This window comes from Rhincodon typus, chromosome 9, assembly GCF_021869965.1.
Source record: "Rhincodon typus isolate 14 chromosome 9, sRhiTyp1.1, whole genome shotgun sequence".
Taxonomy (NCBI): Eukaryota; Metazoa; Chordata; class Chondrichthyes; order Orectolobiformes; family Rhincodontidae; genus Rhincodon; species Rhincodon typus.
In genome coordinates, this window is record NC_063340.1 from 21330553 (window position 1) to 21397482 (window position 66930).

At 40.5% G+C, this 66930-nt stretch overlaps 1 protein-coding gene across 1 annotated transcript; it reads left to right on the forward strand.

Annotated features, from left to right (window-relative positions):
* The first annotated feature begins 4053 nt into the window (after positions 1-4053).
* Positions 4054-38377, forward strand: LOC109916608 (uncharacterized protein C6orf118). Its single transcript, XM_048601080.1, has 8 exons — positions 4054-4213; positions 16292-16351; positions 18341-18465; positions 21623-21681; positions 26562-26752; positions 31739-31792; positions 36689-36750; positions 37465-38377. The coding sequence occupies exons 1-8, from the start codon at positions 4097-4099 to the stop codon at positions 37556-37558; spliced, it is 762 nt and encodes a 253-aa protein (XP_048457037.1). The 5' UTR covers positions 4054-4096; the 3' UTR covers positions 37559-38377.
* The last annotated feature ends 28553 nt before the right edge of the window (positions 38378-66930 follow it).

Here is a 66930-nt window from a genome sequence, read left to right on the forward strand (position 1 = left end):
CCAGCATCTGCAGTTCCTACTATCTCTTATCAGGTCTGAAGAAGGGTTACTGGACCTGAACTTAACTCTGCTTTCTCTCCCCAGGCGCTGCCAGACCTGCTGAGTTTTTCCATCAATCTCTGACTTTGTTGTTCAAAATTATGAAAGGTTTTGGTAGAGTATATACAGAGAGAATGCTTTCCCATGTGAGGAAGATGATAATTAGAAGCTATCAATGTAAGATAGTCATTGAGAAATCCAACACGGATCTCAAAGAAACCACTTCACCAAAGGTTTAGTAAAAACTTGGAACTTGCCACCATAGGTTGATGAAATTCTGTAAATGTATTTAAGGAGAAATTAGATAGCCATACAAGGGAAAAAGAAGGGAATAGGTGGTTAAAATCACAAATTTAGATGAGAAAAGATGCTAGTAGGCTCAAGTTAGGGGAGGTGATGGCCTAGTGGTATTATTGCTGGATTGTTAATCCAGAGACCCCAGTAATTTTCTGGAGACCCACATTCAAATCCTGCCAAGGCAGATGATAGAATTCAAATTCAATAAAAACCTGGAATTAAGAGTCTAATGATGATCATGAATCCATTGTCAATTGCCAGGAAAAACCCTTCTGGTTCACTAATATCCTTTTGGGAAGAAAATCCATCATCCTTATCTTGTCTGACCTACGTGTGACTCCAGACCCACAACAATGTGGTTAACTGTTAACTGCCCTTGGGGGTGGGCAAGAAATGCTAGCCTAGCCTGTAACACCTTTATCCTGTGAATGAATAAGTGGAACATAAATGCCAGTGTGGGCTGTTCGAGCCAAAAAGTCTGTTTGTGCATCCTATATCCTTTATACTCTGAGAGGGATTTAGAGTATGTAAGGGTTACCGAGATAGGGAGGGTCAAACCTGGATTTTGCCACAAGGAGCTAAGGTAGATCAGAGAGCGTAAGCATGATAGCAATTCAGCTATTGGGATGAGTTAGGACATGAGCAGCAGAGATACTTAATTTAGTGTTCCTCCTTATTACTTCAATATCCATGTGTACAAATAGGAACATAAGAATGTACTCAAAGATCTGTGCTACGAATAAACAAGACTGAAACTTTTAATAACCGGTAAACTCAATATTCGTCTGCTCCAAAACATATTCTGAGTCCTTTAATGAGGGACAAACTGAAGTATGTAAAAATAAAGGTTGCATGTAAATTCCCAATGGCATGAATAAAATAGGAATCTTGGGTTGATCTGTCACCGTCAACCCACTAGGCACAGGAGGGTTAATAACAGTTTTGAACTCTAGGCAAAGTTATCCATGATTCTTGGCGGGTCAGCTTGTGAAGATAACAGCGCATCTCACTGGCAAATCCATACTAACACAATTCTAATGAGATATCAGTTGACAAAATAATTCCATTTAATGATATTAGCAATCAGCCTTGGAAAGAGTTGCTTGGTGCTGTAGGAAATTAATTTTACTAGACTAGAAAGCATTCCTGGCAATAAGTCAGACATTCTGAAGCTTTTGTGTTTTGGCACGATGGGACAGAAATAGGATGTGGACAGTCACAGGTTAAGGCACGGTGGATAGTGCTGCTGCCTCACTGTACCAGGGACTAGGGTTCAATTCCAGCCTTGGGTGACTATCTATGTGGAGTTTTCACATTTTCCCAATATCTGTGTAGGTTTTGTATGGGTGCTGCAGTTTCCTTCCACAGTGCAAAGATGTACAGGTTGAGTGGATTGGTTCATCTAAATTGCCCCACAGTGCCCAGGGATGTGTGGGTTAGCCATGGTAAACATCCCATATGGGAGGATATGGTGCGTTTGGGTGGGATGCTCCTTGAAGGGTTGGTGTAGACTTGGTGGGCTGAATGGGCTCTTTCTGCATTGTAAAATGAATGGTATTGCAGTGGTCCTCTTTAGATTCTACAGAAATACACTACCTTTGACTTCAGTCAAAAGAAGGGTCTAGGCCCGAAACGTCAGCCTTTCTGCTCCTATGATGCTGCTTGGCTTGCTGTGTTCATCCAGCTCTGCACCTTGTTGTCTCAAAAGAAATATGGTATGGGCTTTATAAAAGTAGTTCATGCATTGTACAAATTTTCCAAAAGTTAATTTCTACCTAGTGCAGGAAACAGTTGTATGAGTTTTTTTTTTTACATTTGGAACTATCACCTGGAACTGGGCACACATTTGGACGACTTTAAGACAGTTTGAACAAGAATGATTGCAGCTGGTGTAACTGGTTTGAGGTACAAGGGACTATAATTTAAAACAGATTGTGGATTATGTTAATGATTTGGGTGAGAGAGCTAAATGTAATAACTACAAATTTGCAGTTGACACAAAGTTGGATGGGAGAGTGAGCTGTGAGGAGGATGCAAAGATACTTCGGTATGATTTGACAAGCTCTGTGAGTGGGCAGATGCAATATAATATGGATAAAATAAAGTTATCCACTTTCGTAGCCAAAACAGGAAGGCAAATTATTATCTGAATGGCTATAAATTGAGAGGGAGGAATGTGCAATGAGAAGTGAATGGCCTCATATACTAGTTGCTGAAGGTGCAGCAGGTGGTAAAGGTGGCAAATAATACATTGATCTTTATAACGAGAGGATTCAAGTACAGGGGCAGGATGGCATGGTGGCTCAGAGGTTAAAACTGTTGCTTCACAGCACAAGGAACCCAGGTTCAATTTCAGCCTTGGGTGATTATCTGTGTGAAGTTTGCACATTCTCCCTGTGTCAATGTGGGTTTCCTCTGGGTGCTGTAGTTTCTCCCCACAGTCCAAAAGTGCAGATTAGGTGGATTGACCATGGTAAATTGCCCTATAGTGCGGCTGTAGTAGGGTTGTTCAGGCTAGGGGGGTTAGCTATGGTAAATACAGGATTACAGGGATAGGGTGGAGGTATGAGATTCTCTTCAGAGGGTGCAGACTCAATGGGCCAAATGGCCTCCTATGACCAGTATAGGAATTCTTTGATTCTTGGGATGTCTTGCTGCAAATGTTCAGGCCCTTGGTGAGACCACACCTGGAATATCGGGTGCAGTTTTGGTCTCCTTATCCGAGGAGGGATGTTCTTGCAATAGGGGGAGTGAAACTAAGGTTTATCAATCTGATTCGTGGAATGGTGGAACTAATGTGTGAGGAGAGTTTTGGATCAGTTAGGATTATATACAATGGAGTTCAGAAGAATAAGTTGGGGGGTGGAATCTCACAGAAATCTATAATATTCTAACAGGACTAGAAAGGGTAGATGCAAGAAGGATATTCCCAGTGATGGGAAAGTCCAAAAACTAGGGGTCACAGTCTGAGGATACAGGGTATATCATTTAGGACTGAGATGAGGAGAAATTTCTTTACCCAGCCGTGGCCAAAACATTGTAAGATTTCAAGAAGGAGTTGGATGTAGCACTTGCTAAAGGGATCAAAGAATATGGGGGTAAAGCAGGAACAGGCTATTGAGTTTGTGGTTGACTGTCAACTACCCTCCAGGCAGTTAGGGATGGGCAATGCTGGTCGAGCCAACGATGCCCACATCCTGTGAATGAATAAAGAAAAATTGGAATATCAGTCATGATCATAAGAATGGAAGAACAGGCTCGAGGGACCGAATGACCTACTCCTATTTTCTATGTTTCAAAGAAGAACAAAGAATGTGACTAAAACAATGGAAAGGATCTGACCACATAAGGCAGGACTTCCCACATTTTAGCTTATTTATGCAGTCATTTCTAATTGTTCAAATGTTTTTGCCTTATTTGTCAAAGTTTATTTCAATGACTTAATTGTTCAAATTCTTGTGCCAGCAAAGTATCCTTGTTTCCCTTATAAAAACAGACCTTGCTGGAAAAGCTCAGCAGATCTGGCAGCATCTGTGAAGAGAAATCAGAGTTAACCGGTGACCCTTCCTCAGAACTGGACCCAAAACGTTACCTCTGATTTCTCTTCACAGATGCTGCCAGATCTTCTGAGCTTTTCCAGTAACTTCTGTTTTTGTTTCTGATTAACAACATACACAGTTCTTTCGGTTCTTGTTTCCCTTATGACTAACTTCCATTTTAATTGATGATTTCATTTATTACGTTACAAATGTAGGAGCTGATGAAGATAGAACATCTCCCTAGACCAAATTTGACACGTCTTCAGGTTTTTAGTGATGTGTTTGAGGACATCTGTCGGGACTCACCAACACTTTGTGAAATCTTGAGAGAAATCAAGGTAATTTACAACCACAAAATGTGTAGTATTTGTTGTTTGTACAATGTGTAAGTTAAAAATGGGTGCATTGAAACAAATAATTTTACAGCAAAAGGGGGACAATTCAGTCAAAAGGAGCTATCTCCTTGGCCGCTCTGCCTGTATTGTTTCAAATGCTCATTTCAAAATTTTATCTGCATCCTTTTTTAAATGTTAAGACCCTGGAACAGATCAAAATGTAAAGTATGATCCAGCTAGGGAATGGTAACTTTTACATTCAAGTAGACAAAGTGTGAGAACCCCAGGTTCTTGGAGAATGAAGCCACAAGAAATCACAACAATAGACTTCACTACATAAAGTTAGAATAGCAATGCAATCGACACACACAGACAATACTGGAGAAACTCAGCAGGCGTGGCAGCATCTGTGGAGAGAGAAACAAAGACAGATTTCCTTTTTTCTTCTTAAATCTATATATAAATAAAATAAATATGAAATGTTATATTCCTAATTTTTTTCTCTTTGTTCATTTAAGTTCCATGTGTCCTTCTTCTAGTAGGTCCAAAAGTTTCTTACAGCTTGCTCATTCCTTTGTAAAGCAATCAGATGACTGCTGCTAAGCACCCACTTCAATTGGAGATTTCTCCATTTTCCAGATTCTGTTTTAAAACTGCAATATTGATCTTCGTCTATTTACATTCACATATCTGTTGCGTGTACGTTACAGTGACTTATACTCATTGGATGTTGCTGCTGAATTTCTTTTAAGAATTTCTTTCAAAGTTAAGAAAAATGTCCTATCTACTGCCTCACTAAAAGCGAGACTTTCCGCTGCTAATGTACTTTGTAGTAGTCATCTGATCTCTTTTGATTCCTAATCAAAGAGACAACATTCACCTCCTTTTCCCACAAGAAAATTAATGCTCCTCCTGCACTTGAGGACCCATGACAGAAATTTGCATAGGGAGCATCGATAAAAGCAAGTTTCATGTTCCCGGCATCTCCTAGCTATGGAAATTTCAACACACAATGCTCCATTTTTAATTCTTTCAATTTTTCTCCCCTAAATACTATGTTCCACCTTGGGTTTTTTCATAGTTGTACTCAATTCAACTATGGCACCCAGCCTTGTTTAGGTGCCCAGCCAGTTCAGCTGTCCAAATAGACCTTGTTATTTATCTAAATCAGTTTTGGAAGCCATTGCATATTTTTGAGAGGTTCTACTTTGATTAAATGCAATGGTCCTATAATTTCCAAGTGAGATTGCTGATGAAAAGTGATACTTGATCCGCTCTACTTGATTCCAAATCCAGTGTACTTAAAAAGTCTCAGAAACCTTCCTTCCAATTTTGAATTCTGCTTCAAGGCCATTTATGGTAATGATTTCTAACTTATTGCTCCCACGTCACAAAAACAAATTATCTAAATGCATCATAAAAATGTCTGAAAACTACCCCTTGTCTTGTCTGTAAAACGTGGCAGGGTCTGTATTTTACTGATGACAGCCCAATTTTAATAAGACAGATCTTACTGAGAAGTATCAAACGCTAGAGGCATTGTTTAGGCTATATATCTATATCCATCTATCTGTATATATATTTATTTAACTTGCAGAATGTCTGTACTGCGTTTGATACTATTTTGGAGGACAAAGAAGAGCTTTCTCCTTGAATTGATCGTCCCTTAAAAATGCAGATTTTATAAAAATGATTGACACTCACTAACACTTATTTGCTCTATCTGCCTTTGGTGAACCTACTGTTATCCCTTAGACCTTCAGTTTTTCTTCAAACCCTTGTGTCCCTAGCCTTGCTTTAGCTTTGCAAGTCTTATAATTTCTGTATATAATCATCACTGTGTTAGAGTTCCGAGGAAGGGTCACTCAACCTGATACATTAACTCTGTCTCTCCACAGATGCTGCCAGACCTGCTGAGCTTTTCCAGCAATTTCTATTTTTGTTTTTGGTTTACAGCATCCGCAGTTCTTTCAGTTTTTATTTTCTGTGATTGTTCTCTATTTGCCACCTCCTTGTACACTTCAAATTCTATCTAGCTTTGTAATTCTTGTTGTTTGGCATCTTCTGTCATCTTCTATTTCTTTTCTGTGTGGTCGATAAGACTCTCCAATCACATGGGCTTCTGCACCTGATGGTGTTCCTGGTTTGTACTATACTTTTTGACCTATTTACACCCTCTATTTTGCCTTCTATCTCTTTCTAGATTGCTACTGTTTGATTGCCCCCCCTTGAATTAATGGGATTCTTTTCAATGGACTATGATCTCTTTTTAGGGCCATGTTCACTTCCAGTGTTTGAGCTTATAAAATGTTTTATTGCCTTCCATTTTGTACTTCTTGTTCCTAATACATGGACCTAACTGCCTCCATCTCATCCAGCACATTTATCCAGTTTTTATATTTTCCATCGGCCTTCCCTGCTATACATATAATAGTCACATTCTTCACTGGCTTGCTTCCTTCTGCTAAATGTTTGATTTAGTACCCATTCTGGCCATTGTTCTTTTTGACCAGTGGCCTCAAATGGCCTCATCGGTACTGATCTGTCCATTATCAGACAAACTGTCATTGTACAATTTAATTCTCACAGCTGCACAGCATTTGGTTATGAGAGGGACCTGGTTCCCAGTTATTTTCTGTAGCTCCTTCAATATTTGCAAAGTTGCAATTCATACCAAACAATCCAAAGAATATATCCGAACAATCAGGCTCCCATGCTGTACAATTATTATTTGCTTGTCTTTATCAATAACCTTCTTCAGGTCTCCATTTTTTAAGCCCCTCTGTCATGCAATATCTCACATCTTCCTGAGTGAACCTGGCTTCTGATAACCTTAACTTGTATCTTAAGCTTTGCCAAATTCTTCCTGAAACTTTGTCTTCAGTGAAAGCCTTTCTGCCTCCATTCTCTGAAAAAAATAGAACTAATTGTAGCCCCTTACCTATTACTGATGGAACTTGAGAATTCCTGCCTAAAAGCAAACTGATATAGACTATATCCTCCAAACATCTGCAATGAATTCTTAGCATGGACAGCCCATATTAGTGTAGATGATAATTTATGGCTTGACTGATGTGCCAAAATTTTATAAGCTGTTTTGTTTTGTATTGCATGGTTCCTTTCAATTACTGCACTGTTAAAAAGATTTCTGCTGCAGTATTCATACTTATTATGTTCACATTCACACACACAAAATTCATTGTTAGCAACTTCCTTCAATTATCAGTGAGAAATTTTGCTGGTGGTCCATGTCTGGTTCCTATTCACTTTTCCATTACCTTAACTACAATTATTTTCTCATCTTTATGATGTGTTCTGGTTGACTGACAAGATCTGGTTGCAAAATGTAAAATGAATATTTTTTAACCTTTATTCCTCAACCACTACCTCAATAAAACCTCTTGACCTGGTTAGACTCAGTATAGGCTGTGACTATGTCTTTCAGTATTTCTTACTAATTTCATATCTCTTCTGTGACCTCATCATGCTTCCTAGCCCTTATTCCTGCATCCTTTGTGAAAATTTTTAACCTTTTTGGAGGACTGATGGGCAGATTGCCAATATAATTTTAACACAATTGACTTTTTGTCTTCTAAATTTCTACCACTGATATTAATGACATTTCTTTAATTTCTATAGTGGAGAGGTTCTGTTCCAGTAAAGGAGTACAATCGTGTCCCAATTATGTAAATTGCAAATTCAGATTTTTCAAATACAAAAGCTTTGTCATTTTCTTATCCAGTTTTATCTGTTCTTTCTTCATCGATGACCTACTTAACGACAGCAGTGTTTCATTGGATACTGCATTTATACTAATAAAATTGTTGATTTTGGCTATTTTACAAAGAATGACCACTCTTTTCAAAGATTTTAGTGTATTATCATCCCCAGATCTGAAACTGATGAAACTCTCAAATTCTTTAACTTTGTCCTGATTCTTATTATACCGAGAGTCTAGGCAGCACTTTAGCCAGTCTGTTCTACACGCTGTAGGCATGTATCCAGTCTTTAATACTGCACAGATAGAAGACGTTTCCACCACCACATTTATCAATGCGCTGAAGCTTTCTGTGACGATTACAATGTCCTTTCTTTGATCTGCATAACCAACTTCTCCCTCCAGATCTAGCATTTCTTATTTAGTTTAAGTTCCTCTATTATACAGTTTGGGGCAGTTCATGGTGTAATGGTAGTTTGAATCACATCTAAAACACCCTCAGCATTTCTGGGGTTTGTTCTCTCCCTTTTCACTCCTGAAAATTATCAATAGCATTTTTGTTCTCATTTCTCTTAGTAACAGTTTTCCTTTCATACTATTGACTGTGACCTGTGCAGAAGCGCTCTCACCAATTTGTTAGCATTCTGTCCTCCATTTTCAGTAGTAAAAAAAAAAGAAACATGGTACAGGGAGGATGAGGCAACCATGGCTGACAAAGGAAGTCAGGGATAGCATAAAAGCAAAAGAGAAAGCATATAAAGTGGCAAAGGGCAGTGGGAAACCAGAGGACTGGGAAAGACCAACAGAGGGCAACAAAAAAAGAAATAAGGAGGGAGAAGATTAAATATGAGGGTAAGCTACCAGTCATATAAATAAGAGTTTCTTTAGATGTATAAAGGGCAAAAGAGAGGCAAAAGTGGACATTGGACCACTGGAAAATGATGGTAGAGAGATAGTAATGGGGAACAAGGAAATGGCTCAGGAACGGAATAATTACTTTGCATCAGTCTTCACGGTGGAAGACCCAAGTAATCTCCTAAAAATTCAAGAGAGTCGGGGCAGGGCTGAGTATGGTGGCCATCACCAAGGAAAAGGTGCTAGTAAAACTGATTGGCCTGAAGGTGGACAAATCACCTGGACCAGATGGACTACACCCCAGAGTTCTAAAGGATATAGCTGAAGAGATATTGGAAGCATTAGTGGTGATCTTTCAGGAATCACTAGAGTCAGGGAGGGTCCCAGAGGACTGGAAAATTGCTAACGTGACACCCCTGTTTAAAAAGGGAGTAAGGCAAAAGACGGAAAATTACAGGCTGATTAGCCTAACCTCGGTTGTGGGTAAGATTTTGGAGTCCATTGTAAGGGATGAGATTTTTGAATATTTGGAAGTGTATGGTAAAGTAGGGCAAAGTCAGCATGGTTTCATCAAGGGGAGGTCATGTCTGACAAATCTGCTAGAATTCTTTGAGGAAGTAATGAGCAGGGTAAACCACGGACAGCCAATGGATGTTATCTACCTGGACTTCAAGAAGGCCTTTGACAAGGTGCCGCACAGGAGGCTGCTGAGTAAAATAAAGGCCCATGGTGTTATAGGCAAGGTGCTAGCATGGATAGAAGATTGGCTGTCTGGCAGAAAGCAGAGAGTGGGGATAAAAGGGTCTTTCTCAGGATGGCAGCCAGTGACAAGTGGTGTTCTGCAAGGGTCAGTGCTGGGACCACAACTTTTCACTTTATGCATTAATGATCTAGATGAAGGAACTGTGGTCATTCTGGCTAAGTTTGCAGACGATACAAAGATAGGTGGAGGGACAGGTAGTATTGAGGAGGTGGGGAGGCTGCAGAAGGATTTGGACAGGTTAGGAGAGTGGGCAATGAAGTGGCAGATGGAGTACAACGTGGGAAAGTGTGAGGTCATGCACTTTAGTAAGAAGAATAAAAGAATGGACTATTTTCTAAATGGGGAGAAAATTCAGAAGTCTGAAGTGCAAAGAGACTTGGGAGTTCTAGTCCAGAATTCTCTCAAGATAGACTTGCAGGCTGAGTCAGTGGTCAGGAAGGCAAATGCAATGTTGGCATTTGTTTTGAGAGGACTTGAGTATAAAAGCAGGGATGTACTACTGAGGCCTTATAAGTCTCTGGTCAGGCCACATTTGGAGTATTATGTGCAGTTTTGGTCCCCATATCTCAGTAAGGATATAGTGGCCCTGGAGTGGGTTCAGAGGAGGTTCACGAGAATGGTACCAGGAATGGAAGACTTAACATATGAGGAGCGTTTGAGGACTCTGGGACTATACTCATTGGAGTTTAGAAGGATGAGGGGGGATCTAATTGAAACTTACAGAATACTGAATGGCCTGGACAGAGTGGATGTTGGGAAGATGCTTCCATTGGTAGGAGAGACTAGGGCCCGAGGGCACAGCCTTAGAGTAAAGGGAAGACCTTTTAGAATGGAGATAAGGAGAAATGTCTTCAGCCAGAGAGTGGTGAATCTACGGAATTCACTGCCACAGAAGGCTGTGGAGACCCGGTCATTGAGTACATTTAAGACTGAGATAGATAGGTTCTTGATTATCAAGGGGATCAAGGATTACAGGGAGAAAGCAGGAGAATGGGGTTGAGGAACTTATCAGACATGATTGAATGGCAGAGCAGACTCGTTGGGCCGAATGGCCTAATTTCTGCTCCTATGTCTTATGATCTTATGGTCTTATGGTATTGCCAATTGTTCCTTTCGCACAATGAATGCTGAAAGAAAGGAATGCTTTCCTAGGAACTTGTTAGTGCTCCTGACATTTGATCTAGCAGTTTATCTACAAATCTGTTTGGACAAGAAGTCTGTCCACATTTGATATTTTGGCAGAATCTAGTAACTTAAATGCCAGATCAGATTACTGAAATATCACATGAAAATTCCACATTTTGCATACAATCAACTGATTTGCATTATGTACTCTCCCATTGTACTATCCTCACCTTTTTCTAAATTTATCAAAATCTGACTGGCCTCATAAGCAATCAATCTTATTGTTAAATTTCATCCATGAAAGTTGACAATCTGTCTAAACCTTCATCTGTGTTTGAATCATTCGGCTCCAATTAAAAAAAAAACTTTTTTTATCCTGCTTCCGTAGGGTAAAACCTTCTTTCCTCTTTGTTAAAGAAGTAACTTAGATCTACATGGTTGCTTCCTTCTTCCGCTGATCATAAGGCTGACTTTCAGAAAAGAGGGATGTGTAATCACTTACCAAAACTTTGCATTTTGACTCAACTATTCCCTGTTAGCAATTTATACACGAAAAAGTAACTGTTGTTGAACAGAGTCCAAGTCCAGTCTTTTAATGAGAGCTTTATTTCAGTTCACCGCATTCTATAAAACTCATACCCCACTGACTACTAGTTCTTCAAATCCAAACAACCAATTCACATCCAATTAATCCTTAGTTATTATATCCATCTAAAGTTTCTGAGAAGATTTGTAGCTTGGGTTGTGGATGAGGTTGCAGACTTGCTCGCTGAGCCGGTGAGTTCGATTGCAGACATTTTGTCACCCTGCGAGGTACCATCGTCAGTCCACCTCCAGTGAAGCACTGGTGTTCTGTCCCACTTGTTATTTATATGCCTTGGTTTGCTGTTGTGGTTAGCATCACTTCTGGTTCTGTTTTTCAGTGGTTTGTATATTGGGCCCAGTTCTGTGTGTTTGTTGATGGAGTTCCGGTTGCAATGCCAGGCCTCCAGGAATTCCCTCGCATGTCTCTGTTTGGCTTGTGCTATTATGGATGTGTTGTCCCAGTCGAATTTGTGTCCAGTATTTAAGTCTATTATATCCATCATTCCATGAGATCTTGGTCATCCTTTCAGACCACATTAGATAATAACAGTTACTGCAGTAGTGTAGTTTTTTGTCTTGTAACCCGCTTTTCTAAATTAACAAATGTTCAGTTCTATGTATCATCTTCATGATCACGCAACAATAACTTGATTTCATAAAATGCCTGTAACAGAGTAAAACATCCTAAGGTTGTTCATAGGAGTGATATACAACAGAATTTGACTTTCCTTCATGTAAGGAAAAATTAGTGATGATGACCAATGTTTTCATCACAAGGTACCCTGTAAACATGTTTTAAAGGAGGGAGAAGTAAGAAACTTACGGAGGGAAATTCAGATCTTAAGCTCGTGGCAGCTAAAGCCACAGCCGCTGATACGGTGTGATAAAGTTGTAAGGCTGGAGGGGATTATAGAGAGAGAGAGAGAGGTGGGGGGGGGTGCAAGACCATGCCTCCTAAACAAAGATGAGATTTTTAAAATTGAAGAATATCTTAAATGGAAACCAGTGTAGCTCAGGTATAGTGTGTGAGTAGGACTTGCTTCAAGGACAGCAAAGTATTTGACAAACTCTCGTTTAACAGGGTAAAACATGGGAGACAAGCCAGGTATAAATTGGAATAGGCACATTTTGAAATAACGAAGGTGTGATTGAGTGCTTCATCAGCAGATAAGCTGAGACAATAGAAGTGTCTGAAGGTGTTAAGGCACTGGAGCAAGCAGTCAATGTTGGCGTGGATACATAGTCAGAGTCTTATTTCTGAGTCAAGTATGACACCAAAATTGCAAACTGCCTGTAGCTGAACCAGACAGTTATCTGGGGAAAGGAGGTGGTTAGATTTGGTTGCTGGGAAATACAGTTTATGGAGGGGTTGAAGACTATGACTAACTAAGCTGGTGCTAATTTCTATTCATCCAGTACCAGATGTCAGACTAGCAACTTTAAGACGTTACAGGCATCGAGGGAAGTGGCAGTGATCAACATTTCTTCTAAATTGTGCCAGGTTCCGCACACAGCAATCAGTGTTGGCAGACCGATTGCAGCAGTGACTTCCAGAAATCACTGTTGTGCACTGAACTTGGAGGCCCAGGCATCTGGAAAGAAAATTCGTGAGAAAACTGGTGATGAGGTAGAACTAAATGTCAGCATGACACATGGGAGACATATTTTTGAATGATATCACTGAGGGACAGCATGTAGATGAGAAATGGGAACATGCCAAATATAGATCCTTGGGTGACACCAGAGATAATGCTGCAGTGGGGGGGGAAGAGAAGCCACTGTACATGATTCTCTGGCTGTAACTCGATAAATTGAATGGGCCAAATAAGTGTAGTTCCACCCAACTGGAGGTCAGTAGAACAGCATCAGAGGAGAATTGTGTGTCAAAGTGTGCAGACAGGTCTAGCAGATATGGATGAATATTTTAGACTTTTCATGGCCATATGAGATGTCACTCATGACTTTGATAAGCATTTGGCTCAGTGATAGGGTCAGAAATTTGATTGGGTTTCAGAAATGGAGTTCTAGGAAATATGACTGTGAACATGAGAGGCAAAACCTTCTACTTTAAAAAATTTCCTCATCTGAACCCCTAGCTCTCTCTTCTTTTTACAGTGTTAGCTCACCTAGATCACCCTTCCAGCTATTCTTTCTGCTAAAATGTCTTGCATTTGTTCACATTAAATTCTTCATGCCAGCAGATCCACCCAGTCTTATAAAGCTATTTCTGGGTACAAGGTTCCTTTCAATAATAATCTTTTCTCTCTTTGAAATTAGCACAATATTGAAAACAATAACTTTCATCACACCAGTCATAAATGTACCATGTTTGTGGTTATATTACAGCAGTAAAATGTGTGTGTGAGTACATATCACAAAAATATTTTCTCCTGAGATCATTTACTTCTAAATCACACTGTTGGTCCAAATGTTTCCTGTTCATACTATTGTCTCTGCTTTAAGTGCCCACACCATCACATCATCTTGAGCTATAATTATTCACTTCTGTCCTGTGATAAAATGAAGCGCACAGGCCCACTATGGCAAAATGTGGATTGTCTATTGGAAGAAGTGAGTTTAGATGAGTTGAATGAATTTTGTTATTCCATGTGTTCTTTACCATAAGCACAAAGACTTAAAAATCTTTGATATTTTGTCAAAATTCTTTATAATGTCTCTATCAATAACTATTGAGATGCTGCACTGTCCTTCAAGGGTTTGTGAATGAAGATAGTGGATACAATGTGATGCTGCCATTTGAGGGATGGTGATCCTTTTTCATTTTCATGGATTCATTTCTTCCTTTTCGAATAACACTTATAATTATGTTTGTAAATGGATTTTTGCGATGTTACTGAAAAAGGCCCATAATAGCTTCATTCATCATGATTAAACCTGCATACAGTCCCTGTGGATGGAATCTAGTCTGTTTTGGAAGTGTCTAATTTATCCTAGTCAAGAGGCTGCTTTCTAAAGGACAGTCTTTAATTATAATAAAAACCGCATGAACTGCAGATGCTATAGAGTCATAGAGTCATGCAGCACTGAAACAGACCCTTTGGTCTATCCAGTCCATACCGAACATAATCCCCAATTAAACTAGTCCGACCTGCCTGCTCCTGGCCCATACCCCTTGAAACTTCTCCAATTCATGTATCCATCCAAATGTTTTTTAAATGTTGTAATTTTATCCACGTCCACCAGATCAGAAACAAAAACCAAAATTGCTGGAAAAGTTCAGCAGGTCTGGCAGCATCTGTGGAGAGAAATCAGAGTTAATGTTTCTGTTCGAGTGACTCCTCCTCAGAACTCTTTTTTTTCCAGCAATTCCTGTTTTTGTTTCTGTAACTAGAATAGTTGTATGTAAAGCTACCTTTAAAGACTTATGGAATATGTTCTTTAAAATTTTAAAAATGATAGATATTAAGTAACTAAATGTTGCTTTTAATGCCATGTCTACTATGGAAATGTTTTTTGGAAAGCGTCGACATGATCCCATAAGTAATTGAAATCCATTAAGAATCAAACTGTTCAAGGCATTGCATCCATATTATTGTTTCACGCTCTTTTCTCTGTCAATGTTGGGAACTGCTTTGAATGGATGACTGTTCCACATGGAGACAAATTGTTTCAAACCTATGGGATTTTAGACTTGTGCCCAAACAATTCTCCCTCATGATCTCTAGATATGGGACAGAAATGCTGTCACCTGACCATGTGAGGTGGACCTGCAACTCCAGGAAGGGAGGACTCTGTCCTATTTAATTAATTGTCTATCTCCATAAATTATTTAAAAAGAACAAAGAAAGTATGATTTTCAAAAAAAAAACTTCTGTCTATGTTAATCACTTTCTGCACTTATATTTGTCACACTTTTTCTGTCAATATTTTCCCAAATCTAATTTTCTGTGCCATCATTTATCTATTGCCATCATTTAAAATGTTCGTATTTTGTGTTAAACCCTTGCATTATGGAATTTCTAATCTCATTCACTAAATATCTAAAAACACATTTTCTGTTTTTTTTTCTTTTAAATTGTCATTTCATTCCTTAGAATTGAAATTGCTAATATCTTAAAATTGACAATATAACAAATTCTGCTTGAAGTTCTGAATATGAGCTGAATTTGGGTTATGCATTCTGAGTAACTTTCCAGGATTTATCAGCACCAGTGAATCAGCTACACCAATGGAATATTTTTCTTCTAGCTTTTAGCTCAGTAGATAACACAGTGTGGAGCTGGAGGAACACTGCCGGCCAAGCAGCATCAGATGAGCAGGAAAGTTGACATTTCAGGTCGGGACCCTTCTTCAGAAATGAGGATGTATTATCTCTGACTCCAGCATCTGCAGTCTTGCTACCTCTTTTAGCTCAGTGGCTTTTCTTCAGATAATTTTATACAGGAAGAAAATTTCAAAAGCTTTTTTGAAAAAGTAAAATCTATAATAGCAAATTCTGTTAAAATTCAGGAAAGGTGTGCTTAACAGAAGAATGATATAGTTCTCATTACACTTGCAGTGTAGAAATTTCAGACAATGTATTAAACTGAAAAATACATGGGTCTAGGCCCAAAACGTCAGCCTTCCTGCTCCTATGATGCTGCTTGGCCTGCTGTGTTCATCCAGCTCTACACCTTGTTATCTCAGATTTTCCAGCATCTGCAGTTCCTACAGTCTCTGGCTTCATTTAATATTGTTTCAGTTTCCAAATTAAGACCACCACTGGTGAGGTGTAGAAATTGAAAGTGTGTTTGTGATTATTTATTCAAGGTTTCTTCAATTAAAAATGTCTAGTTCAAGTTTGAAGCTGATGGATGTCATTTTGTCAGAAGAGAGCAATCGTACATTATTACCTATGTGAGCCAGGAGAAAGTGACATAGAGATAGATGGAGATAGCAAGAAATGGAAATCTCATTCTGCATTGTAGTTTGCTTTCTCTTTTTAACAAAAAATTATTTTTGTAACATAAAATGCTGTCTATTGTTTATTGTCACCTTTTCCGTTTCACCTCTCTTCTGAATCTGCATCTTTCAGGCCGAATATGATTTGTACCTGATGTCACTCTTGGAATCTCAGCCAACGGATCAACACAAGGTAATGTATGTTGAAATTACACCTCTTCATACAAGCCTACGTGTTGTTATGGACCAGACAACTCCCTTCAAATATATCAAAGAGATAGCCTATACCCTAATTTTTATCTTATTAAAGGCAAGTGTAAGGTGCTGTGTACCAGATATAATTTGATTGGTTATACTTAACGGCTTAAGCAAAACACACTTTATTCTTAGTTAAATACAAACAAAAGAAAGAAGAATTGATATAATTTTAATTCTATTGGAAAACTTAATAGAATAATAGATTATTTAACTATTACACAGCAACAGCAACTGTTCCAATATAGTAACATCCCATAAACAGACCCTTGGAAAATGCAAAGTCAGTAAAACATATTGTCTCACATGCAACAGAAAAATGAAGGAAAAAGTTACATTGCATTTATTTATTAAACTTGCTTCAATCCTTGTTTCCCCCATCGGAGTATTCTGTCTCCCCTTACTAATCGAATTTCCTTTTCAAGTTTGTTTCATTTTTTGCTTTTCTTAATATTTGATCTATGACCCATTTCTACTTCACAAAGCAAAAATTATTATATCTGGGCTTGATCCAGTGTTTAAACAATTCAGAAACACTCACTGTGTAAATGACATAATATACAGTTAAGAAATGTTAACCTTCTATGTAGTTTTCAATATGGTTAAAAGAAATTGAATTTGTCTGAATGCCACATACTGCAAAATGATAGGGATCTGTTAATATAGGAACAGTTCAAAATACTATTGCTTATATTATTTTCCGTTACAAGATTCTTTGGTTGTGTTTCAGCAAGTTAACATCAAGATCTTTATTACAGATTCTCACATTTATGAACTTAACCCAATCATCCTCTTCAACCTTATTTGCCAACTTGCAATTTTTGCTCCCTTAACTTTGATCAACTCTGAATAGTTATACTACCAAGCAGGTCAGAAGCTGAGTTCAAATTTTAGTCAAAATCCAGGAATTCTATAACAACACTAGAGGACCACCTTCACACATACAGCACTAAGGAGGCCAAGATGAACAGATTAGGGTAACTATTGTTAGGTGATAAGTGCTAACCTTTGACAATGATGCCTACATCCCAAGAATTATTTTTTAAAATGCTACAAATAAACTTGATAATCTGTAGACTGTCAACAAAAATTGCTTACGAAAGCTGTTCAGTGGAGCTCCTTTGCTGCTGAATTTGGGCAAGACTGAAAGAAACCTCGTCATTCATATCTTGAGCGAGTATCAACAGAATGCTTTAATTCAGGAAACATGTTAATCAAATTGTGCTCATAATTCCCATAATGCTTATGAAGAAGTGAGTCTCTTGAGTATCAACCTTGACTCAATTAATAGTATTATCACCTCAGAGTCTAGAGAATTGTGGGTTCATAGACCACTACAAAGACATATGTGCACACTCTCAAGGGTGCAGTTATGAGAGAGTGTCACACTTTCAGAGATTCTCTTTTTCAAATACCCTGCCATTCTCTCATGTGGAATTAAAAGGCCCTGTGGCACCATTTGAAGATAAGCAGTGGAACTCTGGCATCCTAGCCAATATTTAGCTCTTAACCAACACATAGTATTGATGATCTGATTTCTATTCCTTTGCTGTGTCTGCCTGCTTGCTGTATGCACATTGGCTGTCATATTTTTGCACCACAACAAGACACGGTGTAATATGTACTTAATTGTGTGTAAAGTGCTTTGATGTGCCTGAGTCATGAAAAGTGCTACTTAAATGCATTTCTTTCTTTGATTAATTCATTACTATTATATATTGCACCTTCTGCACCAAGAAGCTGGAAATGCTAAAAGACAATGAAGAACTATGGTGCTGTATCACTATAATGGGGCAAAGATACAATGACCACTGAATTGCAGGACGGTGGCCGTATTTTGTTGATCACTGTTGATGATAAAAATTTAAAGATTGGGTTTTCAGGTAGCTTAATGATTTTAAAATTAATTTTCTTCTAAATACAACAGATCTTGCTGGCTGAACTCCGAGGTATGACTACCAGAACAGTGAAAACTCACCACGTAGAGGAGGTGCAACAAAAACTTTTAAGTCTGGAGCAGGAAGCAAGACTCGCATTGCAGAGGAATGATAAGTATGTGTATGCCTTACCAATGAGAATATTGCTTTAACTTTGATATTATCATAAAGATGTTGGCCAAAATTAACTCCACTTAATGAAAATAAAAACATTGATATTATTTCTGAGTCCTATCCCTGCTCTTGTCACATTCCAGTGTGATCTTGGTGGAGATGATCAATTTACAGCTTCCCCATTCACTATCAAACTGGGGAATTGGACTAGTTAATGAAGTGGGGAACCTAAACAGGAGACGCGTGTGAGGCAAGCCAACAGCTTTATTGTAGTTGCCATGAAAGACCAGCTACTATGACTGGGTCACAAGAGGGAGCAACCTCTTGAGCATCATCACACTCACTGGCTGATGGCTGCACCCCTATCATCCCATGTGGCCTCCACGTCAACTCATGACTTCTATTCATTCTCCATGGCCCCTTATATCTTACAAACCAACATGTTGCACGTTCATGCCCAGTTGTCCAGTATACACTATGTACATAAACAATGAAGCATATAGTAATGGCTACTCAGAAAAAGATCACAAGTTTGATGTGAGAAAACACTGCAGTTCCTATAACCCTATAAAAGTGTCAATCAGACAGACATTGCAGTATCAAAAACAAAAGCTTCATACCTCTTGATTGTGCAAATAAACACCGAGATCAGTGAAAAAACAATTTATTCTTACCAACTCAAGATGCCAATTAAGGAAAGTCAACAACATTTCTCTCCAGGTGTCAAAACATGATCCCTCTGATAAAATTATTTTGTGAGTCTGTGTTCTCAACCACGCATGCATAATGAGGACCGGTATAAGAAAATTTTCAGTAGAACTGGATGGGCAGGGAGGGATTAGCATGGATTTGATTTGAGTTTGTTTTATTTATGAATGGAGGGCCTGAAGATGGGATGGGAAGGGCTAGAGTGCTTGAAAACTTTTAATACAGTTGGGACTTAGCTAGAATCCTGTGTTGGAGAACCAAGGAGGGCTTTCTACCTAACTCTATCTCTGTACCCACACTCCTCACACACTGCAAACTCAGCCCAAATACGAAAAGACAAAAATAACAGTTCAAGTCCCACATATGTCACACGTGCAGTTTGTCAGCTGCTAAAGTGCACAAATCAGGTTTGCCCAAACTCAGAGGAAGATCTGGCTCTCTATTTCTTGAAATCAGTATTATTATTTCTGCATCTACCATTAAAGAAAATAAATTTTGACTACCAATCTTGTTCTATGACCAAGTACTAATCTAGCCTTTAAGTTTTGTAAAAGTATTAAGACTACTCCTACCTTGAGTTTAATTTAGTATGATGGTGCATGCCTATTGAAGTCTGACTGCGTAGAAACTCTGGACAGTATAAACTGTTATCATCATCATTTATCTATAGAATCATTGCCAATATATTCTTTTAATTCACTTGGCAACTTTTCAGATATGTTATCATTCAAATCCAGTGAACCTTCATTTTTAGGACAAATATTGAATAATAAGTTGTATCAATTAATTTCCCCCCCATTTTTCCATAGTTAAGCCATTCCATCATCTCATCCTCCCCTCTCATCCCATCCTCCGCAGCAAGCCCTTCCCATTCCTTACAGAAACATTCCCTCCCGTCAGAGTAACTTTATTGGGCACTGGTGTGGTGTTTTTATTCTACACCAACCCCTGCCACCAGGCTGCCTTCACCAATCATGGGCAGCTGCATGTATATCATACGGTAACATTCTCTATGTATCCAGCATTTCTGTTTGTGTCACGTACTGCCACCAACAGGTACACCCTTTAAACTGACCGTTCAAAACAGTCCAGAGAAACAAAAGTAGTGTATTTTATTAATTGTACTTCAGAGTTTCCTCAGAATTGATATTTTCTAATCAGCTTGTTCAGAAATGGTATTACATACCTCTGGAACAGGTGGGACTTGAACCCAGGCATCCACACTGCACCACAAGAGGCGATGGTTTCCCAGTGTAATGCCCTTGGCCCAAACATCTCTAGCTGCTACGTTAATAACCTTTTCTCCATCAAAAGGTCAGAAGTGGGGATTTTTGCTAATGATTGCACGGTGTTCAGCATGATTCATGACTCCACAGATACTGAGAGAACCCATGTCCAAATGCAGCAAGACCTGGACAATATTCAAGCTTGGACTGATAGATGGCAAAAAGCATTTATGTCGTACAAGTGGCAGACAAGTAATCATGACCAACAAGGGAGAATCTAAGAATCTCCCTATTGATGTTCTGTGATGTTACCATAATTGAATGCCCTACTTTAAACATCATGATCTTTACTATTAATCAGAAATTGAACTAGGCCAGTCAGATAAATACTGTGGTTACAACAGCAGGTCAGAGACTAGAAATTCTGCAGGGAGATACTCATCTCCTGTTTTCCAAATGTCTATCCATCACCTACAAGACACAAGTAAGGGGTATGATGGAATATTCTCCTCTTGCCTGGATGGATGCAGCTCTAACAACACTCAAGAAATTCCACCATTCAGGACAAAGCATCCCCACTTGACTGGCACCACATCCACCACCTTCACATTCACTCCTTTCACCACCAATGTATAGTAGCAACGGAATGTACCGTAATGCAGAAACCTGCCCAGATTCCTTCAACAGCACCTTCCAAACCCACACCCTGTACCAGCTAGAAGTTCAAGGACAGCAGATGTATGAGAACACCAGATGTATGACATGTCATCCTGACTTGGAACTATATAACTACAACCTCAAAGACGAGGGGTTTCCTTTCTAACAGTGGGTGTCCTAGACCGCGTGGCATGCAGCTGTTCAAGAAGACAGCAATGATGCCCACATCCAATGAAAGGCAAAGTGAGATTCATGGGATTTCACGGGCTGCTAACTGTTAGGTTGAAAGTTTGGTGTCAAATGGTGTCACTGATTCACAGCAGCTAATGGTGCAGCAACAATGAGTTAACAGATATTTGACACTTAGCCACCAAAAATCAGCTGAGGTCTTTTCGGTTGATGGAAAGTCTAGGGTCCCTTTCTGTGGAAACGGTTGGGAGGGCACATGATGGACAACAACTTGGGTTTGTGAAAGGGCAGAATCACCACATGGAGCTACCCATATAGTGTTCAATATAGTCCTGATGCTTGCTTTTAACATATTCAGTCAACATATTTCTTGTTTAGGCTCAGAAATGAACTTGAGGCTGAACTTTCCAAACTGGAGCCCTTGTCTGAACAGCAAGGTGAGTTAAATTTTGCTTCAGGGTTATCAGTTTAAGAAGGATTGGCAAGCCCCCTCAGGAGGGGTATCAGAATGAAATACTAATGAAATGGGGATGAGAACTTTGTGCTGTAACTCTTTGCTTAGTGCAGTTTCTCCCTTGTAATTTTAGCCTGCTATTTATTTAGAATAAGCATAAGTTGCTACATGGCCTGAAGACATTGATTTTCTTCCGTTAAATTTCATAAAGATCTGCATTTATTTTTGTGTAAGTGTTCGCTTTGCTGTGCATTTTGCTACAGTCAAGAGACATGCGATATAATGTGGAAAATGTGAGGTTTTTCCCTTTTAACAAGAAGATGGGAAGAGCTGACTATTATTTAAATGAAGAAAGACTGCAAAAAGTTGCAACATAGAGGAATTTGAACATCCTCAAGCACGAATCACAGGCATCCAACTTCAGAAAAGACGGAAGACAAATAGGATGTTGGTCTTTATTTCAAAGGGAGTGGAATATCAAAAGGGGAAGTGTTGCAGAAACTATACATGACTGTACTTAGACCACACCAGAACAGTTGTGAACAGTTTTTGTCCCCTTATCTAAGGAAAGATATATCGGCATTGGAGGCAGTCCAGAGCAGGTGCACTAAGCTGATCCCGTGTATGGAGGAATTTTCTTAACAGGAGAGGATGAGCAGTTTTGGACCTTGAAGACCCAATTTAGGATTGGTATAGTGGCAGCAATCTGGACTGGCTCATAGATCCAAAAGCAAGGGCACTGGCGGATTGTCAGCATTGAGAGTATGAGTGCTGTCATCCCATTATAGAACAGCAGTATTGTACTCCATGGAGCTAATCCTAGTAATATATTAGAGGACAGTTTGTTACACTCTTGTGAGAACTGCATTCCTCATTTGAGGGTTGAATCCTGCATCCAGCCAGGCAATAGAAGTTGGGTAGCTTCCGTCTCTGCTGCAATGAAACTGAGAAAACAATGCCCAGATGCTAAATTGTAACATGTTCCACAAGTGCTGTCCTGGACCTGGCCATCGTTCTCACAAAGTATGGACTCCCAGCTCTTTGTGATCAATATGTCATTGTTGAAACCAGATTCCTCCAAACTCCTTGAAATAGCTAGGGGCTGCTCAGCAAATCTGTCAATGTACCAAACATCTCGGTGTAAGTGCTCTGTGGCATTCTTCTGTAGGTTGCCCCATTGAATTTTTAGTCTCTGCAGCAGAATTCAACTGTGACTTCGTTTTATGGCAAGCTGGTAAACAAACTGTCCTACCCTTCTGACTTGGCCACCGCTCACTCATACCTCATTGTTCATGCTTCACTATGAGTAGATCAGGATACTATATTCCGTCAAAGGTGTACACAGTGCCAGTATCTGAACTGGCGTCAGTGAATATTCCATCAAGTGATGGTATTTTTCGACAGTGATGAGGCACATCTCTCACTGTTCAGGAGGCTACAGTGACTGATCAGGCAATAGCTCCAAAGTATCTGAAAACAGAAAATCAAACATGGGGGTTTGCATGAATGAAGGTCGGTGAATGGGATGGAAAGTAAGAGGCTCATGGTCACACTATCTGCAGCTTGTACTTCATGCCAGATGGCAGGATGAGGATGAGGGTGAGGTGAAATTTGAGAAGAGGGATAAGGAAGGGACATACCATCATTGTGAATGTTGTGGACAACCATATGCTTCAAGAGAGGGAAGAGTGTCAGTGAGTATGTTGTGAAAGGCCTGCCATAGTTGAATGGCTGGATGTTTGTGAAACCTGTGAGAAGAAAGTGTGAAAGGCTGTCATTATTGATGGGTATGTGAGGGTGATATGGGCACCTGAATATTTGGTGTGATTCAGCTGTGGTTTCATTGAATGAAAGAATAGGCTTGAGGGTCTAAAACAGATACTCCTGTTCCTATCAGTAAGGATTGAACAGAATGGAGCTCCTTTTTCATGAAAAAGGGAAGACTGAGGGGTGATTTAGTAGAGGCCTTTATAATAATGTGTGTAACAGAGAAGATGTTCTCATTTTTTTTAAACTTCATAGATGGTGGTCAAAAATAAGATAGAAACTAACAAATCCAATATGAAATTCAGGAGAAACTACTCCACCTATATATCTATAATGTACAACTCCTCACCACAAGGAATGGTTGAGGTAAATAAACATAGATGCACTTAAGAGGAAGCTGGATAAGAACATGAGGATAAAAAGAACAAAAAGTAACGTTGCTATGATGAGAGGATACTCATGTAAACACTGGTATTGATCAGTTGGTTTGAATTACCTTTCTTTTTTGGTGGTTATTGTAATTCTGTGAAATGGCAAGAGTCTTTCTAAAATCAGCTAGAATTAATAACCACAGCTATGTATACCTCAATACATACAAGTGTTATTTATTATATGTCTGAATTATCTATTATTAACAAGTGGTTTAAACTGTTTTTATCTCAAGTATAGCATGTTAAAATCATAATGAGTTCAGCAAAGTTTAGTTAGAAAAGTAATGATTTTACTCATACTTTTAAATTTTCTAAGTAATGGTCACAAGAAATTGATTTACTTACTGAAAGAAATCAAGTAGAAGCAGTATTCTGTCTTGTATTGTGATCCCTTACTGGGTAAGTTAAATCCCAGAATGAAACATGACTTGATAGATCACATATTTATTTTTTGTTATTGGTTAACGCAGAGGTTAGTCACTGAAATGCATTCACATGAAGCTACAGATATTCTTTAACAATTGAATATATGTTTATTACACAGAAGGTAAATATGCTAGATATATAGTGGACAGTGAAGAGGATTATGTCAGAGTACAATGGGACCTTGATCATGTGGGTCAATGGACTGAGGGATGGCAGATGGAACTTAATTTAGATAAATGTGAGGTGTTGCATTTTGGTAAGGCAAATCAGGGCAGGACTTATACAGTTAATGGTAGGGCCCTGTTGAGTGTTGCCAAACAAAGAGCCCTCGGGGTGCAGGTGCCTATTTCCTTTAAAGTGGAGTCGCAGATAGACAGGCTGGTGAAGAAGGCATTTGACACACTTGCCTTCATTAGTCATAACATTGACTATAGGAGCTGGGATGTCATGTTGCAGCTGTACAGGACATTGGTTAGGCCATTTTTGGAACACTACATACAAATCTGGTCGCCCTTCCATAGGAAGGATGTTGTTAAACTTGAGAGGTTGCAGTAAAGATTTACATGGATGTTGCCAGGCCTGGATGGTTTGAGCTATAGGGAGAGGCTGAATAGGCTGGGATTTTTTTTCCTTGGAGCATCGGAGACTGAAGGATGACCTTATAAAGGTTTATAAAACCATGAGGGTCATGGATAGGGTGAATAGCCAAAGTCCTTTTCCTAAGATGTGGGAGTCCAAAACTAGGTTTAAGGTGAGAGGGGGAAGATTTAAAAAGGACCAGTGGGGTAAAGTTTTCATGCAGAGCGTAGTTTTCTTCAGCACTGAATACTGGACCCAGTGGAACTGACCAGAAAAAGTTGATTCTTTTGCCCTGAAGTCAAAACTAAATTAGTATATTTATTCTGCCTGCCATTAACCCAACAGTATAAACCTCTTATCTATTAACACCAAAGGATCTGCTAAGTAGTTGGCTGAAGTCATATTTTAAAATCCAGGTTCCAAAAATAATAATACGCCTTTCATCTCACCTAGTATATAATTCCATGTGAAGTTTGAGTTAATAGTTTAGGAGGTACTTGTGTTTGCAGTCACTGCACAATGAAGAGATAATTCAGACTCTTCAGCCTGTTCTATTAAATGGCAGATCATCTGTACCTAAACTCCATTTACCCTCCTTGGCTTATTAGTTCGCCTTCCCTATAAAAATCTATCAATCTCATTCTTGAAAATTTAATTTGACGCAACATTCACAGTCTTTTTCAGGGATGTGTACCAGATTTCTACTATCCTTTGTGTGGAAAAAATTATTCCAGATTTCCACCCTGATTGATCTTGCTCTAATTTTAAAGTTGTGTACCTTTGTTCTATATTCTCCCATCAGAGGATTTAGTTTATGAATGCCCAATTGAGTCATTTTGTATCACTTGTGTTCAAAATTATGGATATTAATTTAATCTAAGTTAGGTGCTTAGTTTCATTGCTTTCTTAGTACAGTTTATCTGAAAAGCTGTCCGAATGAGAATTGTGACCAAAGTAATAATATTGTTCTGTATATTGAAGGAGACATTAAAGTGAGGCCATAGCTGACCCCATGACATAATTTTGAAGGAAAGCAGGAGCATTTTCCCTGGTGTTCTAGTTAATATTTACCGAACAACCAGTAAGCAATAGGATCTGACTGTTACCCCATTGTTATTTTGGCCCTTCTGAAGGGTCTAGGCCCGAAACATCAGCTTTCCTGCTCCTCTGATGCTGCTTGGCCTGCTGTGTTCATCCAGCTCTACACCTTGTTATCTCAGATTCTCCAGCATCTGCAGTTCCTACTATCTCCGAGCCAATTTTCACATACTGAGGTGCCAAAATAACAATGGGGTAACAGTCAGGTCCTATTGCTTACTGATTGTTCGGTAAATATTAACTAGAACACCAGGGAAAACGCTCCTGCTTTCCTTCAAAATTACGTCATGGGGTCAGCTATGGCCTCACTTTAATGTCTCCTTCTTCAGAAAATGAAGAAGGGTCTAGGCCCGAAATGTCAGCTTTCCTGCTCCTCTGATGCTGCTTGGCCTGCTGTGTTCATCCAGCTCTACACTTTGTTACCTGTGAAAATTGGCTACTGTTTTTCCCTGTGTTTCAAAATTGCGTATATGTATTTTCCTAAAAAGTATTTCAGGGTATCCCAAGGTTGTGAAAGGTGCTATATTAATGCAAGTCTCTGTTTATTTCTTTTAAATTGTAGAGGAGCAGTCTAATTTGAAGTACATGAAAACTAGAAAACAGCTGCCGCATGGCATGGAGCAGATGTTGTCACTGAGAGACCGTATTTGTAAAACAACAGCAATGATTCAAGAGCTGGAGAATGAGCTGAAGCATTCCATGGTGCCCTCTATAATCACTGATGCTCTGCAGAGTTCTTTCAAGGATACTCTGGTACTTATGATTGCTATAATTTTTTCCAGCTGTTGTAACGTTGCCATCTATTAATAGTTTGATGTATTCATACAAGATTCATCACAAAAACTGTGATAGTATAATGATCAGCAGAGACTGATCAACTTGGGGGTCTTTTCTTTAGCAAAGAGAGAACTGAGGTGGTGACCTGATGGAAAATCTTCAAAATTATGTATGTGTTTGATCGAATAGACACAGAGAAGGTGATCCCATCTGTGGGGGAGTGCAAAACCCGAAGCCATGAATAAAAGATGGCTGTTAATGATTTCAATTAGGAATTCAGGAAAAGGTCTTTGAGATTGACAGTGTGGTCTAACACATATGCAGAGATTAATATGGTTTTCATAGATGCATTTAAAAGGAAGATGGATAATTAGATGATGGGCTAAATGTTTTGGTGAAATGAACTCAGGTGGCAGAACCTTATATGGAACATACACACCTGTTGGGGTGAATTTCCTATTTCTATGCTGTTAAGAACAATTCCTGCAAATCTCTACAGTAAGTGACTACAGGATGAGATTGTTCTTTCAATCTCCAGTGTTTCTAGAACTAATAAACGAGTGTCCAAAGAAGAAAACATGCCATCATAAGTTTATTTTAATGAATGAGATAAGTGGACTTTCCTTAGTTAAATTTTTTTAGAATCATTATAATTATGTTCTTTCAGTGTAGTGATTGCAAATAGAATTAATTTTCACAAAACAATACTTTTAAAATTTAATCTACGCAATATCTTTCTCCCTAATTTTTTTCCTACGTATGTCAGACAAGGTCCAGTAGGTAGTAATCACCTCTGAGTCAAAAGGTTGTGCATTTCAAGTTCCGCTTCAGGACTTGAGTGCAATAATCTGACCCACCAGTGTAGTACTGGGGGTGCACTGCAGTGTTGAGGTGCCATCGTTTGAATGAGATTTTAAAGTGAGGCCCCATCGGCCCTCTCAGGTAGATGTAAAAAAAATCCCATCACATTATTTTGAAAAGAGCAGGGGAGTTACCTTTTGTTTCTGGCTAACATTTATCCCTCAAGAAGATGATCTGGATGTTATTGTGTTTCAGTATGTGGGAGGATGCTGTGTGCTCATTTGGATGCTCGATTTCTTGAATCAAAACTGTCGCTATACTTCAAAAATACTTCATTGGCTGTTATTATCGAGTTTGAAGGAGTGTGCTGCTACTGTAATAGTCAAACAGCACAGAAGCAGACCCTTTGGGCCAACCAGTCCATGCTGACCATAAGCCCAAACTAAAATAGTCCTACCTGCCTGCGCCTGGCCCATGTCCCTCCAAACATTTCTTATTCATGTACATATCTGAATGTCTTTTAAATATTGTAACTGTACGCATATCCACCAATTCATCTGGAAGTTCATTCTACATATGAGCCACTCTCTGTAAAAAAACAAAAAATTGCCACTCACCCTTTCTCCTGTCAACTTAAAAATATGCCCCCTAGTCTTGAAATCCCCCACCATAGGGAAAAGCTACCTGCTGTCCACCTTATTTATTCCCTTCATTATTTTATAAACCTCTATAAGGTCACCCCTCAATCTCCTATGCTCCAGTGAAAAATGTCCCAGCCTATTTGGTCTCACCTTATAACTCAAACCCTGCATTTCTGGCAACATCCTGGTAAATCTCTTCTGAACCCTCTCCAGCTTAATAATATCCTTCTTATAACAGGGAGACCAGAACTGGACACAGTAATGCCAATACTCCAAGGGCCATGACATAAAAATAAAAATCATTTTTCCAGATGCAGAGGTGGCAAGTTAAATATCTATATCAGGCGAGGTTGTTGACTTGCTCGCCAAGCTAGCTTGTTCTCATTCAGATGTTTCATCACCATGCTAGGTGACATCATCAGTGAGGCCTCCAATGAAGCGATGTTGTTATACTCCGCTTGGTATTTATACTGTCTGGTCTGTTATGGTGAGTTGTGTCATTTCTGGTTTTAATCTGTATGGATTTGTATATGGCGTCCAATTCTATGTGTTTGTTGATTGCATCACAGATGGAGAACCATGCCTCTAGGAATTCCTGTGCGTGTCTATGTTTGACTTAGCCTACTGTGGTTACCTTGTCCCAGTTAAACTGATGGCCTTCATTGTCTGAGTGTACTGATATTAAGGAAAGTTCATCATGTCGTTTTGCTGCTAGCTGATGTTCATGTATTCTGATGGCTAGTTTTCTTTCTGTCTGTCCGATGTAATGTTTGTGGCAGTCGTTGCATGGTATTTTGGAAACCACGTTGGTTCTGCATGTTGTGGGAATGGAGCCTTTAATCGTTGTGAGTGTTTGTCGTAGAGTGGCTGTGGGCTTGTGTGCTACCATGATTCATAGTGGTCTTAGGAGGCTTGTTGTAAGTTCTGATATGTTCTTGATGTAGGGCAGTTTGGCCAGTGTGTTAGGGCATACTGTGTCCTCTTGTTGTCTGTTGAGTAGGCATCTGCGGATGATGTTGCGGGGATATCCGTTCATAGCGAAGATTTTGTATAGATGCCCTTCCTCTTTCCTGCGTAGTTCCGGACTGTTGCAGCGTGCCCTGGCTCGTTTAAATAGTGTCCTAATACAGCTTTGTTTGTGGACGTTGGGGTGGTTGCTGTGGAAGTTGAGGATTTGATCAGTGTGGGTTGCTTTTCTGTATACTGAGGTTTGGAATTGCTGTTGGTCATACGCTCAACTCTAACGTCCAGAAATGGAAATTTATTGTTGTTTTCCTTTTTCCTTGTGAATTTAATCCCTGTGAATACGTTGTTGTTGAGGTGGTGGGTCTCTTCTAATTTGTTGCATTTAATAATGACAAATATGTCATCTATGTACCGGATCCACGGTTTAGGTTGAATTTGGGGGAGGGTGGTGTGTTCTAGTCTTTGCATGACTGCTTCTGCAATGAGTCCTGAGATGGGTGATCCCATTGGTGTACCATTGATCTGTTTGTATCCTTGACCATTAAAGATGAAGTGTGTGGTGAGGCATAGGTCTAATAGTTTAAGTATGTTGTCATTGCTGATGGAACTGCTGATCTGCATTGCTGCTTCCTCTTGTAATGTGGCCACTGTTTCTTTGGCTAGCAGGATGTTAATTGGTTTGAATAAAGCTGTGACATCAAAGGATACTATAATCTCGTGGTCGCTGATTTTTATGTTCTTGAGGGTATTGAGGAATTCTTGGGTTGAGTGGATGGAATGTGGTGATCTGTTGACTAGGTGTTTCAATCTATGTTGTAGGTCCTTGGCCAGTTTGTGTGAAGGTGTGCCTGGTAGGGAAACAATGGGTCTGAGAGGGATGTCTGGTTTGTGTACTTTAGGAGGTCCATAGAAGCGGGGGGTTTTCGTGCCTTCTGGTTTCATTCTCATGTAGTCCGTCTTGGTTATCTGTCTTGCATCCTCTAGTCTCTTCAGTACACTCAGACAATGAAGGCCATCAGTTTAACTGGGAAAGGTAACCACACTAGGCCAAGCCAAACATAGACAGGCACAGGAATTCCTAGAGGCATGGTTCTCCACCTGTGATGCAATCAACAAACATGTAGAATTGGTCCCCATACACAAACCCATACAGATCAAAACTGGAAATGACACAACTCACCATAACAGACCAGACAGTATAAATTCCAAGCAGAGTAGAATAACATCGCTTCATCGGAGATTTCACTGATGATGTCACCTAGCATGGTGATGAAACGTCTGAACGAGAACAAGTCAGCTTGGCGAGCAAATCAGCAACCTCACCCACAACCCGAGCTACAAATCTTTGCTATATCAGGTTTTAAATAAAAATATCTATTAATCAAGTTTCTTTTGGTTTACTTTACAACCAATTTAATTCAATGAAGATACAAAACTGGCAATTGGATTCACTCTGTAATATGCAAGTATAAATGTTTGTCCCTCTAAATACCCCAAAATAAACACACATGCTGACCTACACTAGGTAAAGGATTAAAAAAGAACAGATTTCTCTGCAGGGTTTGGCTTTCTGAAAAAAGAAATGGCCAATTGGTTTTAGTCTATTAAGTGAACAATGATCAGATATGGACTGTTCACATCATCTTCTGGTCCAGCAGTCTGGTACACATAGATGTGTACCAGATGATACTCAGTGTGCAGATATCTCTGAAGTCTTGGCAGATGCAATTTTCTTAGAAAATGCAACATTGAGAAATTCCTTCAGTCCCTTTTCTAGAATGACAAATAGGTTTCAACCTGCATACACAACAGGAGGGTTTATTCTGGAACTGGTCACCCAAGCTTCTCAGCTGTTGATGCAGAGCCACTAGCTCCACAAAGATTTCTGGAATTAGACCTGTAGTAAACCTGTGTGAATCTGAGCAGTGAATGTTAGTAGACTCTTAGTTCATAGGGGGATCACAGCTGATTCCTGCCCAATGCTCCAAAACATTTCCACTCCTAGAAGAGCCATCAATAAAAGATCATGAGCAGAAACCCAAATTAATTCTTATTAACTATGAGGCTAATATTTGCCCCTCAACTATCTAACTAGAAGAGATGAAGGAATGCAGCACAGACCTTGGCAAATTCCAGGCTTCATTATTATAATGATGCCATTTCACTAAATTGCACATTCTGCAAATATGGTATGTGGGCATAAGGCAAATCTCATCTCAGCTGACAGTGCAGTTCTATTTGTGTGTTTGTCTTGATGGTTGGTTAGTCTGTTAGGGCTCTCCCTCCCACTTTCCCTGCTTCACTTCTAATTGTGTAGTTTGAAGAAATACAACTGGTCATATTCAATTGCTCCCAATTTCTAGGATATGAACCACGGGCTTTAAAAAATAACAAGTTATAGGAGAAATCCCTGTTTCATGGAATTCGGCACAGTTTAATTCTGATACCTCTTGTTCAGTTTGCAATATTATATTGCTAAGAGTTAAATAACTATGTTGGGGAGTTTGTTAAAAAGAGTTATTGTATTGTAGATAACATTCTAATCTATTAACAGGGTGAAGTTGCATATTTGCAGAAATCTAGTGACTTTCTTTGCAGTAAAATAAAAGTAAGTATACTTCTGTTGTCAGTTTTGGTTAACTTAACTGCTGTATTTCTCAATGATTTCCCGATTCCTTGAATGTACTCTGAGTTCAGTTTAAATTTCCTGGCAAACATCGACAATTGCCCTGAAGGAATGGCAGATGCAGTGAATTAAGCACCCTTGCACTTTTAGGTCTTGTGCTCAAATACAACTGAGCATCTATTCCTGATATTGGCCACAGGTCTTCTATGACAAGAGTTTGAGTTATCTCAGCCTGGCTCCCAAAGGGAACAATCTCAACACAACCCTAGGCAGCAGCTAATTGCCATTCAATTATCAATTGCACTCCAACAATGCTGAGCATCTACATTTAGGGTGCCTTTCAGAAATTCCAAGGTGCTTCATACAGCTGGAAAAGAATTGGAGAGAAAGCAATGGAGAAAGCAGGCTATTGTATCTAAAATGGTCACTAATCTCATTTCATCTGGTGATCTCCATCCACCGTTGTCTTCAAGTCCAATCCCAACCAGCCCGCTTCTACCTCTTTCCCAAAATCTACAAACAGGATTGCCTGGGCAGACCCATTGTTTCTGCCTGCTCCTGCCCCAACGAACTCAACTCAATTTTTTTTTCTCCCCTTGTCCAGTCCCTTCCTACTTACAACTGCAATTCTTCTGACGCTTTATGTCAGTTTCTGAAGTTCCAGTTCAGGGGTTCCAGTTATCTCCTCTTCACCATGGACGTCCCATCCGGTAATGTTCTCGGGGTTCTCTGCTCTTTCTGGAAGAAAAGCCTGAACCACCCATCCACCATCATCCTCCTCTGCCTGGCTGAGCTCATACTCACTTTGAGCAACTTCTACTTTAACGCCTCTCACTTTCTTCAGATCAAAGGGCTGGCTATGGGTACCTGCATGGGCCTTAGTTATGCCCATATCTTTTTGGGGAAATGGAGCATTCCTTGTTCCAGTCCTACTTGGGCCCTCACCCACAGCTGTTTCTCTGGTACTTCGATGACATTAACGGACCTGCTATCGTGTCTCGTCCAGAATTGGAAAAGTTTATCAATTTCGCTTCCAATCTCCACCCTGTTCCACCTTCACCCTGTTCCATCTTCACCTAGTCCCTCTTTGACTACACCCTTCCCTTTTTCAATATCTCTGTTTCTGTTTGCGGCGACAGGCTGGCCACTGATATCCATCACAAATCCACTGACTCCCACAGTTTACCTTGATTATCCATCTCATGCTTCCTATGAAGACACTATTCCATTCTTCCAGTTTCTTTGTCTCTGTCACATCTTTTCCAATGATGCCAGCTTCTACAAAGGGTCCTCTGAAATGTCCACCTTCTTCAACCGATGATTCCCTACCATCATGGTTGACAGGGCCCTGAGCCATGTTGGAATCATCTCCTGCACTATGGCCAGCACCCTTTCTCTTCCTTACCACAACAGTGATAAGGTTCCCCGGTCCTCACTTACCATTCTCCTATCATCCACATCCAAAGGATCATTAGTGGCCATTTCTGCCACCTCCAAAAGAATGCCATCACCAGACACACATTTCCCTCTCTCTCACCTCCCTTGTCAGCCTTCTGCAGGGACCATTCCCTTTGGGATACCTTGGTCCAGTCCTCCTCTACTCTCAACATCTCTCCATACCCCCAAGGTACCTTCCCCTGCAATTGCAGAAGGTGTAACACCTGTCTGTTTACTTCCTTCGTCCTCACTATCCAAGGGCCTGGATATACCTTCCAGGTGAAACAGTTCTTTACTTGCAATTCACACAATCTAGTCTAGTGCATTTATTGCTCACAATGTGGTCCCCTCTACATTTGGGAAATGAAATGCAGACTGGACAACCGCTTTGCACACCTATGTTCTGATCCTGACCTTCCTGTTGCCTGCCACTTCAACACACTGCCATGTTCCCTGGCCAACATATCTCTCTCAGGCTTGCTGCAGTGCTCGAGTGAAGCTCAGCGCAAGCTGGAAGAACAGCATCTCAATTTCCGCCTGGGGACCCCGCAGCCTTCAGGACTCGAGTTCACTAATTTTATGGGCTGAGCACCTTCTCCCACGTCCTTACCCCAACTCCCACACAACAGGCCGTGTCATCACATGGACTGGTACCACAACCAACCCATTGTCAGCCACTAATGTTCCCCATCTTTAGCATATATACCAAACTTTTCCTAGCTAAAATCAGTTCTAAAGAAAATTGGCTGGACCCAAAACATTAACTCTAATTTCTCTCCTCGACATTAAGGTGCCGACCACAAAGAATGAAATAGTGTTTCTGTGATAAGGTGGGTGATATGCCAAACTGAAATTAGGCAGTATTGTTGGTGGTCAGGTTAGAGACTGAACTTAGTCTACCATGCTTCACACTGTGGAGCTCTACCTGAATGTGTTATCAGAGACTGGGAAACACATTAACGTGAAAACATAGAAAGCTATGGAACAGAGAGATTTTGAAGTCCTCGTCCATGAATCACTAAAAGCTAGCATCTAAATGTAATAGGGAAGGCAACTGGAATGTTGACCTTTATTTCAAAGGGAATGGAGTATTAAAGTAGGGAGGTTTTGTTAAAACTATACAAGATAATAGTCAGGCCACGGCTGAAATATATGGACAGTTTTGAGCCTCTTAGCTAAATAAAGATATACGAGCGTTGGAGGCAGTCCAGAGAACATTCACTAGGTTAATACCAGCAGTGGGCAGATTGCATTATGAGGACTCGTTGAGTAGATTGGACTTGTACTGATTGGAAATAGAAGGATGAGAGATGACCTTCATGAAACATAAAGGATTCTAAGAGGACTTGACAGGGTAGATGCAGAAAGGTTGTTTCGCCTAGTGGAACAGTTTGGCACCAGAGGGCACAAGCTCAGAATAAGGGATCACACATTTAAGGCAGAGATGAAAAGGAATTTCTTCCCTCAGTGGGTAGTGGATCTGTAGAATTCTTTACTGGAGAAGGCTGTCAATGTTGGGTGATTAAGTATATTTAAGCCTGTGATAGACAGATATTTAATCAGTAAGGGAATGAGGTGTCATGGGGAAAAGACAATAAGGTGTGGTTGAGAATTAGCAGATAAGGCTGTGTCTTACGGTTTTATGGAAAATAGGAGCAAGAATAGGCCTTTTGGCCCTTCAAGCTGCACCATTCATTATGATCTTGGTGATCATCCAATTCAGCATCCTGCTCCTGCTTTATCCTTGTACGCTTTGATCCATTTAGCCCAAAGAAATATATTTAACTCCTCCTTGAAAGCATTCAATGTTTTGAACTTAACTGCTTCTTGAGTCAAAAAATTCCACAGACTCACCACTCTCTGAGTGTAGAAATGTCCCCTCATCTCAGTACTGAATGGCCTACTTCATATCCTTAAATTGTGACCCCGGGTTCTGGATTCTCCAGTCACTTGGGACATCTTTCAAGTCCTGTTTCAATTTTGTTGGTTTCTATAATATTCCTCTCTCGTTTTTCTAAACTCAAGTGAATATACCAACTGATCCAGTCTCCTTCAAATGTCAGTCCTTCCATCCCAGGAATTGGTCTGGTAAATCAGAGGATGAAAAGTGATAAAGAGCAGAGATTTAATTGCAAACTAATAATTTAATAATTTACTGCTATCAGTGCTGAATTGAAGACCATTCTTGATCTTCCAACAACAATATCTTGCATTTACTCAGCTGTCAGACAAGACGTCATTGGATGATGAATCAGCAGTGGTGTAGCATGAGAAAATTGGGTGCCATCATCATACATGTGGAACATGACATCATACCTATGAATTAAGGCCACCTATGAAAAGAAGAGCATCGAGGATAGAGCCTTGTGGGTGGACCAAAAGCAATTACAGGCGAGGTACTGCTCGCTGCATTAGTTCAGATAGGTACCCCAGGGAAGGGTAGCAGTGGCCCGTCCCCAGGAAAGAGACAGAGGAAGACAGTGAGTAGTAGGTTTCTTTTTAGTGAGGCAGAGCAAAAGACAGATAAGGTGAAGTGAAGAAGTGATACAGCAGGACAAAGATGGGATATATAATAATGTCTAACATTCACACTATAAAAATGGCATTGTTCAGTTGGCTGGACGGCTGGTTTGTGATTCAGAGTGGTTCAATTCCTGCGCCATATGGTTACCATGAAGATCCGCCTTCTCAATCTTGCCCCTTGCCTGAGGCATGGTGATCCTCAGGTTAAACTCACTGCCAACTATCTCCCTTTAATGAGACTGCAGCCTTATGCTCTGCTGGAATTATGGCAACTTTACCCTTAAAAATGGCTGATGTAGGAGTAGGAAAGTGTCATATTGGTTGTGATTGTAACATGTTTCCTGAGCAGAGGGAACATCGTGGCTTGTGCTTATTGGCCTGCTTGATGCTGACAACTAATTCCTTCTGTTGAACACAAAAAGATATGAAAGAAATTTTAAATCATCAAAAATTCTGCCATTACGAATACCAGGCAGATATTCCAATGCGGTACAGAGGAAACTCAATAGTGTCAGAGGTGTCATCTTATGGATGAAATGTTAAACTGAGATTCCACCTGCTCTCTCAAGTTGTAAAGAAGATCTTATTGCAATGGTTAGAAAAGAAAAGCAGCGGAGTTTTCCTCTCTCGGTCAGTATTTTTCCTCAACATCACCAAAACAGATGACCTAGTTTTTCTTTCACAATGCTGTTTGTTATTATTTGCTGTGTGCAAATTGACTACTGATTTGCAACAATGGTTGTAATTCAAAAGTACTTGATTAGCTGAAAAGTATTTCAGGATCTTCTGTGTTCATGAAAGGCTGTACACAAATGCATGTTATTTTCTGTAGTATGTTTATGTAATTTACTTTTTATTTAAAGTGTTTTATTCGTCAGTGAGAAATAAAAGTGATTACATTTTCCAATGTTGTTTCAGGCTCTTGAAAATTATATAGAAAGAACTCTTATTAATTATAAAACGACGAAAGAAGATAGAGCGTGAGTACCTACATCTCATTGCATTTTTCTTATGCTTCTACACTGAAATTAACTCTGTAATTTTTACCATTAATTAACTTGATAGTCAGTCATAGAACTAGCTTTAATTGTAGATGATATTAAATCTTTTCTGTTTTATCAGCTAAGTGGAAGAAGTACTTTAGTGTGATTCCAAAATTATACTCTACTATGTTTATAGTTATAAATGTGATTTAAGCTGTTTTATCATGAGCCATTAAAATTGGAATTTTAACGTCAATTCTGAACTACTCACTGCAAAGTAACCTGTGTCGGTTACCAGTTTTCAACCAGAAAAAAGCATTTTAACCATAATCATGGGCCTTGACAATTAACTACGGGATCACTCCCTTTCAGCAAGCATGTTTAACTGTATATGGCCAGCATGTTTTAACAATGTCTTCATTTTAGCAAAACTCAAATTTACAATCAGCTATGCTTGAAGGCAGTGAGATGGCGACAGTGATCACAAACCCTTACTTACATGTCTTTTCTGTGATATTGGTCTCACTAACTGCTGTGAAAATAATACTGGACTGTTTCTAAATAAAAACTTCTCAAATTATTCAAGGCCTTGGAGATGTAGAGAACACTAACACCATTTTAGTGTTAATAAAAACAAGCCAAAAATTTATTAGAGGAGGATTTTATATTGGTTCTATTTTTTTTCTAATCCAGGCATTCCTCTCTTTCCAGGAACTTCTGGTATATGCTCAAAGACATTGTGGATTCTGCTGAAATTAAAAAAGCCAGAATCTCTGAGGAATGGGTTTGTCAGCTTGCCAATTAAAGTGAGCTTCCTAATATAGGAATTCTCACAAACATCTGTTCATTTAAATATGTGTGCAATGAGAGCCCTAAATTTAGAGAAAAATCATTTTGGCAGAAATCTGTTAAAAATTTTGTTCATTTGTATGTATCATCATCTGACTTCAAAATGAGATCTTCTATCTACTGTATAATGCTGAGAGCTTTTCCGAATAATAACTACTACCAACACCTATGTAGCCAAATAGTTTGAAGCACTTCACAGAACAGTTTTAAAACAAAATTTGATATCAATTCACATCATGACATATTAAGGCAGTTAATCAAAAGTTTCGTCAAAAAGATAGATGTTAAGGAATCTGTTAGTAGTAGTAGAGTGATAGTAAAGTGGTTTAACTTGGGAATTCCAGAACTTAGTGCTTGGATACCTGAACACACAACCAACGATGGAAGCCGGGAATGTGCAAGATACTAGAAAGAAAATGTGTTTTTCTGCAGCATCTTTCACAACTACAGATGCAGCAAAGTCCTATTGAAAGAAAAGGTAATTGAAAAACTAATTGAGTTAAACAATAACGCAGAGGAAGTATTAGAAAGGCTTGCTGAGCATAAAGCTAATAATTTCACAAGAACAGTAGGGGTGCATTTGAGGATGCTGAGACAAGTAAGGGTGGAAATTTCAGCGGTGCTTTCCTTGATCGTTAAATCGTTTGTATAGGTGGTGACCTAAAGAAAATTGAACCAGTAATCCAGAGGCTGAGGCTAGTTCTCTGAGGATAATTTTACCGTTGGTAGTTGGAAGGCTTTAAATTTATTTAATAAAATCTGAAATTTACAAACAGTAGTCTCAGTAATGGTTTCTCAGTAATGTGAACTATTGTCATTATTAAATATTCACTTATATCCTTTAGGGAAGGAAATCTGCTGTCCTTTCCTGATTTGGCCTACGAATGATTCCATATTAAGGAACCTTGTGTTATTATATTGTGTGGCATTGCCACTGTGCTAAATGGGATAGATTTTGAACAAATCTAGCAAATCAAATCTGGGCATACATGGGATCCTTTGGGCCATCAGCAGCAGCAGAATTATTTCAGTACAGCTGCAATGTTGGCATCTACCTGCTAATGTGGAAAATTGTCAAGTATGTCCTGTGAACAAAAATCAGGACAAATCCAATCCAACCAATTACCATTTCACCAATCTACTCTTGATTATTCGCAAAATGATGGAAGGTATCATTGCTGTTGCTATCAAGTGGTACTTACATAAAAATAAACTGCTTGTTGCTGCTTGATTTAGGTTCTACCAAGGCCAATCAGCTACTGAGCTCATTATTGTCTTGGTCCTAACGTGGATAACAGAATTGAATTTGAGATGTGAGATAAGAATGGCTGCCCTTGTCATCAAGAACCCCTAGTAAAACCAGAGTGATGGGATTTTGGACAAATCTCTGTTGGATGGAATCGTACCTAGCACAAGAGAAGAATATTGTGTTTGTTAAAGTCAATCAATTCAGTTCCAGGACATCTCTGCAGGTGTTCAGCATTCCACGTCCAAACACTTTTTTTTTGCCGCTGCGTCATCAATGACCACCCCTCCATTATAAGGTCAGAAATGGGATGTTCGCTGCTGGTTGTTGAATGTTCAACAACATCCATGACTCATCAACTAGCGAAACAGCCCGTGTCCATATGCAACAAGAGCTGCATAACATTCAGGCTTGGGCTGATAAGTGACAATATTCGTGCCACACAAGTGCCAGGCAATGACCATCTCCAACAGAGAGAATCTAACAATCACAATTTGACTTTCATTGGCATTACCATCACTGGTTATCAATATCTCAGGAGTTAGCATTTACCAGAAACCGAACTGGACCAACCATATAAATATTGTAGCTACAAGAGCAGGCTAGAGGCTGGGATTTCTGTCGTGATTAAATCACATCTGACTTCCTACAGCCTGTAGACCACTTGCAAGCCACAAGTCAGAAGTGTGATGGATTTCTCTTCGTTTGTCTAGACGAGTGCAGCTCTATTTGCACTCAAGAAGCTTAACACCATTCAGGACAAAGCATCCCACTTGATCAACACATCATCCACAACAATTTACAGTCTCCACCACTGACATACAGATGTGCGTACCATCTACAAGATGACCCAGCTAACTAAGGGTCTTTCATTAGCAGCTTAAATTTAGTACCAAAACCAACAGTTAAGGACCAGACCAAACCCCCCTCAAAATATATTCAGAAGACAGTCTAGACACTAACTTTTTCTTATTTTAAAGGTAAGTGTAAGGTGTTGCTTTCCAGAGACAATTTGACTGGTCGACCTACTGGATTTGAAGCAAAACACACTTTATTCATACACTATAGTTAAAATAGAACAAAAGAAAGAAGAAATTAGAATAACTTAACTCTTTTGGAAAACTTGACAGAATAATAGATTATTTAACTACTAAACAGCAGCTGTTCCAATATAGGAACGTCCTAAAAACATACTCTTGACAAAGGTAAATTCAGAAAAACAGATTGTTAACAAATTCCAGCAGCAGGAAGAACCGTGGAGAGGAGACAGACAAGTCAAGGAGGCGGGGTTAGAGCCAGTAAAGGTGAGTGTAGGTGGGGAGTTAGGGAGGGGATAGGTCGGTCCAGGGAGGATGGACAGGTCAAGGAGGTGGGATGAGGCTAGTAGGTAGGAAATGGGGGTGGGGCTTGAGGTGGAAGGAGTGGATAGGTGGGAGGACAGGTTAGGGAGGCAGGTACAAGCTGGGCTGGTTTTGGGATGCGGTCGGGGGAGGGGAGATTTTGAAGCTTGTGAAGTCCACATTGATACCATTGGGCTGCAGGGTTCCCAAGCGAAATATGAGATGCTGTTCCTGCAACCTTCGGGTGGCATCGTTGTGGCACTGCAGGAGGCCCAGGATGGACATGTCGTCCAAGGAATGGGAGGAGGAGTTGAAATCATTCATGACTGGAAGGTGCAGTTGTTTGGTGCGAACCTTGTGTAGGTGTTCCACAAAGTGGTCCCCAAGCCCCCACTTGGTTTCCCCGATGTAGAGGAGGCCACATCTGGAACAGCAGATATAGTATACCACATTAGCAGATGTGCAGGTGAACATCTGTTTGATGTGGAAGGTCTTCTTGGGGCCTGGGATGGGGGTGAGGGGAGGTGGTGTAGGGGCAGGTGTAGCATTTCCTGCGGTTGCCGGGAAAAGGGCCGGGTGTGGTGGGGCTGATGGGGAGTGTGGAGCAGACAAGGGAGTCACGGAGAGAGTGGTCCCTCCGGAAAGCAGATAAGGGTGGGGAGGCAAAAATGTCTTTGGTAGTGGGGTCGGATTGCAGATGGCGGAAGTGTCGGAGGATGATGCATTGGATCCGGAGGTTGGTGGGGTGGTACGTGAGGACGAGGGGGATTCTGTTTTGGTTATTATTGTGGGGAGGGGGTGTGAGGGATGAGTTGCAGGAAATGCGAGAGACACGGTCGAGGGCGTTTTCGACCACTGTGGAGGGGAAGTTGCAGTCCTTGAAAAACTAGGACTCTGGGATGTCCGGGAGTGGAATGTCCCATCTCGGGAGCAGATGCGGCGGCGGCGGAGGCGAAGGAATTTGGAATAGGGGATGGCCTTTTTACAGGAAGGTGGGTGAGTGGAGGTGTAGTCTAGGTAGCTGTGGGAGTCGGTAGGCTTGAAATGGATATCGGTTTCCAGGTGGTTGCCAGAGATGGAAATAGAGAGATCCAGGAAGGAGAGAGAGGTATTGGAGATGGTCCAGGTGAACTTAAGGTTGGGGTAGAAGGTGTTAGTGAAGTGGATGAACTGTTCGAGCTCCTCGTGCGAGCACAAGGCGGCGCTGATACAGTCATCGATGTAACGGAGGAAGAGGTGGGGTTTAGGGCCAGTGTAGCTTTGGAAGAGGGATTGTTCCACGTATCCTACAAAGAGGCGTAGCTTGGGCCCATGTGGGTACTCATGGCCACCCCCTTTGTCTGTAGGAACTGGGAGGAATGGAAGGAGAGGTTGTTAAGGGTGAGGACGAGTTCGGTTAAGCGGATAAGGGTGTCAGTGGAGGGGGACTGGTCGGGCTGTGGGACAGGAAGAAGCGGAGGGCCTTTAGGCCATCTGCATGGGGAATGCAAGTATATAGGGACTGGACGTCCATGGTAAAGATGAGGTGTTGGGGACCAGGGAATTGGAAGTTTTGGAGGAGGTGGAGGGCGTGGGTGGTGTCACGGACGTAGGTGGGGAGTTCCTGGACCAAGGGGGAGAAAATGGAGTCGAGATAAGTGGAGATGAGTTCGGTGGGGCAGGAGCAGGCGGAGACAATGGTTTGACCAAGGCTGTCAGGTTTGTGGATTTTGGGAAGGAGATAGAAACGGGCAGTGTGTGGTTGGGGAACGATGAGTTTGGAGTCTGTGGGTGGGAGGTCACCTGAGGTGCTGAGGTTGTGGATGGTTTGGGAGATGGTGTTTTGGTGGTCGGGGGTGGGGAAACCAAGCGGAGGCTTGGGGACTGCTTTGCGGAACACCTACACAAGGTTCGCACCAAACAACTGCGCCTCCCAGTCGCGAACCATTTCAAATCCCCCTCCCATTCCTTGGACGACATGTCCATCCTGGGCCTCCTGCAGTGCCACAACGATGCCACCCGAAGGTTGCAGGAACAGCATCTCATATTTCGCTTGGGAACCCTGCAGCCCAATGGTATCAATGTGGACTTCACAAGCTTCAAAATCTCCCCTCCCCCTGACCGCATCCCAAAACAAGCCCAGCTCGTACCCGCCTCCCTATCCACTCCTCAAGCCCCACCCAAATCTCCTACCTATTAGCCTCATCCTGCCCCTTGACCTGTCCATCCTCCCTGGACCGACCTATCCCCTCCCTAACTCCTCACCTACACTCACCTTTACTGGATCCAACCCCGCCTCCTTGACCTGTCTGTCTCCTCTCCACCTATCTTCTCTTTTATCCATCTTCTATCCGCCTCCCCCTTTCTCCCTATTTATTTCAGAATCCCCTTCCTCGCCCCCATTTCTGAAGAAGGGTCTCGACCCGAAACATCAGCTTTCCTGCTCCTCTGATGCTGCTTGGTCTGCTGTGTTCATCCAGCTCTACACCTTGTTGTCTCAGATTCTCCAGCATCGGCAGTTTCTACTATCTCAGCAGGAAGAACCCCCAGCTTTTAACTGTAACCAAGAGAGGAAAATCAGTTTCCACATCCAGCTTGAAGACCCTAGCAGCTGCTATTGAAAAGCTAAAACTAAAAATCCTGGTTCTGTGAGAGCCTTCCCCACTCATTCAGGTTGCTTCTATTATTCTTGCTTTTAAATAAAAACCTCAAGGCCCACAAGCTGTTTATTTTATGGGCTTTCATTATACAGCTCAGCGCCTCTGTCTTAAAACCTCTCTTCAAAATAAATGAAAAATATACCTCTTAAAGCCACAGTATCATCATACACCTAAATGGACAAGGGCAGCACTTGCATGGGAACACCATCAGTTGTAAGTACTGTAAATGTCCAAGCCACACAACACTCTGACTTGGAATATATTGCCATTCTTTCACTATTGCAGGCTCAAAGCGCTACCACAGAAGTGTTATGGCACAAAAAACCCTTGGCTCATCACGTCTGCACCGGCTCATTAAATGAGTACTATTACCTATTATATATGAGTGCGAATTGCTTGATTTTCTCCCCATACCCTTGCACATTATTTTTATCCAAGTAATCCAAAATGGATCTTCCTACAATCACCATTACTAAGACGTTTGAAACATCTACAATATGATCTTAGGAGCATACATGCCATTTCAGCAAATAATGCAGCATTAAAAATCAGGTAATATAGATCACATTACCTTGTATACTGGAGCTGCAATGATCCCAAAATATGGTAACATTGGATGTGTACAGTATTTTTCTTCCTAATGACACTGAGTGATCTTGTACAATCCTGAATGACATCTTTTTCACGCAAAGGCCTAGTGATATTGTCATTGGACAATTTTAATTCAATAAAAATATGGCATTGGAAGTCTAATGATGCCCATAAACCATTGACGATTGTTGTAAAAAAACTCATCCAGTTCACTAATGTCCTGTAGTGAAGAAAACTGCCATCCTCACCTGGTCTGTCCTACATGTGAGTCCAGACCCACAGCAACATGGTTGGTTCCTAAATGCCTCTGAAATAATTCTGTTATATCAACTGCTAGAAAATCTAAAGAAAGGAATGAAACTGGAAAGACAACCTAACTTCAACCTAGGCACTGGAAATGACAACGACAAAAACAATTCTCTTGGCCTTACCAACATCAGGAGGCTACTGCCAAAAACTGGGACAGGTGCCTCACAGACAAGTCAAGCAATTGCTTGACATAGTTATACTCACGGGTTCATATCTCTATGTCCCAGACACCACTATCACCATACTTGGACATGTCATATCATTATCAGAACAGACACAATAGAGGTGGTAGCACAGCAGTATTCAGTAGGGAGGCAATTGCCTTAGGAGTCCTCAACGTTAACTCTGGACCACCATGAATCCTCATGGCATCAGGTAAAAGATCAAAAAGGAAACCTTCTGCTGATTAATATGCACAGCACCCTCTTGGCTGATGGATCAATAGTCCTCAATGTTGAACATCACTTGGAAAAAGGGCTTGGATGGAGAGGAATTTGTTAAGTGTGTAGGAAGAAATTTTTTTTAAAAATTCTGTATGTGGATGAACCTACTAGAGAATGAGCAAAACTTGACCTCATGGGAAATAAGGCAGGGTAAGGGACTGAGGTGTCTGTGGGGGAGCAGTCTGGGACCAGTGAATATAACTGTATTAGTTCTAAAATAGTTATGGAAAGGATAGGCCTGATATAAAAGTTAAAGTTTTAAATTGGAGTAAGGCCAATTTTGACAATATTAGGTAAGAACTTTCAAAAGTTGATTGGAGAGGCTGGTCACAGGTAAATGGACAGTTGGAAAGCTGGAGACCTTCAAAAAAGAGATAACAAGAGTCCAGAGGTTGTCTGTTCCTATTAGTGTGAAGGGCAAGGCCGGTAGGTGTAGGGATATTGGATGACTAGAGAAATTGAGGCTCTGGTCAAGAAAAAGAAGGAGGCATATGGCAAGTGTAGACAGCTGGAATCGAGTAGATCCCTCAAGGAGTATAAAGGCAATAGGACTAAACAGGGAAATCAGGATGGCAAAAAGGTGGCATGAGATAGCTTTGGCAAATGGGATTAAGGAGAATCCACAGACATTCTACAAATACATTAAAGGCAAAAGCGTAACTAGGGAGAGAATACAGCCTCTTAAAGATAAACAAAGCCGTCTATGTGTGGAACTGCAGGAGATGGGTCAGATACTAAAAGAGTATTTCGCATCAGTATTTACTGTGGAGAAGGATATGGAAGCTAGAGGACTTGGAAAAATAAACAGTGATATCTTGAAAAGTGTCCATAACGCGGAGGAAGAGGTGCTGGACATCTTAAAATACATAAAGGGGGATAAATCCCCAGGACGCGATCGTGTGTATCCCAGAACTTCGCAAGAAGCTAGGCGAGTAATTGCTAGGCCTCTTGCTAAGGTATTTGCATCATCGATAGCAGTGGGTGAGGTGGCAGAAGACTGGAGGTGACTAATTTAAGAAAGGTGATAAGGAAAAGCAAGGGAACTATAGGCCAGTGAGCCTGATGTCAGTTGTGGGTTAGTTGTTGAAGGGGATACTGAAGGATAACATTTACATGTATTTGAAAAGGCAAGGACTGATTAGGGTTAGTCAATGTGGCTTTGTACACGGGCAATTATGTCTCACTAACTTGATTGAGTTTTTTGAAGAAATGACAAAGCGGATTGATGAAGGCAGGGTAGTGGACATTGTTGATATGGACTTCAGCAAGGCGTTCGACAAGTTCCACATGGTAAACTTGTTAGTAAGGTTAGATCACATGGAATACAGGGAGAGCTTGTCATTTGGATACAAAATTGGCTTGAAGGTAGAAGATAAAGAATGGTGGTGGGGTGTTTTTCGGACTGGAGGCTTGTAATCAACGGTGTATCGCAAGGATCAGTGCTGGTCCACTGCTTTTCATCATTTATATAAATGATTTGGATGTGAGTATAGGAGGAATGTTAGTAAGTTTGCAGATGACACCAAAATTGGTGGTGTAGTGGAAAGTGAAGAAGAATTATCTCAGAGTACAACGGTACTTTGATCAGATAGGCCAAGAAGTGGCAAATGGAGTTTAAGTTAGATAAATGAGAGATGTTGCATTTTGGTAAGGCAAATCAGGACAGAACTTATACACATAATGGTAGGGCCCTGGGGGGTCTTGCCAAACAAAAAGACCCTGGGGTTCAGATTTATAATTCCTTGAAAGTGGAGTCACAGGTAGACAGGGTAGAGAAGAAGGCATTTGGTACACTTGCCTTTATTGGTCAGTGCATTGAGTATAGGAGTTGGGATGTCATGTTGTGGCTGTACAGGATTTTGGTTAGTCTGCTTTTGGAATGCTGCATTGAATTCTGGTCTCCCTGCAATAGGAAAGGTGTTTTTAAATGTGAAAGAGCGCAGAAAAGATTTATAAGGATGTTGTAGGGGTTGAAGGGTTTGAGCTATAGAGATGTCTGAATAGGGTGGGGCTATTTTCCCTGGAGCATCGGAGGCTGAGGAATGACCTTATAGAGGTTTATAAGATCATGCGGGATATGGATAGGGTGAATAGTCAAAGTCTTTTTCCCAGGGTAGGGGAGTCCAAAACCAGAGAGCGTAAGTTTAAGGTGAGATGGGGAAGATATGTAGGGGACCTAAGGGACAAATTTTTCACACAGAGGATAGTGGGTGGATGGAATGAGCTGCCAGAGGAAGTGGTGGAGACTGGTACAAGAACAACATTTAAAAGGCATGTGGATGATCCATGATTAGGAAGTGTTTAGAGGGATATAGGCCAAATGCTGGCAAATGAGGTTAGGCTATTTTTAGGAAATCTAGTCAACATGTACAATGCTATGACTCTATGGTGCTAAAAGTACTGAGACTGGCAAGGGCACACAATGTACTCTGAGGGGCGGTGGTGGAGGGTGGTGTCAATGTCCACCACCAAGAGTGGCTCAGCAGCAGTTGAGAAGAAGCTGGTTGGCTTCTAAAGGTCACAGCTGCTAGACTGTGTCTGAGACAGGTCATAAGTGAACCACCAAGAGGGAAAAAACATACTTGACCTCATCCTTACCAATCTGTCAGCTTCAGATGCATCTGTCCATGACAGTATTGGTGATAGCTACCAGCACATAGTCCTTGTGGAGATGAAATCACACCTTCACATTGAAAGTACCTTACATCGTGTTGTGTGACACTATCACAATGCTAAATGGGACAGACTTCAAACAGATCTAGCAACTCAAGACTGGACATCCATGAGGACTGTGGGCCATCAACAGCAGCAGAATTGTACACCAGCACAATATGCAACCTCATGGCCTGGCATATCCCACACTCAACCATTACGATCAAACCAGGAGATCAACCCCATTTCGTTGAAGAGTATAGCAGGGCATGCCTGGAGGAGAACGAGACACAACTAAAAATGAGGTGTTAACCTGGTGAAGCTACCAAACAGGACTACTTGTGCGTCAACAGCATAAGGAAAGAGTGAATGACAAAGCTAAGTGATCTCACTACCAACAGATCAGATCCAAGCTCTCAGTTCTGCCACATCCAGTTTTGAATTGTGGTGACAATTTAACAAATCACCTGAGGAGTAGACTCCACAAATATCCCCATCATCAATGTTCGGAGCCCAGCAGACCAGTGCAAAAGATAAGGCTGAAACATTCACAACAAGCTTCAGCCAGAAGTGCTGAGTGAATGATCCATCTCGGCCTCTGTCTTGGATCAAAGGGTGTATCCAAGCAGTTCTTTTCAGATTTGGTAAATGTAATTAAGAGAAGACTCAACAATAGCAATTTGCTTAAAAACGAACATTTATTGAGTAATAATAAAAGATGAGAAAAGAAAGGAACATTTATTAAGTAAATAAAAAGAATGAAGAAGAGAGGAAAAAAACAATAAGCCTCATGTCCTTCTGCCTGTTGGGGATCCCTGACTGATGGCTGGTCTGGAGGCTGAGGTTGTTCCTAGCAACATTCACGATCCCGGTGAGAGGTGAAGGCGACTTGGAGTGAAACTCTCTCTCTTATACTGTGTAAAGAACAGCAAGGAATAGAAAACAATTGCAGAAAAACATGTTGGTTGTGCTGGCTTGGCACGTACAGGAATGTTCACAGGACTTATTCAAGGCCATGCAGCTGTTGAATATCATCAACATGTTTAGCCCTTTGGCCCATCATAGACATTCCACCCCCAATGATATTTGATAGCGGATGTTACAATTGCAGATGCAGATCAATGACAGCCGTGCAAAAATATGTAATAAGAATATGTAACCTGCATTAGAAGTTTAAAACTATAATGAAAATAACCATCACCAATTCAAACAATACAACCAAGGGTGTATCATCAAATTAATGATCACAGTGGCCTTTGGGTACCCATCCTTAAATAAATATCCCATCACTGATGTACAGTCAAGGCTATGATGTAACTGAGGCAACTAGAATATCATCTACATTTTTTTTTCAATTAATCTATTTACATAATTTGCACTAAAATTCAGTGTATTCCAGATTCAGGTTCCTTAATTTGTGTTTTTTTTAATCCTTCAGTTCCCTATCCGCAGATCACCTCACGCAATAACAATAAAAAACATCACATATTCTCCAGCTTTCTTCATCTGTCCTGAGGATACTTCTTCAATATGTTTCCCTCCTTGCCAATTGTATGAATGATTGTATCATTGAGTGGTAACTACCTCTAAATGCAGGTACCCCCTTTTGAGTACAATATATGTGGTATCAAACATTACAGGCCTAATGTTCATCGGGGTTTACCTTCAACTTATACTTCCCGCCTTTTATTTTTCACGGGGTTCCCCTTACCACAGACTCCTACACCACCTTCTTTCACATATGCTAATGGTCCTAACACATTACTATTTCACCTACTGGTTTAAAACACTGGAGTACATGCATCATACAAACACTCAAGATGGGTATCTGTATGTCATCTGATGGGTCTTTTCACTCAGTCCACCATTACTGCTCCCAGAATTCATATTCTTACATTTCTGTAACATTTTGACATAATAACCAAACACACTTTTTATTTTGATTGTAATTCTTTTTACATCCCTTTCACTAAAACTATTTCCATTGTTTTAAAGTCAGTTTCTCTGTGGATTTTTTGTCAGTGTCTTATCATTTAAACTATGTTTTTATGCTCTTCCAAGCCACACTGATCCTTTTGTCAAGTAGGTGTACATGTCTGAGACCCGTTCTTCAGTGCATGTTTTTTGTACTGTCTCATGTTTGTTACCTCCGAGGTAACATTCACTTTTGCACACGTACATCAGTATCCCAAGACCATGTCATGCATTCTTGACTCCCACATGATCTTATCAAATGATCTATGCGGTTTTACTTATCACTCCTCGTGTGGTCCCGATGCCTCAGGTAGTCGCTTGATCACCAATTCAATTCTCATAAAAGGAATGATGAGGACACAAACATCATCAAAAGAAAGCTTGTTTCAGAGATAGTAGGAACTGCAGATGCTGGAGAATCTGAGATAACAAGGTGTAGAGCTGGATGAACACAGCAGGCCAAACAGCATCAGATTTCTGAAGAAGGGTCTAGGCCCGAAACATCAGCCTTCCTGCTCCTCTGATGCTGCTTGGCCTGCTGTGTTCATCCAGCTCTACACCTTGTTATACCAAAAGAAAGCTATCAGTTTTGTGCTCTCATTTAAACCACCTTTTCACTACTGTAACATTTTACCTGAATTGCTGCTTCAACCTATTATTCTAATTTTTTTTGTCTTCTGCCACCAGTCTCCACCCTGAATTACTTCGTCTCATCCAATTTTGCAACCTAACTATAGCCACCATATCTAATTCCAGAGATCTGTAGAGATTTGTAGTCCATGGAACATTATCTTATAGTATTTTAAAACGGAAGTCAAACATATCTGTTCGATTCAGGCACAACATACTTTGTTTGTTCTTTTCCTAAGATGACGCACTATTTTTAAAGTTACTTGGTAACTCGTTCTGGATATTTGATATATCTCTATGTAAATTTGTCCAAATTCAATATTCTGTTTACTCCCTTAAAGTTACTAACCAGTTTTGTAGGCATTGAAAGCCGAGAATGTGTGCATACACTTTATCATTTCCCAGAATCTCTTTAAATTTTCAGGTAACTATCCCATTTAAATGTTTTAGAATACCAGGTCATGTGCGTCTTAATATAGTTTTTGTCATGATATGCTTAAGTGCATTCAGGCTCAGTGGTTTCAAGATTCCTGACACTCACTACAATTAATATTTCCACAGTACTGAAATGTGTTATTGATGAATGGCTTGATGGGTTGAGGGTGCCTCATCCATCACTGTGTTGCAACGTTGAAATTCTGTAAACAGGTTCAACCTTCTGTGTCTCCAATTTCTAAAAAAAAAGTTCTATCCACTCCACATCAAGAAAAATGGGTTAATTAGTATTAATCTACTGCGGATTCAAAAGGGGGTGGGGTGTAAACTCCTGCATGTAATTATGTCATCCCTCTCTCCTCCTCCTTGAAGGAAGGAAAAGCCCACCCCTTTGTTAAATTTGCCTTTCCGAAACTCCTCACACACAGGGAGTTGAATTTTCAACGTTCTAACGTCCCTATCACTTGGATATTAACAATGAGTTAATCTTATCATCAGGAATTAAAGATTCACTAGTGTTAAAACAGTATTTGGAAGTTCACGCTGGCCAGAAAATTAAATTCCAAACATGATAATTTCTGGGATTAAAACTTTCCCCGTCCAAACACAACATGGAGCCAATTCCAAAGGTAAATTTTTACCAAGCTTTACGAACTAAATTTTTGAATCAATATTTTGCATATTTTTTGCCTTACACAACCACTGATGGTTTCTTAAAAGGATATTACGTTAACCATACATGATCCACACTGATACAGGCGTACAAATGCACTTTGAAAACACCATCTATTCTCAAAATACAAACTAAAACTTCAAACCCAGATCTCGAGCTCCACGGAACAAAAAGAGACAAATTGTACAGGATGACATTTAGCAATCAACAAAGGGGCATTCAAACCAGACCACAAAGAGTTATCAATTCTACAAGGTTCAATTCACTTGCACAGTGCAGAAACCTAGCCTCCATTACTCTCTTTTTGCAGTTATATCCGTCCGCCGTCCTTTCGGGGGTCCTAATTGTGCTAACATATTAGCTACAGTCCCAAATCCAGAGTCTGCCGCATTCCACTCTGGAATATGGAAGGTCTCTGGAACACTGTGATCATCTCCCATGTTAATCTGTCTGGATGGTGGAAGGTTTTAAACCGAAATTCATAGTTTGTGACTATACTCAATGATGCTAAAGGCTCAAGAGGCTGAATAGCCAACATTTATTCCTGTGTGGCTACATCGCTTACTCCAGTTCATATGCTGTTTTTGATGACCAATATTGATACAATATAAACCATAGCAAACTATTAAAAGAATAAATAGAACAAGTCTGCTTTGGATGATTCCTGATTTCAGGGTGTGGAAGTTACGATGTGCCTGCAGCTGTTCCATTGGAGGTGTGTAGTGGGTAAATTTGATGTTCCCACCTCAGGCAGAATGTAGCAGAGACTGATGGAGTGATAAGTGTAGTTGGCATATTTGTGTGGTAGTCCCGCAGAACAAGGTTGCCATTTGCTCATGTTGAGAACCTGAACATGGAATCTTTTTTAACATGGGGATGATGCTGCACTGCAGCTTCTACATGGTTATAGCTAACTAGCAAATCCCCCAGTGTTATGGCCTTCCATACACATAATCAGAAGGATTTACACATTGTTAGCCAGCCTGTTTAGCCACATTATGACACACCGTCTGTGGCTATTAGGTCCTGGTGTGGGACTTGAACCCACAAGCTTTGGTCCAGAGGTAGGGAATCACGCGGGAGGAACTGTTTTGAAAGCCCATCGCTGGGAACTTTGTGACACATTATGGCAGCAGTTGTCTGATGGTGAGATAACAATGCTACACAAAGCAATGGATACAGTGACTGATCAGTCTGCAATGCTGCAGGATGATCTGTGACCACTGGCACCAAACAGAAAGGCTATGTTGAATTTTTACACATTCAGCTGTAACCTGGGATGCACTGGGAACGGTAACACAATATCCCATTGTTCACATTGTAATCAGTGTTAAACCCAAAGTTATTTTGGACATTTTCTTGCCTCTTTTTCAGAGAAGCTAATGCAAAAGTTGAAATGCTTATTTTTATTTGATTTTTTTAATTTTATATCATTCTGCAGATGGAGCAGAATAAATTTGTAAAATAAGATACATTGCTATATATACAGGAAATAAAATACAGAATGCTCTCCGTATAATATTTTAAAAAATGCAATAGATGTATTGTGCATTTCTAGTGAGAAATCTCCGTCTAGTGGCAGATGTTAGTTGGTGCAGGAGCTTCTGAATCCCAGTGCACTGACCAGTATCTGCCACTAGATGGAAACCTTTAGTGCAAGTTCGGTTCAATGACAATGGGAGAGCCTGACGGCCGCAAGTTTCTTCCAAGGGTTTCAATGCAGATTTAAATTTATTTATTTGTGACATGTACTAAGTACAGCGAGAAGTGCACAAAGTCACCATTCACTGGCACCCACTTGGTTACAAAAACCAGAATTAAAAGATTTTAACAGAGCCTAAAGGTAAGCAAGAGAAAAAAGAAAAGTCCAGATCTCAAGAGTCCCAGGTCCCATCTCCACAATGGTGCAGGTACCGCTTCAATCGCTAGTTCACCCAGTAGGCCATCACCATCGTCATGCAAAAGGCCCAATCTCGCTGCCGTTGCCACCTACTGGCCTGCCCTTGCTGCCTCATGGGCTTATTTTCACCACTGTTGCCTCACGGGCCTGTTCTTGCCACTGAACTGGCCCACACTTGATCCGCCGCCAGCGCTCTGGCCCACACTCGATCAGCTGTCGCTGCAGGACACGGCCCACACGTTCAGCTCCTGCCACTTGGTTCCCAGTCCCGACCTGACTCTTTCCCGACTCCTTAGGTAGGTAGTTAAATGGGCGGGTTGGGGAGTAAATTGGCTAATTTTTGATTCAGAGCTTTGGGCACCATGAGGTGGGACATCCTATGAGGTAGTAGGATCCAAAGTGCAGGATTTCCTACCATTTTTGTCCTTCCTTGCCTCTGCTGTCCCTCATTGTTAAGGTGCATCGACTTAAATTATGAGGCAGCCTGATGGATAAATTGTCATCATTTTGAATAACTGGCAGCAAGTTTGTCCCTGTCATTGATGTCAATGCTGCCGCACTGCATTAGGGACTTTAAAAGTGCCATTGTGGTTTGTTTCATGTTCTCCCTAGAAATGTCACTGTTTGAAAGTTGAGAAAATGGGACCTGGTAGGGAAATGCTTTTCAGTCATCTGGATAGAAATGCAAACTGCACCAATGTGCCTCTTAGCTTGCCATAGTCATGTGACCTTTACCTTGAGGCACTGAGTGGAGGCTGCAGTTTTGTAGCTTGTTTTCAATAAAGTCACAGTACAGACCAGACTGTTGCCTTGAGAGCTCGAGCCATGGTGTCAGAAGTGGATTTGAGTCTGAGTGCTGAAGAGCTGTAAGAAAGCACAGTGACTAATCAAGAATCAAAAGAATGCCCCGAGTTTTGAGCAGGAACAAGCAACCAAAAGAAGCTAAAATTATCTAAAAAATAAACTATAGCTGAAGCACAAGGTCAGACACAATGACTGTAACCTGCCCTTTCCCATCTTTGGTCAAATGAAAGGTGATATGAAGCAGAATTGGTAACATTTCCATGCACAATTGCAAAATTATGAAATTGCAATGGATCTGCTTAACCCTAAACCAGACCAACTATAGATAGGTTCTGATCACTCAGGGAAGAGATTGTTTCAACTTATACTCAACCCTAGATTTCTCTGAAGAATTGAAAAGATTGCAGAAATTTTGAAAACCTTGAATGCCTGATTTAAACCTTAGTGAATGTAACGTATGAATGGTATGTGTTTAGCATTAGGGCCCAAAGTGAAAAAGAGTCCATTGATCAACGTATGGCCAAATTTACTCAGAATCCTGTTCATTTCCTCAGTTGAAAGATGATCTAATTAAAGACAGCATTAGCGATCCTACAGTGAGAGGACCTCTGTTGACAGAGGAGGGACCTACTCTCAAAAAATGGATTTATATGTACAGAAATGTTATGGTTGTAAGTCAGCAGCTAGCGTATATTTGTGGCAGAATAGACCAGGCCTTATATGATGCTAATAGGAATTACAGGCCCAAAGAGCCCAAAAAACAATAATGGTCAAAGGGCAGGAGCAGGAGCATATCATGCAAAGGGGAGTAAAGGCATGTCTAGTCTGAGGAAAGAAGTGTTCTCCCTGTAAGAAGCTGATTTATTTTAGCACAAAACTGTATGGGTGGAAGGAAGCACAAGCAAGTTTGAGAGATGTCAGCCAAAAATTCTGAGGAATCATTCCTCACCATGCACAGACTGATTCAGTCAGGTTGACAGGTTTGTAACTCTTGGAATGAGGACTGCAGAAGGAGAACTGATGCAAAACATAATGTCATGCCCTTCACAGTCCTGCACAAAGTGGCTCAACATGATAATCCAAAAATGAAGCACTCGAAAGTAAAGCCGAGACTGCAGTGGTTCACGAATGCAGCGCACCACCACCTTCTCGAGTATCTAGGGATAGGCAATAAACGCTGGCCTAGCCAGTAATGCCCACATCCAATTGATGAATAGAAAAACAATATGATGGCACCAACTCCTGTTGAGAGGACAGATGACTATGCAAGCTCAATGTAATGGCAAGAATGAAGGTCTGGCATTCCAGATCACGAATGGCATGAAAAAGCCACTATTGCCAGCAAACTTGGATTGATACCCCTCAGTTCGCCAAAAGAGATTGTAATATGTTAATGTGTAACAAACTATTGACCATGGACTATATCCTGGAAGAGTACAACAATGTGTTCACAGGTTTAGTTTGTTTCATGGAGATTACCATCTTGAATTAGATGAGAGTGTAAGACCAATTCAGCATCTGCAAAGGAAATGTTCCAGCTGCCATTTAGGTCAGCCTGAAAAACAGAGATAGATAAGTTGGAAAACAAAGGAGTAATCAAGAAAATGACAACTCCTACAGAATACATCAGCAGCCATGCAATGAAACAATTTGGAAAATTGAGAGTATACATTGACCTAAAGGAGCTAAGTAAAGCTCTGAAGAGATCTCATTAGTTCAGGCCAATCATCAAAGGAATTTTGCGACAATTTGCAAAAACTTCACTATCCTGGTTGTGAAGGACAGGTACTGACAAGAGAAGCTGGGTGAAAGCAACAACTTTTTGGCTATATTCTGGAATCCTGTCTGTATTTACAGATAGTTGCTCAAGTTGTTTCGCATTTCCATGTCTCCAGAAGAGTATCCATGCAGACAACATTTGATGGTTAATGATCTTCCTGGAGTGGAAGCTATAATGGATGATCACAATCTCCACTTCTGGACAAATCTTGCCAGATGAAACTGAAACTGAACAAGGGAAAAATTGTAATTAAAGATGCCTAAAGTCAAGTACATAGGCCATGTACTGACAGATAAAAGGCCTTTACTTGGTTTCCAAATGGTGAGATTTGTAGCAGCAATGCAGTAACCAACAAATGTAAAAGAACTGCAACAATTTGTCGGATGCATTAACTATTTTGCACAACTCTTGAGCATAGGATGTGAAGCAGCATTTACTAAAATAAAGCAACTAGTGATGGCAATGACAGTGCTGAAATACTATGATACCAGTGAGACGGGTCTTGGAGAAAGCTTAGTGCAGCGAAGATAATCATTGTATTTGCATCTAGCGTATTAATACCAACAGAACAGCATCAGGGGCACATTTGTTTCCCACAGAGTGTGGGCAGCACTTGACATAAGAGGTTAATTAACAGCCCATGGTTGCATATTGTACAAAGGAAATAACATCATTATCCCTAAGGAGTTGAGAGGGGAGATGCTAAACAACTTTCATACAAGATGCCAAGGTATTGATTCATGTCTGAAGAAAGTAAGAGACTTACTCGACTGGTCAAACGTGAGCAATGAAATCAAAGACCAATTCAGTCAGTACAGTAATTGTAATGAGTACCAAGCCAAGCAAGCTAGAGAGTCATAATTACACATGCCATTCAAAACAGAGCATGGAGGAAGCTGGGAGGAGATTTCTTCACCATTGCAGGAAGTGATTACCTAGGCATAGTAGACTACAACTCTGACTACTGGGAGGTGGACAAACCAACTTCAGTTATTACTGCTAAGATTGTAATGTGCCTGAAAGCACATTTTAGCCATTATTGTATTCTCAAAAATTATACTCAAAAGTTATAATGGCCTACACATCATGAGTTGAAGAATTTGGCTGCTTCTGAAAGTATTGGGAAACTCAACACTGTACATGACCCTCACACTGTCACCAGTCCATTGGAAAGGCTGAAACTGCAGGGAAAATCTCTGAAGGAATCAAGAAATTGAGTAAATCCACCACAGATTGTAGAAGGCAACTCTTGAGTGGAGAAGCACACTTTTAGGGGGCATGCAAAGTAATGCAGTACAAAGACTAATGTGGAACCACAACCAACCAACTCTTTAAATAACAAAAAAGCTACAGAAGCTAGAAGTAATAGTAGATGCGAATGGCAAAATCAAGGTGAAACCTCAGAAAGTCAAATTTTGTTTTCATAAGACTGCCAAACCATTGCCAGCTTTGGAGTCAAGATTTAGAGAATTACTGTAGTTCAACACTCTCTACAGGAGTCAGCCCAAGTAGCAATGAGGGACAGTTGCATGGAGCAGTTGTTACTTTGATCATGTGCGTTGGAAGTTTAAAGCCAGATGTACCATCCCAACTGCAGGCAGATACTGGTGAAGCTGTTGCTCAACTGTGAGAGCCAATTAGGAGATGTGAACTGATTAACTGCACAGTCCATAGATCAATCATCAGCCCCAGAAGCACCCTGACAGAAATGGAACAGCAACAAGTACAATGGCAACAACAGCTCACATGAGAATGACATTCCCCAAGGGAGGAACCTCACCCAGATGAACAGTCAATGATAACACATACGTATAACTTTAAAGCATATGCAAAAATTGACGAGAATAATGAACTGCCAATGAATGAAAATAGTTATGTATAAATTGTTTAGCTTGGGTGATTTAAAATGTACGTGATAATGCAAGCAATTTATTTTTGTTTTATTACTACGAAAGGGGGATGTTTGGGATGTACCTACTGGCTCGTGACCGCTACCATGAGCCCCCATCTGCTGTCTGCCATCTCCCAGCCAGCTTTCAATGAAGTATAGCCCAGGCTGGTGCCTTGACCACTCAAAAGTTGACCATTGTAGTTGATTTTGCAGGAGTTTTGCATGAATGTGTGTAGAGTTGGTTTCAAGAAGCACATTAATGTTTGTTCAATGATTTGAATCATTAGATTCGGAGAAGACAGTGGATGCATTACTGGTGGAATTTTTCTAATGCTTTTATGTGTTGCCGACACACAGTCCAGGTCTCACTACAAAACGACACGGTAGCAACAAAAACTCTTCTATATACTGGGACTTTTGTGGACTTATAGAGGTGTTTATTGTCCCACTTGTTGCTCTAGTTTCTAGATGGTGGAGCTGGTACTGCTGATTCAGCATTGAACCTTCTCATCAATGGTCAATTTCAACAGAAGTGTCTAGGTATGGGACATGCTGAACATATTCCAGGGTTTTCCCTTCAACAGTTATGGGAGGTAGAATATTTCACTGAAACTGTGTGGGTTGATATCAGAGTTTTGCATCGACAGCTATCAAAGATGCTGAGTCTCTTGTGTAGAGAATTGAAGAGGTTAAGAGAGACTTGCAAATTGGGTGCAGAGTGGCCGCCAAAATGGCAGTCATTCAAATACTGCAGGTCACGTATGTCTTTGGTGGTCAGTTTACTTTTGAGATGGAAGTGACTGAGGTTAGAATTTTTCTTCCAGTCAGTACTTAACACTGACATTAGAGGACAGTCAGTCTTTGATGAGGTGAATAATGATCATCAGGTAGACTGTAAATAACACTGGGGATATCACACAGCTTTGCTTGGTACTGGCCAGATTTTGAAGGTGTTTCTTTCATGTCTCCCACTCAAGGCAGTTGCAGCCATATTATCAGGGACAAGTTGTAGGATTGTGAGGAAGTTTTTAGACATCCAGATCTCTGAAGAACGATCAACAGAGCTTTGTGATTTACTGAGTCAAATGATTTGGTCAGGGGAAGAGTTCCCGGTGTTGTTCTCAACATCTTTTTAGGATTTGACTAGCAACAAAGACCAAATTGGAGGTTTCTCTGGAAGGTCTAAAGCCATACTGTGTCTGTGGTTTTCTTCATTACAGGAGGTTGGTGATTTAGGACAATGTGTACCCAGACTTTCTCTGCCATGGACAAAAGTGAAACACCTCAATAGTTTCTACATCATGATTTATCTCCATTCTTGAAGGTAGCTACAATTGTCATATTCCTGAAAACAAGGGATTGGTATTCTTTTTCTTCCAAATCACCTGGATGATTGCACAGAGCCTTAATATCAGTCAAAAACTGTCCAACTCTGAAGACCTTGGCTGGAATACCATTATGACGTTAGGCTTTGTTTTTGCTCATAAGTTTACTTGATGTAGTTCTCCCATTGATAGTAGTCCAACTATTTGATAACCTGGAGAATATCCATTGTGACAGTTGTTGGAAATGTTCTCTCTACCATTGTCATCGTGGTATATTAATTGTTTGGTTTGGGACACAGCATATACACAAAGGAGTTGAAAAAGACCATTCAATCTCTCAAGCTTGGCCCACATTTAATGAGATCATGACTGACTTGATTGTAGCATCAATTTCATGTTCCCACCTATCCCTGGTGGTCTTTCACCCTCTTGCTTAACAAGAATCAGTTAACTTGTGCCTTTAAAACATTCAAGGATTCTGCTTCAACTACCTTTTCAGGAAGAGAGTTCCAAAAACTCACAACCCTCTGACAGAAAAACATTTGATCTCATCTCTGATTTAAATGAAGTCCATCAGGACCGAGACACTTCTCTGTTCATAACTCTAATAAGTTACTTGGTACTACTTCTCTGATGATTGTGCTTTTCCTGAGTTCCTGTTTCCCTTCAATTTCCTGATCTGTAGGTGCTTCAGGATGTTACTTGTATCCTGTACAGTGAAGACTGAAGTAAAATACCTGTTCAGTTCAATTGCCATATCTTTATTTTCCTTTTTTAATTCTCTAGTCCACTTTCTATGGGGCCAAAATTCACTTTGTTAATTCTTTTCTGTTTTTAAATTTTTTACAGAAACTTTTACTGTCTGTTCTTATATTGTTGGCTAGTTTTCGCTCATATTCCAACTTTAGCTTCCTTATTAATGTGTTAGTCATTCTTTGCTTGTTTTTATATTCTTTCCCATCTTCTGACTTGCTACCAATCTTTGCACAATTATATGCTTTTTCTTTAAGTTTGATGCTATCTTTAATATTGTTAGTTAGTCATAGATGGTGTGTCCATCCCTTGGATGTTTTCTTACTTTTTGGAATGCATCTAATCTGTGTGTTATGAAATATCCTCTTAAAAGTCTGCCATAACTTCTCTATTGACCTATCCTTTAACCTACTTTGCCAATTTGATTTAGCCAATTCTGCACTCATGTCCTCATAATTACCCTTATTTAAATTAAAAAGAAACAGTCTTGGACACAGTCTCTGTCCTGTCAGTCCAGTGTAACCAGTCAGAGGATTAAAGGTAAGTCAGACCTGCACAGATATCACTGAGGGGTCCAGTCACTCTGTAGTTGGTGCAGTCCTTTCATGTTGGTCAGGCGTATGGGCCATGGTTAGTCCTGCAAGTTGGTCCACTGAAAGTCAAGGGGGGCTATTGCTGTGGTAGGGAAGTTAGGGAAGTCAGTTGTGGGGAACGTGGGCAGAACATTGGATTGCAGAAAGGACAATCATTGTGAAAGGAGGGGATTCAACATAAACGTGGGGGAGTTGTACATCGGACAACATGGGTTACTGCAGGAGCGAGAGGTCTTAGACAGTCATCACACTGTGGCTTTGACAGCAGACCAATACAGCATGGTGGTTGATACAACTATGCTTTAGGGCTGGGGTTCAGGGGTTACTGTTGGGAGATGAAGAGTTAAATTAAAGGATTTGGTGGGAATATGTGGAAGTTCAACACCGATGGTGTTGACAGGAAGTGCAAGGGAAAAAGGAACATGAAAGTTTGGTTAGATTACCAGACTGAGCCTGGGACTCACTCTGTGAAACGCAACCCGTGTTGCCTTCCATCCTCATGCAAGCGACAAAGGTGCGATGGAAATGGAATGTGACTGCCACCATACCCGGTATGGGCAGAGTTAGTGGTTTTTCTTCAGCCTGAACACATCGGTTGCACTTCTGAGTGATGTGAGGCTCTTCAAGGGACAATTGCAATAATCGGGCACTAACACAGTAACAGGTTGAAGATATCTGTAATCATACCCTGCATGTGAAACTTCTGCAGTGTTCAGCTGCATGGGATACAGATCTTGGTCACTAGCAATCCTGACCATGCCATTGGTTATTGCAGACTGGTCACAGTCAGGTCTGTGTTAACACAGACCAACCTTCAAAGTTGGGGACCACTGTTCACAAAAGCAATCCAAGATTTCATCAGTGGTGTAAGGGCACAGAGCCCATTTCCTTACACCTTGAGCTGCGTATATTCACCAACATGCTCTTATGCCACCACCTTTCTCAGGTGTTGTGTGTGGGGTTTAGCAAGGATTCAGTAGTTCTACAGCACTGATAACCTCCTACTGTATTTGTTCAGCCTGGCTTGTGCTGTCTGCACTGGAATGAGGTCTCCATGTCGAGGCATTCCATGGCCCTCCTTGTCAGAGTCCTCCACGTCACACTCTATGGAGGACTATGCTAAACCATCATTTGTGTGTGATGTCAATACTTACTGCTCACATTAATAAGAGTTTGTCCTGTTTCTTATACTTCCCAAACTGTTTCATTAGAACCATGACCGATGGATCTAGCATCAGCAGCAGTTGGCCTTATAGTGCTCACAGAGAGATTGAGGAGAAACAGATGCTCCATCAAGCCCAGGACCAGCACTAAGCTCCAGTGGCTGCCAAACAGTCACTAGAGGAAAACATTGCGGCTGCAAGTCACCTTGGGATGCAGAGTAGGTGCAGGAGAGCCACAGTTTCTTGTCCTCCACGCCATTTCCTTCAGAAAAGCAGAACACTGCCCAGGACATTGGCATAAAACTGTTATCAGCTGCACTGGGATTTGCTAGCTGAAGGGCTGGCCGGCCATTCTGTCTTGGTGGCTGTCAAGGTAACAACTGAGATATATTTTCATCCATCTGGCTCCACTGATCCACTGGGGCCTGTGTGGGATCACTCAGTCTTCAACTCACAAGTGTATTAGGTATTACTAATGCAATTTGTGCTGCAGCCTGAGCAATAGGCTTTGCCAACATGGCTGGCATCCCCAAGGTGCAGGGTGCTATAGATTCACATCGAGAGCAACATATAACACAGCCGAGTTCATTGATAGAAAAGGGTTCCACTCTATCAATGTACACGTCATCAGTGATCCTCAGTAACACGTCTACGCAGTCTGAGCCGGGTAGCCTGGAAACTGCCATGATACCCATATCCTTGGGAACTCTCATGGACCCTCTTTGTTTCAAGGGCTGCATGCCTTACTTGGTTACTGGAAAGCAAGAGCTACCCTCTGCAACCAAGGCTGATCACCCTGTTATGTGAACCCCTGACTGAGACTGAAGGTAGATACAATGCAGCCCATTCTTTGACCAGGGCCATTGTGACAATAAGCCTCCTGAAGAAGAGGTTCCGATGCTTGGATCGGTCTCGGGTGGCTTTGCAGTTCATTCCAACAGAGAGTGCTGCATTATCCTTGCGTGTTGTGCTCTGCAAAACTGAAGCAGAGAAAAGGGGCATGTGATGGACATTGAAGAGCTGGGAGAGCAGTAGCAGTCTTCTGAGGAGGAAGGTAAGAACATTGAGCAAGACAAAGGATGACAGAGTGGTGCAACATCAGGTACAACAAGCCAGACAGGATTTAATTGAGACCCATTCCTGATCGGTGTAAGTTAGGAAGAAGCGATCATTTATTAACTGTAAATTTGTTGTTCATTGAAAGGCAGATGACCTCTGTCTGTTCCCATGAACGAAAGCGGATCTTTGTGTTTGTTTTTTCTTTAATTTTGCTGTTGTCCAATAGAAGTTAATACTTTCACCTGTTTGAAGGTTTCCATCATGTGATGCTCCCACATTGAACAATAAGATATTATGCTGGACAACAGGGAAACAGTAGCACTCACTGGTGCAGGAAGTAATTAAGAAGGAAAATGGAATTTTGGCCTTGATTGTGAAGGGATTGGATTTTAAAAATAGGAAAGTCCTGTTCCAACTGTGCAGGTTCTGGGTGTGTTTGCAGCTGGATATTGTGTACTATTTTGGTCCCAGCATTTAAGAAAGGATACACTGGCACCAGAGGCAGTTCAAAGAGATGCACTATGCTGATCCCTGGCCAGAAAGGTAATTGGCTGGATTGAATTTGTCTTGTTTTTTGTGTACAAGACATACCTTGGTAATCTTCTACATTGTTGGATAGATGCTAGTATGTAACCTATACCAGAGCAGCTTGACTAAAGGTATGGCTAATTCTAGAAAACAGGTCTTCAGTGCCACTGCAAGGATATTGCCTTTGCTCTACCCAGGGGTCTGCCCTCTGCAATTCCCTGATATTACATGGTATGAATTGAATTGCCTTAAGACTGGCATTTGTGAGGCTGGGGACCTCAGGATGAGACTGAGATGGATCATCCACTTGGCACTTCTGGCTGCAGATGGATGCAAATGCTTAAGCCTTGTATTTTGTATTGATATGCTGGGTTCGTCCATCATTGTGGATGGGGTTACTTGTTGAGGCTTCTCCTCTATTCAGTTGTTTAATTGTCCATCACCATTCACAAATGGATGTAAGCAGGACTGCAGAACTTAGATCTGATTTGTGGAATGCAAATTGGCTTAACTACTGTCTATTGCAAGCTGCTGCCACTGTTTATCATGCATATCATCCTACACTTTACCTTCACCAAGAGGACGTATTTTTAGGTATGCCTGGTACCAGATGCTCCCCAGAACTCCTCACTGTATTAAGGTTGATGCCTTGGCTCGATGGTAATCGTAGAGTGGGGGATATGTAAGACTATGAGGTAACAGATTGTGGTTGACTACAATTTTGCTGCTACAAATAGTGCACAGCACTTTATGGAAGCCCAGTTTTGGGCATGTTATATCTGTTCTGAATCAATCCCATTTAGCAGAGTTGGTGTGCCACACAACACAATGGATTGATCCTCAGTATGAAGACTTAATCTCTACAAGGACAGTGCAGTGATAGCTCCTTGCAAGACTCTCGTGGACATTGGTGAGGCTGACATCTGGAAGGCTATTTCTCTTTTGCTGGTTTCTTCACCGAATGTTTGGAATACATCCCTTTCCAAAAATGGCCAGCTCGGTCAATAAAGGTTCCACTGAGCCACTCTTGCTGATTGGCATTGGGGTTCCTCACCCAGAATACGTTCTATGCACTTGCCCTCAGTGCTTCTTCCAAATGCTGCTCATCATGGAGGACGTGCTGATTTGTCAGGAGATAGTGCATGTTAAGTGGTGATCAACAGGAGAGATGGACTGCTATTGAATTTATATTGTTAAAATGTACTTATATTGTTAAAGCTGAATCCTGCATATCTGCGGCAGGTTCAATGGCCAATTAATATGCAAATCAGCTAGTTCGTAAAACAATAAAGATGGTAAGGGTGAGATCATGCTTGTGTGAAGCAAATGGCAGAGTGGCATAAATTGATCAACAAATGCTTGAAACCCGGAATTGATGCCCTATCCCTTAATCCCATTGTAAACATGCATTATTTCCCTATTAACATTTTGCCCATCTAATCATTATCAGTTTGTGGGTCTTAGCTCCCTTAAAATTCACTGCCATGTTTTCGACATTGTTGCAGTTAAAAATTAATTAATTAAGTAATTGGCTCTAAGTTTCTTCAGGACATCCTGACATGCAAATCCGCTACAAACGTCTGAATTTCAAAATATTGTTTTGACTGTGAACTATTTGAGCTGTTTTTATGGGATACGATAAGGTGTTATGTATGTTTGGCTACATACAAATTCTCTAAAAAAGATTTGTCTTAACAAGTTAGATTTATCTCTCTTTATGTTTTTAATGCTAAAATATAAATGACTTTTTATGTCCTGTCTGAAAATAAATTAGAAACAAACTTACTTAATGGCAACACAAAGGAAAATATCTGCTAAGAATTTAATTTGAAGTAAGTGATTTTCAAGCACCAGTAATGACACACTCACTTACAGCAGATACAACATAAAGGGAAGTTCTTTATGCTGTAAGAAAGTGTAATGTTTATGAATGTTATTTGCTGCAGCTTTTGTTTCCCTTCTTTCTTTGTACTGTATGGATTAATAATGATGACTGCATTAGTCCTGCGTGTCCTTGGCAATAAACACTTCCGACACTTTGATTAAATGCTTCAACCTGCAGCCTCAGCACTTAATCAGCATAAGAGCCATTTATTGCCAAGGACGTTTGGGACAAGTGGCTTATATGTACCTCCTAAGTAGATACTTTAACAGTATTAGTGCAGAATAGAAGCCTATGGTCTATAGTAACTGGCACAGAACAATCAATGCTTAAAAATTAAAATATCGATTTTCCTTTCTTATCTGATTTCCCCTCAACATTGCCACATACAGCCACGTGCCTTAACAATGTCTTTCTCAATTATAAAAATAATTTGCTTATAGCTGGCATGCAGGAACACATGATGGGACTGAGCTTTCATTATGTTAGTGTCATTTTGTATTTCATCTAAATTCTATTTTATAGCGTGCATCTTGTGTCACAAGTTATAATTTGCAACAGATTTTGACTTGAAATGATGCCTTGAGTGAATCTAAATTGGATTGAGATGGTTTACTTCAAGATTTGTGTTCTGATGGATGTTCACTTGTATAAATATTGTCAGCATTATATGCTGTTTGTTTTTAAAAGTAAACTTTTGTGAATTAATCTGGACATATGGAAGGGGTATCAGTGGGAGAGCATTTAAGTGGGTTGTAATCATAATTCAGTTAGATTTAGAGTAGTATGGAAAAAGATAAGGACTGACCAAAACTAAATGTTTCATCAGAGAAATGGCAATTTTTGTAAGGTAAAATGTAATTTTGCAAAATGTACTGGAAATGACTACTTGAAGGCAAATCAGTGTTAGAGCAGCACAGAGCATTCAAAAAGGAGGTAAAGAGTGTTCAGAACAGATGCATTCACATAAAGAAAAGGAGTGGACTCCAACTCTGGACCCTCTTGGATGTCAAACAGCGTATACAGTAGGAAGTCACAATAAAAAAGAAGGCTCACATGAGTTCCTGTGAAAGTCTTAGACAAGAATAGAAAGTCCAAGGGTGAAATTAAATATGAAACGAGGAAAGTAAGAAGAAGGCATGAAAGAGGTATTGGAAATTAGTATTAAGGGAAACAAAAAAGAAATAAATTATGAATACATTAGGAGCAAGAGAATTACTATGGAAAGAATAGGTCTAATTAGAGACAAAAAAAGTAACTTGTGTGTTGGGGCAGAAGATATAGGTATGGTTCTTAATGGATACTTTGCAATTCTTTTCATAAAGGAGGGGGATAGTGCAGACATTCTTGTCAAGGAATTATGAAATATTGGATAATTAAAACATAGCAATGGAGGTAATATTAAGGTATTTAGCTTCTGTGACAGTGGATAATCACAAGGCTCAGATGAAATAAACCCCATGCTAGTAAGAGAAGCAAGCAAAGAAATAACAGAAGCTCTGACCAGCATGTTCAAATCCTCTCTGGGCAACAGGCATTGAATGACAACAACTGTTGTGCCATTGTTTAAAAATGGAGAATGAAACAACCTTTCGTAATTATGGACTAATCAGTGCAACAATCTGAGATAGAAACAATTCCATGATAGTATTAACAGGCATTTGGAAAGGCATGAATTAATGAAGGGTGGTTAGCATGGGTTTGTTAAGGATGGCTGTAGTTGACTAACTAGATTGAATTTGTTTCAGGAGGTAGCAAAGGAGGGTCATTGAGGATACAGCATTTGGTCTAATCTATGTGGATTTATCTAAGGTGTTTAAGAACTTCCCACATTGCAGGCAGTTTAGAAAAATAAAAGCTCATTGGAGTCAAGAGAAATTAGCAATTGAATCCAAAAGTGGCCTAGTGTCAGGAAGCAAAGGCCTATTATGATCTTGTGACCAGGAAATTGTTTCCAGGGATTATTATTTGTTCCCTGAGTAATCATGATTAGTATTTGTATTATTGATTTAGAGTTAAATGTAGGTGGCAAGACTAAATAGTTTTGTGATGACCCATATGCTGGGAAAAGCTGATATTTCCTTTTGAGTGAACACAATGGGCTGGGGAGTACTTTGAAAGATGGTTGATCGGTTTCCTGATTATAATATCCTTGGTTTCCAGGAAATGTCCATGTGACTTGGGGATCTCATAGGGATGAACAACCAGAAAGCAAAAGGTAGATTGAAGGCTAATTGCAATGGGATTGGGGTCTGCCTGTTTTATCTGCTTGGCAGTTCAGAACGCTGCATATTTATGCAAAGAAAAATAAGCAATCTCTTAACAAACTGAACAAGATTAACAGTGTTTGAATAGATCCTTATTTTGAAGCAAGTCTCCAATAACAGAGCAGAGACCTTAGGTTGAATCTTGTAGGGTTCTGAGCGACGTAGGTAATGGTGAGATGTGTGGCAGAATCAGATAAAAATTGTGGTTAAGCCCATCTCAATGTTAGGAGCAACTCGTTTATGTTTTTGCCAAGTGGCCAGACAGGTTTCTCACTAGGCAGCAGCCAGTTGCTAATTAAGGGGTTAAAATCGAATCAGAGATAGTAGGAACTGCAGATGCTGGAGAATCCGAGACAACAAGGTGCAGGGCTGGATGAACACAGCAGGCCAAGCAGCATCATAGGAGCAGAGAGGCTGACGTTTCGGGCCTAGACCCTTCATCAGAAAAGGT

Excerpts from the sequence above, each read along its gene's own strand:
- LOC109916608 (XM_048601080.1), top strand. The coding sequence starts at position 4,097 with ATGAAGATAGAACATCTCCCTAGACCAAATTTGACACGTCTTCAGGTT. Across the intron at positions 21,682-26,561 it reads GCCCTTGTCTGAACAGCAAG|AGGAGCAGTCTAATTTGAAG; the intron begins GTGAGTTAAATT and ends TTTAAATTGTAG. Across the intron at positions 31,793-36,688 it reads TTCTTTGCAGTAAAATAAAA|GCTCTTGAAAATTATATAGA; the intron begins GTAAGTATACTT and ends ATGTTGTTTCAG.